General features: G+C 40.3%; 1 protein-coding gene across 2 annotated transcripts; it reads right to left on the reverse strand.

The window, feature by feature from the left end:
• Nucleotides 1–1,077: 1,077 nt before the first annotated feature.
• On the reverse strand, nucleotides 1,078–60,000 carry LOC124132273. Of its 2 annotated transcripts, none has more exons than XM_046496124.2 (23): nucleotides 59,868–60,000; nucleotides 23,792–27,665; nucleotides 22,985–23,169; nucleotides 20,956–21,126; nucleotides 18,147–18,290; nucleotides 17,091–17,224; nucleotides 16,008–16,214; nucleotides 14,781–14,903; nucleotides 14,131–14,292; nucleotides 13,381–13,477; nucleotides 12,699–12,892; nucleotides 11,786–12,016; nucleotides 9,770–10,211; nucleotides 9,307–9,515; nucleotides 8,820–9,053; nucleotides 8,163–8,333; nucleotides 7,592–7,752; nucleotides 6,575–7,295; nucleotides 6,135–6,255; nucleotides 5,491–5,732; nucleotides 4,903–5,077; nucleotides 3,402–4,706; nucleotides 1,078–2,480 (listed from the first exon to the last, which is right to left on the reverse strand). In XM_046496124.2, the coding sequence occupies exons 1-23, from the start codon at nucleotides 59,935–59,937 to the stop codon at nucleotides 2,401–2,403; spliced, it is 9,453 nt and encodes a 3,150-aa protein (XP_046352080.2). In that variant the 5' UTR covers nucleotides 59,938–60,000; the 3' UTR covers nucleotides 1,078–2,400. The 2 variants fall into 2 exon arrangements, with proteins under 2 accessions (XP_046352080.2, XP_046352088.2); XM_046496132.2 differs by lacking the exon at nucleotides 59,868–60,000 and adding an exon at nucleotides 31,438–31,617.
• Between the last annotated feature and the right edge of the window lie 12,089 nt (nucleotides 60,001–72,089).

Raw genomic sequence — 72,089 nt, forward strand, 5'->3', positions numbered from 1 at the left:
CAAGCATAGTCGCCTCTTACGGCAAGCGTGGGTTGCTGAAGACGTATTCTACCCTAGATCTTCACGGGCCACGTGTAAGTAAAGTTCCATGCATGATTCTGCTTCAGTCTCTCACTTACTGTTACAGTGTTCTATCATTGTGATTATTATTTCATTTTCAGCACTCCTTAATGAATATATTTTGTGGTCACTTTGAAATATTTTTGGTTTTGGTTACATGCTATTTTGGGGTTCAGATTGTTTCAAAGTTTTCCATTCATTCTTACTATTATAAAAAGCAACATACACCTTTCGCCCTAAATCCAACTAAATTGGCGCCGTACGTTAAAAAAACTACACATTGCAGTGAATTAAGCATTATCGCAAAATGTTTTCATTTTGGAAGTATATTGTTTCGTATTGTGAAGAAAAAATCCGTATACCGTCAACCCAGCTTAATGTGGGGGGAAAGGCCGAAGTGATGCAGGTCTCAGACGTTTACCACTTCGGTGAAACCCACGAGCACGGGTATGGTGCTGACAAACCTAGAAACATAATCGGGGCGAACCGGGATTCGAACCCACGATAATAGGTTTCTGGCGTGCCCAAGGGACGCAACTCTGCACAGCGAATCGCGGCGCCTTAGACGACTGGGCCACCCGTGCCCCCGGTTGTATTTTGAAACAATTACGGTGTATGATTATCAGCATAAACCGTTTAATGCGTGTTTATGCGCGTGACAGACTTAATACTGCCACAGGCCTGGAGGTAGCCTAGTCGATACATATGCTTGTCGGCTTCGATTTCCCATTGGATACAAGATAAGCTTGTCAATTCTTGGTGTTCCTTGTCGTGACATTGCTTTGAATATTACTAAAACGGACCTGACAGAATAGCAAACTAGCACTATCAGTGTATATACAAATACATACGTTGAAGATGTAACCTAATTCTGAACGATGTATCAATGATTGATACTCTACATCACAGAGGAATGTAATTGTCATAAATCAATCAGTCAATCAATCAATCAATAAATCAATAAATAAATCAATAAATAAATCAATATAGGCTTGATGGATAACAACAACGCTTGACTGTGTAGCGCTAGTGTTTATTGAACAGAAATATACGAAGTATAGCTTACAAAAGTATTTGTCAAATATATGTTGGAATCAAGTTGATAAATCACTAATACACAGAGTGGAAAATATCCCAACTTTAATTAAACTATTGTATATTTCACAAGATTTGCAAAGAAAACAACGTTTAACAAGCCGAAAAGGCAAACTTTATGCACGTTCAAACATCATAAATTATAATCTAATATCACAGCTGGTGACGACGTTATGACATGGAAAAAGTCATGGTAACAAACAACGATCATATAGATCACAAGTTAATGAGTATCAAAAGTAATTTTTATAAATAAGTGGCCTAATTTGTTGAAATTATTTTTGCCGAGACATAGATTTATCCTTCTGGGTTTATTTATTTATTTGCATTTCGCCCATTAACGGTCAGCTTGAGACTTCCATCTTGTGAAGAAGTAGAAATTTCAGTGTACAAGAAACCCAATGATAATCGGTTTTAACAACAACTTCTACCATAATATGTATTCACTGGTTATATTACTTAATACTTCTTACACGTGATATTTAAAGCACGACTATATAGTAATAAAATGTATTCACTCGGCGACACAAGAACACCAATGAACCTAAGAACCGTGCAAATTTTATAAGGGAGATAACTCTTTTGACCGACAGTTACAGTGGCTTAAATCACATGTAAACAATTTGATTTTTATAATACAAAGCACTAAGGTGACATTTTACGCAAAGCGGGTCTAAGACAAAATATGTCTGCAGAACCTAAACATTCATGATTATCCAAAATCGATTTTGGTAGGTTTCAACTATTCTCACAGAAAGTACATGCCTTTTAAATGATCACAACTTGTCTAAATGACTTGCAGATAAAATGTGACCTCCTTATATGTGGACTTCGTACACAATATTTACAGAAAAAGTAGATATGTATGTAAGTATGTACACAAACAAATACTACAATATATAAGTGCAGACTACCAGACATGAACTGTTCAAATACGTTAACATTACACTATTGTTGTGAACACATATAAACGTTCATAAATATCCATCAATAACAGTTTTGATCAAAGAAAATATATCATGTGTATACAAGAATAAATGGGTGGTAGATGTTACTGAAAGTGGTAAATAGTATAAGTTGTCATATCACAGTCCAGTCAGTCAGTTAAACTTTAAAATTTATGAATGTCCCAAAACACATGGACGCATTTCACCATGACTACCAGCAGTAATCACTGTTGTGTTTTAAAACACTTTTTATTTATAGATTTGATGCATCCACATGTGTAGGATTTTGTGTCCATCATCAGTACTTGTAGGCAGGCTTGACACTGGCATTGAATGCTGCTGCCAGATCCATCTTCATTTGCATTTTCCGGTCATGGGCTGAAACACATCCATACATAATGTTAAGAATAATATAGATATCAGGGATCAAGGATAACAGTGATGTATCGAATTTTTTCCAATTTTATCGGATGGTGTCCTTGCAGTGATTGCACATGTAAGATATGTGTAATTAAATTAAATTAAACAGAATGTTCACGATCGAAACAATCTAAGTTGTACTGAAATAGGTATGCATTTATCAAGGTTGATAGACAGTGTGTGTGTATGCGTGCGTGTGTGTGTGTGTGTGCGTGAGTGCGTGCGTGTGTCGCTGCTTGTACTAGTCTTTCCATTTTTATAGTGTTACCCAACTGATACACCATGCCGCAGTTTAACACTACTGACACTGAGTTGACCAGTCCTTTCGTGCATTTGTTTAACAAACACCCTGAGAGTCAAGTTGGATTTCGTAATGGCTATTCTAGAATTGATAACACTTTTACACTACAATCACTATTTCTGAAATATTTATCCAAATCCAGGGGTAGATTTTATTGTTTATTTGACTTTCATAAAGCTTTTCATTCTATCAATAGAGATCTTTTATGATATTTGTTAGCTTAACAAGATATTAAAGGCAAAATGCTGAATATGATTCATGATACGTATTCTAAGATAAAAGCAGCTGTTAAAATATAATATGTTAGCATTTCCGAATATCTTGATTGTTTAAGCGGTGTCGTCAAGGTTGTATTCCAGTCCATGTCCATGTTTTAGACTTGCATTTATTACTATATGCAGATGATTTGTGTCTGTTTTCTGAAAGTGTTATTGGTTTGTAAATAATATACATATATAATGTAAACTGTGTTCAAAGTGGGGCTTGAACGTTAATTACCTTACCACTATAAGCCAATACGCTGTGGCATAACTGAAATACCGTTCAACCCAATGTATGTAATGTATCATGAAGCTTACCGTCTCCTAACCCAAAGTTCCCAGCAGCGTACGGTTCGTCAGTATTATCGTACAGCCCTGGTCCAGGTTTAGTGGTGTCGAGTCCTGTGGGTTCCTTCTTCCCAGTGATAAGTGTCTTAGCTGAATCCCACATGTATGCAAACAGTTCAATTTCCTTGTAGTTAAGATTCTTTGGATCATCTCCGACCAAAGACATGGTGTCCAGCAGGATTGTCATGAAGATGTTGGACAGAGCAAAGACGACAATAAGGATGAACGAGACGAAGTAGATGAGAGATATCCAAGAGTCGCTGACAGGCACGTTGGTGTTTCTAAAGCCTGCGTGTCCAAGCACAGCAGAAAATAGGGTTTCCATGGTGGTGATAAAGTCTTTGTAGGCCAAGGCGTTAGAACCGAAGACGATTTGACCCAGGAAACCATAAGCAGACAAAATAAGAAGGATGTAGAAGAAAAACCCTGGCAGTGTCTTTGAACTCTCCTTCAAAACAAGGTATACAATTTGAGTGACTCTGGAATAACCCATGACTCTCAGCAGCCGGAGTGTTGCAATGCCCACCAGGAAACCAAGGGCGTACACGAAGAGGTTGTCCCATACTGCGATGTGGTAGAAGTTGATGAAGACTCGGTCGTTTTCTTTGAACAAGGCCATGGCTTCATTCGTGTAAGTGAGACGAATGAAGTACAAGATAACAGCAATAAAGGAAATGATAACACTGGCCAGCTCAACGACGTTCCAGAAGCTCTTGAAGAAGCACCATCGTTCTTTCATTAGTTTGAAGGAGATGTATCCCAGCCAGAGGATCGTGAAGATGAAGAAGACGATTTCGCAGAAGAGTATGTATTTTCCAACTGTTCCAATATGGTTGAAGCTTCTGAACGGAAATACATTTGTGAATTCAAGGACACCGCCACTCTCAGGAAACTCGGCCAGGATGCTCACATAGCAGAACATGTTTTTGTTGGCGTTGTAAAGGGTGAATTCCAAGAATACACCTCGAGTATTTCTATCAATCCATCGACTTTCAAACAGTTCCTGGTAGGCCATTTCAGCAACTTGTCGATTTATGTCAAGTTCAGCTATGTAGCCTCCCCCGCCATAGACTGCCCTCTGGCCTGTGATGGGAAGGCCCCAGATATCTAAAGCTGATACAAAAGTCCATGCAGCATTGGTGACAGCAAGAGCTTCATTTTCAGGGCATTTAGATTGTTGCCGCCACCTTTTGCAGAAGTCTCTGTTTTCTTCCGTTGCGAGGTCGTATTCAGGGTAGCACTGTGTCTTTCCAACAAACGGTATTGTACAAGTTTCTGAAATGGAGTTAAAAAGTTTCTTCAGGTTTAGATTAAACAATGAAAAAATCGTAATTTGATAAGATCATACTTGCATTAAACTCACTGTTACAATGCAGTTTAACGTTTATTACGCAACCACTACTTAAGTCTTTGTGTACGTTCCCTTCACACTATCTCTCCTACCATGTGCCTAACGTTCGAGTATACTTACTCTCTGCCTGTCTCACTTGACGGAGTCGAGGTGCACCAACACGGTAGTTACTGAGATCACCGATCCTTAATCTCATGTTTGGTGTAAGGCGGGATCCATTGAAGTTATTCGTAGGGAAAAGGTTAGGGATGACAGTTTCGTCGAGCCATTTGAAGTAGTGCGCTGATGTGTTTACCTGCGTTAGCATCCATATTTAGAAACACGTTTGTAATAGAACATCGATGAAAATATTATATTACTGGGTTATCCTAACTATTGTAAATTTACTGTTGCACTGATGCAAAATTAAATTGTGAAGTATCTATGAGAAAGTTATCATTATTCACTAAGTGTTATTATAGAGTTCAAATAATAATATTTGGACTCAGAAACTATGTGCCATCTCTACGATGCATTCAACACAACATTTGAGTCCATTTGATGTTACTCCCCGGTCTCTTGTTGATTTACAAACATCGGAACAGGAGATCTCATTTAACCTTGAATTTTGATCAGATTGTTTCACCACAATATTGTGATTGACTAACTCGTCAGCATATGTTCCATAACACTATTAGTTGAACTGACATTATCTTTATGTCAACATACATGTTCCAATGTTATAGCCGGTTTGAATGGTTCCATGAAGGTGTTCTTGATGTTCTGATGCAGAAGGAACCCGTGGGGGTCTCTGTTGCTGTAGCTGATGCTGGCGAGAAGCCACAGGAAGAAACTGTTAGCGAGCAGTTCCTGAATTGCCTTCCTAATCGTATTCCGGCGCCGACATTGCAATTTCGCACGTTGGAGTTCCTCTTCTGAGAATGGACTGCGGTAGTCCAGTCGAGCCCGCCCTAAAGAACACAAACACTTCCCTTGGTTTCTAGCACTTTCTTGTCACATTTTTGTACTAAAATTACCTAGATTTGTTTTGTCACTGATGCTATTTAGACATTAAAACACCTGATTATATTGAATTCTGCGGAACCTTTACTCATTTAGAAAATATGGTCATGACAGTATTTTGAAATACCATATGAACGAGTGTCAGTTGCCATCCCTCAAGATAATTGTCAAACCAATATTTTAACAACAAATAAACAATTGTGGACTGAAATATTTAGTATGCTGTCTATACCTGATCCAATGAAGAAGTGCTGTGTTTGGTTATTGAATGAATCAACATATTTCGGATAACATATATGACAAATATGTAAACATATTATGAAAATAACTATATGAGAGGAATATCGTACCCTCTCCGTGCTGGCCATTCTCTCTGTTCATCCTGCCAATGTGGTTGAGGTCAAAGTGAGATGGTTTGCTTGCCTTGAGTGTCTTCAGCAATATGGCAAACAGAATCGCCAGCACCAGAACCTGTAGACACATGTAATGTTGATGTTACTTACAGTCTGGAATATGTCAAAAATAAAAAATAATTTCAACTTGTATTTTGTTATTTTGTTGCCAATATCATGGCGGGGGACACCAGAAATGGGCTTCAGACATTGTACCCATGTCGGGAATCGAACATGGGTCTTTAGCGTGACGAGCTGTAACCACTAGGCCACCCGACCGCCCTCAAGTTAAGTTTAGCTTCATGAGATTAAACCCATTGGATAACATTTGAATAAATCATACACACATTCATACCAGACAGCAAACAAAACAGGCTGATTCCCATTGCACTACTAACCTTCACAGGGTCCATAATGATGAGCGATTCAAAGAAGGACAGGATAAAGGTCACCAGCCATTCTTCTGAAATGTCCTTGCCCCACTCCATGCTGTACAACATTATGAAGAAGGCTGATAAGAAGACACAGATGAAAGCAAATACCCAGGAGATGTACACGCAGAAGTGAGGCAGGACACCATCTTGGTCATCAACGATGTCCCTGATGACCATGATTTTTTCAATGGCCTTGGACTGCTTGTAGAACTTGAACTTCCGGAAGCAGTGAGGCATCCACAGTCGGGTTCCATCCTTTGTGGCTTTCTCGCTTAGTTTTGACTTTCTAAACAGGAGCATGATAAAGAACACTGGGATAGCCGTGATGATGGTGGAAATAAAGGAAATGTATATCTGACTCAGACTGAAACTGATGGGGCCAATTGAAAAATCGGATGACTGTTTCCTGTCCTTATTTTCCTTGCTTTGGAAGAACATGGCGTTTGATATCATGGCCAACATGAGCAAAGTGTAGCAGCATCCGACTCTTTGAACACGACTGAAATGACTCTTGACGGGTCGGAGGAGGACAGACACCCACAGGTGATCATCAGTCAGATGGTGACGTGCGTGCTCGAAGAACATGGTCTTGAAATTCTTCATGTTTTCCGTAGAGGACAGTGCCAAAGCCTTGTCTAGCGTTCCTTCTTCCAGGGACATCCATTGGTAGCATAGGAAGTCATACCTGGAGGTGTGAGAGTAACATACTGAATATTTCACATCTTTCGGTAGTCAAACCCTCTTCAATTTCTTTGTCTCATTTTTTGTTAATATTTCGAAAACTTGATTTTAAGGTTCAAAGTGTTATCCTAGCAGAGCAAATGCTGTGTATTTACCCACTAACATTTTGTTAACGCCGCACTCACCAACATTCCAGTTATATGACGGGATGGGTTGTTGAACACCGATTCTAACCCAGATCTTCATAAGGGTATTTTCATTCTAGCCTGGTAGATATATGAATGTAGTTAGTATGCTTACTTATCAGCTGTCTGGAGATCTGTGACCTCAACTCTATTGAGGTACCAGGAAGCAGAGTCTCCTTTGCCCGAGTTGTCATGCCAGACCCTGAAGCACTGCAAGGTTCCAAGACACTGGGGAACGGCCATCAGGAAATGCATGGTGCTGCCCGCTTTCATTTCCTGATAAGTAAATTCCACTGTTAGTTGTGTTTACAAAGTACTACTAGTGGCCACATAACAAGTGATTATTGTCAATGATAATTTCAGGAGATTCTAAACATAATTTTGAACATTGTACATTCACACAATATATTTTACAGATTTGATTTGCAGAGACTGGTAATCTATTCACTTTGCAAACATCTTTTCCCTATTTTTCTTTTGGCGAGTAGAATGTTACGCTGCTTTTAGCAATATTCCAGTGTTATAGATCGATGGGGTTCTTCAACATATTTATAACAATATGTTCTTTGAATTGAATAAAAGGCAATCATTTGACTAGAGAAACATGGGTATAAAGACACATTTGTCTCTTAATAAAATGTCTTTTACATATCATATACTTATACATCTACGGTGATGCAACCTACCTCTCGAACGCCATCAGATAGCATCCTTACGCCAGTGTCCTCATCTTCACCAGCAATACAAAAACCTATTTTGGACTGTGTACCGCCATGCCTGACCATCCCAGTGTGGATGGTTAGGAGGTAGTAGTAGCTATCGCCCTTGTAATTGTCAGCCATAAGTGTCACGCCCCACTGAAATATACATGTCGTTTGCGTTACGGATTTAAGCTTTCATTCATTTCGTAGTCTAGAAAATAACAGTTCTATATCCATGAATCTATGATATGGCTCACGACAGCTTGTAAATAATTGAGTACAATTAAAGGATGATCTAGTTACAACGCCAGAGTGGGGTGGCTGTTATCAGCCATGTCCAAAAGACGGATCACCCGATCTCCATTTTCCTCGGCTCTTACCACAAGCATTCGGAACTGAGGACCTAGTCTGATCCGGAATTCGTGCATGATAGCTAGTGACTAGTCATAGGGCATTTTGTTTCCTAAATGTTGACACCATATTAAATCATCACCATTTATTATAGTCATTGGGTCATAGCGTATCATCGCTGACGTCATTTTGTCTCTGTTAACTTCTAGCCAGGGTGTAATAAACTATATCCATAAGGCTCCATTGCATCGACTATCAGCAGATAAGACTACCATTAGGTTCATGTGTTACCTGAAGAACATCCTGTCCATCCATGTACCGTCCCCAGAACAGGAAGATCACAAACAGCACGAAGCAGACAAGTATTGTGCCGAGGACGGCGCCTTGACCTGCGATGTCGAACTTGCTAAACACCGTTGAGAAGTCGATGGTGTTTGGGGCAACAAAGAAGGAGACGGTGGTGATGACATCCTCCTTGTCACCGCACTTACACATGGTCTTGTTGTTAACAGGGTCTCGTGTAACCTGTTGATAAAACAAACAATAGTTCATCTTGAAAGCTTAGAATCGTCCTATAGGCAGTTTATACATCGTGAAGTTGACAGAGTTAGACATATTCACCATGTAGAAATGCATCTTTAACTTTAAAATGTGCTATATATGAATACTTTATATTTAAAAAATTTAACACGCTTTTTCTACACATACAAACGTAGATCAATAGCAACATTTCCCAATTACTATTTCTGTATTGAAAATACATGAACTGAATACTTACTTTACACACAGACGCATCCCAGTCTTGTTCTCCACCATCCCAGCTAAGACAGGATAGTGTTACGATTCTTAGATTGTAGGGAGTCAGCAGAGGGTCAGTGCTGTTGGCATCTCCACCCTGGTCGGTGACGCTACTGCTTACAGGGGCTCCTGTGTCGTTAGCGCTTGCTGATCTCCTTGCTCGACGATGTCCTTGGTCACTCCCAGAGGCTGCATTAAATGGAAAGTGCATTTTGGCTAAACAACGACAAAGACAAGGACTCCAATAGGTGTCGAGAAACCTACAGATGAAAATCTCAACACCTTAACATAATCATAGACAACTTGTAAAGCTCAAAACTCCTTACAGCAGAGCATGTTCTCAAAGTCTATTACCCTGGTCAGTATGTATTCCAGTTGCCTCAGCTATCCTGTTCTGGGTATTATTGTCTGTACGTATAATCACGAGTACAAATCACACCTACCTTCACATGCAAAGGGTATAATCCCCAGCCAACATGTGCCTGTTCTTTTGCAGCCCCCGGGCGGAGCACAGTACTCTAGGCCGATGTTGCCAGTGACGTTTCTGTCACAGTGGTCGTACTCGAACTCTGTCGGAGGTATGAGGGCTCGGAGACATACGTCATAACACACAGACTCGTTTACTGGCTTGGATGTTATGCAGATTTGTTCACTTGAAGCCCTGTAGAGGAAGGGGTGATACAGCATATACCCTGGATCTCCGGGTGTAAACTTCGGATCGCGGTAGAACACATAGGGAGCTTCTACTGGGTCTGTCTGTGAGACTACTGCACCTTTCAGCTGTATTTTCTTCCCGTTCTTTGTCATGCTAGCCATGGTGACGGGGTATTCCGCCATCTTAGCATTTGGTCCTGTGATGAAGGGGTTCTCTTTGAGAACTACCAGCTGCCAATGAATGGAAAAACACAAATGTAGGTGTGTGATACAAATGAATATATACTAAAAAGATCAACTGACATCATCTTGCGATCAGTTAATGCCAGACCATCGCTTTCTCTGTCAAATATACACATTTATCATATAATGGGTAGGTTTCTCGGCAGGATAAAGCCAACGGATAAAAACGATACCCGTTGGGGTCATATGCGGATAGAGATGCAAATATCAAAGGTCAAGTAGGGACTACTTTCACAGTTTATAAACAAACATGGCGTCGCCCTCGTCATTCGGCGATCGGGTCAGAATTAACCATCAGGAATCTGGATAAACTACAGGGATAATTGCTATCATTATCAAAAGAACAGTCTAATATACTGAAAATCAGTGTCTAACTGTGACGTAGCTAAGGCATTTAATAAGTTTTGGCAACTTTGGAGACATAAATTTCGAAACAATTTCGCGAGGGCACGAGGCCTAGCCAAGCGAGATCAGTAGCCATAGATGTGCTTGTAGACCTCTGCGGCTTGAAACCTACTCCACAAATTAAAATAGTTGGATTTGGCCGAAATATGTTTGAATTGTTACCTTGTTTCGTTTTGTTGCTGCGTGTACATCTAACTACACTTCTTAACGTTATGACAGGATCGACCGACTGTCAACAACGTCTGACCGTGGCCGTGACGTCTCATAGACTAGGGTTAGAGTAGTTTCCCTTTGACACAGGGCAGTTACTCTAGCGGACCGATGGCTTGCCGCGAAAGGCAAATAAAAACAATTGTTGTTTTGCGTATATGTTGCTTCGCCACTGTATAAGAAACAGATTTCGGTTGGAACTATATTGGCTACTGTCATTGTCCGACTGACACATCACTTACCCTGTGACGTAATAAATATTAATGCGCGCATTCCAGGAAAACTCGCAATGTTTCGGTAATGTTTGTGAGAGACGGAAAGCGATTTTGAAGCACAGAATTAAAGAATGACATTATATGATAAAGAGGTTATCACGCTTGTGTGTTTGGGGATGGTAAATATCCTGCCATAGGAATAAACACTATGTATTTAGCTCGCCAAAGCTCGTTAAATACAATATTTATTCCTAATGCAGGATATTTACCATCCCCAAACACACTCGCGAGATAACCTCTATATATTGGCGATATTCATATAAATTCCGGGGGCACGGGGGGCCCAGCCGTATAAGGCGCCGCGATTCGCTGTACAGAGTGCAGCACGCCAGAAACCTATGATTGTGGGTTCGAATCCCGGTTCGCCCCGATTATGTTTCTAGGTTTGTCAGCACCATACCCGTGATCGTGGGTTTCACTTCAGGCTTTCCTCCCACATTAAGCTGACACGCCGCGGTATAACTGGAATACTGTAAAAAGCGGCGTTGAACCCAACTCTCTCACTCACTCATATAAATTCCAAGAGCAGTTGTCAAAAGAGCATTACTCTCTAATTGCACATTGTGTCTAGAATGTTTTGTGATATGAATATAACTGACGGAAGGTGCTGCTGTGTTTTCTTATGTCCATCAGTTGGAAATGCCTGTTTTTTTTATATGCATTACAGCTTACATTGTTCTCAATGATGTCTTCTGGGTCTATCCCAACAACGCTGTCAACAGCCAGGGTAGAACCGTTGACGCCCTTGCTGCTATTTATTATATTATTGGCCGTATCTTTTTGAACAGATTGGATAAATGTTTCCTCTTCCACAACATTCGACGATTGTTCTGTCGTCAGTCCACTGGCCAGTTTGTACATGTTGTTTGCAGCTGACAGAATGCTTTTAATGTTCTGGTTGAGCTATAAGAAAAATATGTTAAATATATTAGACAAGGTTTCGAGAAATTGTCATGTTTCATTTAAAGCTAAATAATGTCCTTGATTTGAATTACGCTATATAGAGGATATTTGCCTATTTCATGTTAAATTACATGATTTTCTCATCATGTGCCCTGAAAAAATTATTACGACTAGAGCAACCACGAGCAAAATTTCAACGTTTTTAGGTCATGAGGTTGGTCAAATAACATGTTTGACCAAACAAAATTATATTTACTTATTATGCATTTTCCCTCTGATCTCACAAACTTATGCATACTGGCATAAAGTGGGATTTTACACTCGATATTTTTGAATTTCCATATGTATATTTTATCTCTAACTACATGCTAAGTAGAGGAATCTGTTTCGTCAATTAACAGTTTTTTTCACGGGTGAGGTTGTCATCTTTTCGGGGCAAGATAAACGCGTTGGCAATGTTCTATTAATTATTATTTCCTTACAGAGCTTTGAAAATAACACCAAACTGTAAATAAGGCACACTGAAGTAGTTCATTTTGGTTTTCTTACTCGAGGAAAATAACATGGTATTCAACTTCAATGAAATATCATCCATGTAGTATTGCATCAGTAACACATAAAGTACTGAACAACCTTGATTCGTATCCTGTAGTATGATTTCCGGGTCGGCGAACCTGTTTACCTGATCGGTGGCCTGTTTCAGTTGGATTTCCTTCTTGCTCTTCAGGAGTTTCTGCAGGTAGTCTGCCTCCACAGGATTGAAGCCTTCATCTTTGTCGGTGCTGTTATCGAACCGGTCAGCTCCGTCCACTTCCACACCAGTTACAGCGAAGTAGTTGTTGCAGTGGATGACGTTGCTGAGCAACGATCCAACAGCTGAAATGAATGGTACAGGACACACGTATATTCGTATTTATTCGTACAGACCTGCCCTTTAAGACATGTCATGTGATCAAATTTACAGCATTCAATGCCTCAGTAAAGCTTTCAAAAAATATTATTTTAGACATGTGGGGGTCATTTCCTAATTTGACACATCAGTGACAAAAATAATGTCCGATGCAATTCCCTTTTGAATTTGTTCCATATATTCACATGTTATTTCAGGTGAGCAATTGGCTTGCCTTTGCACGTGTGTGTGACGGCTGTCGCCAATGAGGGAGAATACGCTAACTTTTTCAAGAACAACTGGTATCATGACCATTTGAAAGTGATTATTTAACACATGCTCTTGATTTAGTTATCGTAAATCAATTCTGCTTCCAGCAGAGATTTCTTATGAAAATTGAAAGGGTTTTGTTCCTTTTTGGTTGGGCTTTTAAATCAGAACCGGGACATTTACCTTAAAAAACTGAAAAACTTACCACCTTGCATTTGCTCCACAGCTACAGTACTTAAGGTTGAATTTGCAACAGCTGCCATGACCGATGCAAGCATGGATAGAGACTCTCCGGCGCTTCCCTGATAACATAGGTTCAGAGATGAAGTCTTTAACTTAACAAAGAGTCAGGAGATGATACGCCAGCAATTGTATCACAGACGCACTTGTAATTATGAAAAAGCCAAAGATCTTAATTGTTTCTTAAAATGTTTCGTCAAATGGGTGCTGGATAGAAACTGTCTAGAACAATTTAATATTCTTCTAGGGTATAAATTTATATACAAATGTGTTAAAGTTCTGCGTTGATTAAATACCATAGCACTACGTCGACAATAGCAATTTCACCATTAAGCACAGACCAGAATACCCGATTTTTCAGGCATCAAATATGTCTGAAGATGTCCTTGTCTTGTAGGGTACGACGGAAAAGTACCCTTTATACAGATGGGTACTGTGGCCGAAATCGTCATACAGACAAGCCATTGCTATGGAAAAACGGATCGAGTCCATTAAACGGTGCGAAACCGGTTTTGGTTTCAAGTGTAACCTACCCAAAGAGATGAGGGGATTACAAAATGTCGACTGCGGTTTCGATAGAAAAGGATTGAATAGTACTTTTGAATTTACAGCGGTTTCGCGAAACGGAAGTCACAAGAGGAAATGCAACTTGGACTAGTCCAGTGGCTCTAGTGCATTTCTGTATGCCAAAGATACTTTCTGATAAACTACATACGATAGTGTCCCCATTCAGGAGTGTTGGTTCAGCGACAACTGTGGCCAAGCTAGATGCAAATGTAATAATTGTGGCTGCACTTGGCGTCTTGCTTGAATTGGCAAGCTGCTGCAGTTCGTTCTCAATGCCATCCCTGAGCGAGGCAACGAATACCTCATTGACCTGTTAAAGAGAGAAAAAGATTAAATGAACGAACTGATATTATCATCAGTCTAACAAGGAATCTAATAGTATGAAAACAGAAAACAAAAAAGTTAGATCCTTGCGACTTCGAATGACTTCACATTGATGGAAAGCTTTGTTGACGTAGTGACCTAAATGTAATACGGTTAAAGGGAATTGATCGTGTTGTTTACTAAAAAGTCATGAATACCATATTTAGGGAATGTTTAAGTAAGAAGGTGATTTTCCAGTGCATATGTTATCAAACTATTTAATAGAAACACTAATCAGTGAGGAATGGTGGTTTTACACCATCCGTAGCATATTTCAGTCATTTCATGACGAGCGGTACAAATAATAGCCTCCACAAAGTATACCCCTGTTGGATATCGCACCCGGTCGAGTCAATGACGGCTACCCCACGGCTCCACATACACCGAAGAAGATATATAATTATAGGGTTTTACCTAGAAACTCTCTACACTCACCCCTTGAATCTTTTCTAACATAGGATTGACCTGTGTTCCTGCCTCAAGTGTTCGGGACAACTCGGCGTCTGCGTTTTCATTGGTGACTTGTGTAACGTCATCAGAACTAACAGTCGGAAACGTCTAGAAACACGAATTGTTTGATAGGCATTTCTTACAAGTTGGTGGATGACAAAGTAGACACAATTTATGGATAACAACTTTTTTATTTTACGGAAATGGCGACGTTTCGGTACAGCTCCTTACACCGTTGTCAAGCAGGGCTGAATCATGAACATGATTCAGAATATATATGGTGGGTGGATGATTAACGGTAACAACAATTGCATTCATGAGAGAGGACCGCCTCCGTGGTCTAGTGGTAGAGCGTCCGCCCGGAGAGCGGAAGGTCCGGGGTTCGATCCCCGGCCGCGTCATATCAAAAGACGTTAAAAGATGGTACTTGTTGTTACCCTGTCTGGCACTCGGCATTAAGGGGTTAAAGCAAGGACTGGTCGGCTCGGAGTCAGTATACTGTGTCTGAGTGGGGTATTCATGTTAAACTGCGGCATGGTATCTCAGTGTGCTAGCACTATAAATCGGCATCAGTCCGGTCTAGTACAAGCAGTCACACACACACACACACACACACACACACACACACACACACGTGCATGCACGTCGCTATGTAAGTTAAACGCGACGTTAAACCCAATTTCACCTCACCTCACCTCATCAGGGAGATTAACACGAGTAGGTTAAATAATGACAACAGAAGGATAATTCAGAGAACACATGATGAGGAAGCCGATTGAACAGGCCATTATTCAGCCTTGCTTGACAACGGTATGAGGATCTATACCGAAACGTCGGAATTACAGTTAAATAAAGAAGTTGTTTTCCATAAAGTGTCTACTTTGTCCAGAAACACAGTAGCGTGATAATAAATTAAAATAGCATAATACAAAAATAACGTACTCATACAGTCACCCCTCCCTCTTCCCCGTTCTCCATCTCTCCATTGTCAATAATTGGTGAAAGGGTGACAGAACACCTGTCACCGTATCGAGTACACGACTTTCATAATGCTGTTTGATAAAAAGAAGAAGTAAAATGCTTTCCATTTGCTGAAACACCACTGCATGTATTCGAATATATCATAAATATCTGAATCACTATCAAATAGTTATGGTACCAAGTGTTCACGAAAAGTAAGCTTAGACACATCTAATATAATGATATACTTACAACGGAGTTTATTGACTGTGCGTATGATGCAATGACAACGGCCGTGTCAAGAGGTGCACCGTTACCCGCTGAAAAGCTAACAGAATCCTCGGCACTCTGCAGGAAGTTATTGAATACCGTTTCTTGCTGTTCTTTCTCTTCCTGTGTTAGATTAGAGCTGGCTGCAGCTGTCCCAAAGGCCGGGACTGGGGGCATGCTGTTCTCGACCTGTGTTCATGAAGGATAAAGAAAATGACGTAGCATCACAGTAGTCAGGTGTTGTGTACTGCCACTGTCCAGGCAAATATCCAATGCAATAATTACAACCAAAACAACCATGCGTTCTGAACCTGGTAATATACTGGCATATATAAATCGTTCTCGTGTTTTCTGTTTCCATTGGAGTTAGAGCCCGTTGTTTAGTGTGTTCCGCTTATCGTTCACACCTACTTAATAGTAAACTCAAAATAGAATTGGCCTGATTTTGTCGACCCAAGAAAAATAACTAAACATAAAGTAGAAAATAACTAAACATATATATATATATATATATATTATTAAGTTGAATGGAAGCTTACTTGATGACCACAATGGTTTATACAAAAGGTTAAAGTGCAGAATGGACGAATAACACTGCACACATTGCAACATGGTGAAATAATTTGTTGATGAAAATACCATAATCTAGATGACGTTTTTATATATTTCTCTAACCATAAGCTACGTAACGGATAGGGAAGGTACATAATTCCTTATAGCAGTAGTTGATAGTTACCCGAAAAGAGACTCGTTTGTTACATAAATAATAATAACAGACTGAGTATATTTTATAAATTATTACTTTTACCGCTTAGTTACAGGCGACTGGCCTTGCAAGCGTAGATTAAGACAAACTGGAGTTTTGTCAAAGATATTTTGAGCCGAGTCGACCAAGTTGCGTGGTTGTATGAGAAGTTCCAATTGGAGCTGCTAATTGAGCAAATAAAAATGCCGATTCGTACAACGTATATATCACATCTACACATTCATGTACACGAATGAGCAGCGGAGTTGGCAGGGAGTAATACAAACTGTCAGATTAAAAAACAAATTGTTTTACTCTACCTTGACAGTCTGGTTGAAGGCAGCCTTGCCTCCAAATGCATCTAAGATGATCATTTCAACAACTGTGTCGAAATTGTTCTGCTCAGTACCGACCTTCAGGTCGACGGCCGAATGTGACACTTTGCGTGTAAAGTCTGCAGTGGAAAGAAGAAGGAAATAATCAATCAAGTGTACAGTCATCGTTCTTACAAGCTTTGTTGGTGTGATACTTGGTTGTCAGGATTTGGTGAAATATGTTTGAAACCCAGATTCTCCTGATTACAACCCTTGGTACATCAGGACGGTAATGGCTCCACAGTTTTGTGAGTGAGTGAGTGAGTGAGTATGGTTTTACGCGGCTTTTAGCAATATTCCAGATATCACGGCGGGGGACACCAGAAATGGACTTCACACATTGTACCCATGTCGGTAATCGAACCCGGGTCTCCGGCGTGACAGGCGAACGCTTTAATCACGAGGCTACCCGACCGTCCCTCCACAGTTTTGTGTCCTGACATGGCGTGTCAGGTTAATGAGGAAGGAGGCCCCAAAGCTAGGTTGGTCAAATACGCCTATAACTTTGGTGAAGCCAATAATCACAGTATGTTGCAGATAGGCCAAGTTTTATAAGGAGATATGGGTAGCTGAGGGTTACAATTTTTCACCGCTGTGACAAACGAGGTCAACGTCTCCTAAAACTTTCCACACTTTATAAGGTTTTCTAATACATTAGACGTCTTCGTGCATCGAGTGGGGGCACGGGTGGCCTAGTCGTCTAAGGCGCAGCGATTCGCTGTGCAGAGTTGCGTCCCTTGGACACACCAGAAACCTATGATTGTGGGTTCGAACTCCGGTTCGCCCCGATTATGTTTATAGGTATGTCAGCACCGTGCTCGTCGGTTTCACCGAAGTGGTAAACGTCTAAGACCTGCATCACTTCGGGTTTTCCTGCCCCATTGAGCTGACACGCCGCGATATAACTGGAATACTGTTAAAAGCGGCGTAAAACCCAACTCTCTCACTCACACTCGTGCATCGAGTAGGTAGCATTCGTTGTATAAGACTACACACACACACCTGTTAAACTTATAAGGTTGCCATCCTGTAATATCTTCAACTTGAGTGGTTCCTGGATGTCAACTGCGTCGTCCTTTTCATTCCGGATACCTTCATCCATCCAGCCGTCACAAAGAACCGAGAATGTAGTGTTCAGAAACACACCTGCATTGACGCAAACAGTCCAGTTATATATATAGCAATTCGAAAACAAGTTGCTGTAAGTCAACTAGACTGTGTTGTTTAGATGTAAATGTTTCAGGCCTGTATCGCTGCATCACAAAAGTGGTTCCCATCGGCACCTTACGTCATTCTTAATTATAATGAGGACGCACACATAGGGCAAATAGTGCTTTGAATGTTTTGCTTGGAAGTGCAAATATATTGTGTGCAGGGTGGCAGGTATACCTAAAAATTATAGAACGCTAATTTGTGTAGTGAGTTATGTGATAGAACACAAATTTGTGTAGTGAGTTATGTGATAGAACGCAAATTTGTGTAGTGAGTTATGTTATAGAACGCAAATTTGTGTAGTGAGTTATGTGATAGAACACAGATTTGTGTAGTGAGTTATGTGATAGAACACAAATTTGTGTAGTGAGTTATGTGATAGAACACAAAGTTGTGTAGTGAGTTATGTGATAGAACGCAAATTTGTGTGGTGAGTTATGTGATAGAACACAAAGTTGTGTGGTGAGTTATGTGATAGAACGCAAATTTGTGTGGTGAGTTATGTGATAGAACACAAAGTTGTGTAGTGAGTTATGTGATAGAACGCAAATTTTTGTGGTGAGTTATGTGATAGAACACAAATTTATGTAGTGAGTTATGTGATAGAACACAAAGTTGTGTGGTGAGTTATGTGATAGAACACAAAGTTGTGTGGTGAGTTATGTGATAGAACGCAAAGTTGTGTGGTGAGTTCAACATGTGATAGATGAGAAAGTTGCGATAGACCACAGACATACCAACACCAATTGTGATTTAGGATTGAGAGACATATCAGTATATATTGTGTTAGGCAGAAATAGCACCACCACCCACTGTGACAAGTGATTGACAGACATACAACCATCCACTGAGGCAAGTGATTCACAGACATACCACTAAGAAAATAAATCACAGATGGGAAATTAGTAAGTTTCTATATTAAGTTACCTGAGGTGGACTCTTACATCCACCCCTTTCGCAATGAAACACACTTCACTTTCATCTAATTACATAGTCTTAAATGTTGCTGGGACACGCAAGTATGGTAATTTAATTACATGATTACGAGTAAAACACGCTGTTTGCTCTGAACTTCACTTCTGAGCACATAATTTGGAAAAGCTGTTTATGATTCATTGCTGTTTTTATTGAATATTAAGCCAACGAACCCCGTCCCTATTTTGTGGTAAATTAATTATGCTAGTTTGTTTTAGCTATTTTAAGTCTCCCTTTAGAAGGCCATGGAACACATTATACATATATACACTGGTCAAGGTCATGGTCTGTGTCAGCAAGTTCTGACTATTAATCCTTACCATGGGTGTCCTCTATCTTTATGTTTCAAGCTGTTTTCGGGGGCACGGGTGGCCCAGTCGTCTAAGGTGCCGCGATTCGCTGTGCAGAGTTGCGTCTCTTAGGCACGCCAGAAACCTGTGATTCTGGGTTCGAATCCCGGTTCGCTCCGATTATTTTTCTGGGTTTGTCAGCTCCATACCCGTGCTCGTGGGTTTCACCAAAGTGGTAAACGTCTGAGAGCTGCATCACCTCGGGATTTCCTCCCACATTAAGCTGACACGCCGCGATATAATTGGAATACTGTTAAAAGCGGCGTTAAACCTGTATACCAGGGACAACGATTACGTGCCTTTCAGACATAGTGTTACTGGCATGTTCCCATTTCCTAAGCTTAAGGAGCTTGTTAATCCTTGTTTGTTAATTTACTATCAAATCAACGTGAACATGCATGAAATAGCACGAAATCTTTCTCAATCAATCATTTCTCAATTCCTTCTGAACCATAATCCGACTATCAAGGAAGAATTTCTTTTATATCAATAGCACGTATTTGAGACAAGTGAAATAAATATCAATAATAATACACAAACACTCAAAGTATTTGGGGTGAAGTTTTCCTTGATCCATAGGGCATTTGTCACGAAACGAGGTGACTATATGTATAAATACCAATAATACTACATAACAACTGTAAGTAATTTGCTTGATTTTTGGCAATTTAAGAAATGTCCAAGTTGAATTCTGTCAAAACATCAGATTTTTCTATGTTGTACCCCATTATCCTGCACGAGTAGCTTACGAGAAAATGTAATTCCTTGATTCAATGGGCATTTGTCACTTAACGAGGTGTACATCTCTACCTTTAAAGGATCACGACATGTCAGAAATAAAAGTAAATGTGATTGGATGTTTACTGAGAAAACAATATGGGGAAATACTGGACTGACGCATCGATAAAATCTATTTGAGCAACATTCAAGGTCTCAGTAAAGGTTCCAGAAAATTGTATAGTAGAAATGTGGGAAAGGCTTTGGACACTTTTATTGTTGATGATATGCTTTTGTTATTCACTATGAAGACTACTTGAATGTCAACTTCCCTTTGTGCACACGAGGGTCACCGACCTTTTGGTCATAAAATATCCCGGTAAAGGTATGACCACGTACCTAAAAAAGACAATGAATAGATTCAAATCTTGTTCTTCGCTCTTGAACACAGACCCATAACAATGGCTTCTCTGAGCGAAGTTCTTCATAATTGCAAAATGCTGTAAATAGCAGGTGTCGCACCATGCAGTTCTGAGCTGTGATCACTGAAACCTTACCTTCTAGTGGTGATATCGTACAGGTGCCGCCTCTTGGTGTTTCATTGGCCACTAAGGTCTTGTATGCCTTGCTCTGTGGTCGCCCCGCTGCCTCTGCTGTAATCTGCAATCTGTAGCTCTCCCCGGCCGTGAAGAAGTTATGATTTAACTCAAACAGCCGATCGGTAGGTTCTGAAACAGGGGACAGAATGACGCAAGGGACGTGATATGCTTTTCTGTCAACACGCCGAAAGACACATCCAGGTGAAGTTTTCCTTGATTCATAGGGCATTTGTCACGAAACGAGGTGACTATATGTATAAATACCAATAATACTACATAACAACTTGAAGCATTTGCTTGATTTTTGGCAATGAAGAGAAAATAACGAAGTTGAATCCTGTCAAAACATTAGATTTTTCAACTTCGACACCATTACCCTGCATGTGTAACTTACGGGAAAATGTAATTCCTTGATTGATGAGGCATTCGTCACTTAACGAGGTGACTATATGTATAGTTGTTACATGTCTAACGATAAAGGTTCACGACATGTCAGACGGACGGACGGACGGACGCGCGCGCGTGCATGCACGCTGCTATGTGAGTGCAATAATCTTGGACGCGGCTTTTTACCTAATTTCAACTCACCTGGTTGGTGTATTTCATTCCTAGTTGTTAGAAGAATTATTCATCATAGTTTCAATATATCAAATGTAACCAAAAAACCCTTGTTAAATCAGGGAATATGTATAATCCCGGAAAATGTTAGGGAGTATGTATATTCCCTGCGTGAATTAGACAAAATATCTATTCCTTGAAAAATGTCAGTGATAATACATTTTCTCTGATTTGACAATATTCCCTGTAACATACATACGATTACAGCCCTTGGGTCATAAATTGTTGTCTGTCAGTTGAAAAGGATAAAGTTATTGTTATGTTCCAAACATACTCAAAACAATGAATTCTTAATAAGTGATTTATAGATTCTTTTACAAGCATATCAGAATACCGAGACACATTCTTTTACAAGCATATCAGAATACCGAGACACATTCTTTTACAAGCATATCAGAATACCGAGACACATTCTTTTACAAGCATATCAGAATACCGAGACACATTCTTTTACAAGCATATCAGAATACCGAGACACATTCTTTTATAAGCATATCAGAATACCGAGACACATTCTTTTACAAGCATATCAGAATACCGAGACACATTCTTTTACAAGCATATCAGAATACCGAGACACATTCTTTTACAAGCATATCAGAATACCGAGACACATTCTTTTACAAGCATATCAGAATACCGAGACACAAAGTCCCTGCTTGCAAATACGGTAGGGGCATTCAGTCGACGCAATCGGTTGATACAGTTAAATTAAACATTTTTAATTCAGTCGATTTGATAACTTGAAGAGTGTGTGTGCGCATTAGTTGAAGTGGGCATGAAGTTTTAGCCTTTATAGATACATGTAATTGAACAGGTGCCGTCTTGTAAAATCCCATACAGGCATCATGTTCATATAATGTTTGAAGTGACGTTACATGCTTGTTACGTCCAGTGCTCACTTCCTGTTACCATGAAAACCTGTCATGACAAATTGTCTACGCGTGTCGACGGCAGTATGTACGGAATGTTACAAGCTGAACGGGCCTGTACACCAAAAATGACACATGTAACCATATTACATTGAACATTGGGGGCACGGGTGGCCCAGTCGTCTAAAGCGCCGCGATTCCCAGTGCAGAGTTGCGTCCCTTGGGCACGCCAGAAACCTATGATTGTAGTTTCGAATCCCAGTTCGCCAAGATTATGTTTTAGGCTTGTCAGCACCATACCCGTGCTCGTGGGTTTCACCGAAGTGGAAAACGTCTGAGACCTGCATCACTTCGGGCTTTCCTTCCACTGAAACAGCTGACACGCCGTGATATAACTGGAATACTGTTAAAAGCGGCGTCAAACCCAACTCACTCACTCACTCACTCACTCACTCACTCACTCACTCACTTACAGTGAACAGTAAAACACCACTCACGCCGAATGAAATTACTGTCCCAGGGAATGTCGGTGAACAGCGAGCTAGCAAAGTCAAATTTGGAGAGGCTCCATCCATACACTGCAGCATCTAGTTGTTCCTTAGTGGCACCATCACATACTATATTGACTTCGAAGGCTGTTGGCTCCTCAGGTGTGACTTTTTCCATGCAATTTTTCAAACACCTGGAAAAAAACGTCCAATATCCATAAATATATAAAAAGAAAAATTTCACAAACGAAGTCTCTACTAAATGCATTGTACGAATCCGATTTAATAATAAGTGTGCAAGAATCACTATCAAATACTGATGATACAAGCCGTTCGCAAAAATGTTAACGTATCCTGCGCTATCGGTGTCACCCGTCACAACACATGTAAAGGCAAGGCAATTGTGCGCCTGAAAAACACGGGTACGTATAGTACAATCAAAAAGGGACTTGCTTTTGGACATCATATTTGTCACTGATAAGATAAGCATCCGATGAAAAAGCTGGTTTGTCCTTGGAAAGATTTTAGACAAAATTAATACATTATCTTCATTTCAGTGTGGGTTCTTAAGATGGCTCATACCTGTAAAATTATATCTTACATGGGAGAATGTGTTATAGTCTGCAGTAAGTCAGCATTGCAGACTACTGTGATATATATATTATTTTAAATAAATCATTTTGGTATTTAGGTTACAACCATTTTTAACAGTCACATAACTTATTTAGTTTTCGATATTGAAAAAATGTGTTTTAAATGTGACGTAGTTATTTGCTGGCGACGACTTACTGCAAATCAATAATGGCGTATACTCACATCATTGCAATTTTGCAGGGTGGCACCTCCGTCACTTGGACCACTTGTATAGTTGTGCAATTACGGGAGTCCTTGCTTATTGTCTGTTCGAATACAAAACACTTTCCAAAATCTAAAGGTGAAGTGTCGACTTCAATGTAGCCTTCATTTTGAAAGTTAAGGCCACAACTCGTTTTACTCTGATAACTTCTGTCGGTACTCTTCGGCAACGTATATACCTGAGCATCATCGCAATTGTCAACCACGTAACACGCCCATGTATAATCCAACCCACTCTCCTGTTTAATTCCATTTAAGGGGTCGTACGAGTTAGTTTTCGCGTCCAAAACAAGTTTTTCTCCTTTGCCAAGCATGGTGAAATCTCCCCCGACGATACTGCACACGAGCGGAGGATTAACAATCTTCATGTACTGTTTGTCTTGCAGATAGTCATTCTCACGCTCTACCAGCTTCATGTAAAGTTGAACCAAGTAGAACCCTTCTTCAATAGTAGAGGTTGCGAGGTTATTGGAAATCATATTTGGTGATTCCATAGGGTAGGGTTCAAAGTTTTGCGTGACCGGATCTTGCTTCTGGAACGTCCACTGAAAGTCGAACTCTGTTGTGTTCTTGCATTTGTCAGAGAGTTTTACACGAGCTGTAAGGGTAGGAAGGGCTGACCTGTAGACCCTCATGGGTGTATCAATCCGTCTGTGTATCGACTCAAATATGTCTGGAGCTAAGAAGCAATCACTTGAAACTTCAAAAGTAGCATTCAATTTTTTGGAGGTCAGTGGATTTGAACAAATGACGATTATCGTTTCCTCCTGGATGGCCATGTACATGTTCCCAACTGCTGTTGCAATATTATTTGGAGACGGCTGGAGATCAACTCCAGTCATAAGTTCACCAGTAGTTGAGTCATATGTTATGTTGCAGGTCATATTCATCAAAAAGTTACTTCCGCTGTAGATTATGTTCGGTTCAATTGTCACCCCAAGAAGAATTGGTTCTGGGATCTCAAGCTCAAGGTTGTCCACAGGATACATGAGGTAAAGCTCCTTTTCCAATGATGCGCCATCATTACCTAAGCTGGTAGTGGCAGTGTATGAAGGCTTCTTGGAACCGTGTGTAGCAAAGGTATGAGTTACAGTGATAGACTGACCACCAGTCAGAGTCTGATCCTCAGTATTTCCATCTTTCCAGTCTATTGTGACCGTTATTTGTTCTGCAGCCAGGTGATTCGAAAGTGTGAAACTGAATGACTGTGATCCCACCAGACCCATGAGTGTTGACCCAACCAATTTGAGGGAACAGGTTCCCAAAGAATAAGCTACAGCATTAGCTTGTGACACACCATTATAAACAACAGTCAGATCTCCGGTGAAAGCTCCCCGTTTGCAGCGGCTTGCAGACACAACATATGTGGAGAGGCTAGTTTCTGCTGACACCCCATTGCCGTCGCCGTAGTCCACTTTGTACGTGACATTATTGGGCACTGCTGATAAATTATGAAAGGAAAGTGTGATATCAAAGTTAGTGCATGTTCCTTCAGGCAAGGGTGTAACAGGTTCAAAAGTGACAGAAAAGTCTGCTGCCCGCACAATCACCACGTCAACAGTCCCGCTAAAGCTGACATTGCTAACACGATTCTCACAATCTACCTGGTAGTTCACAGTTCCCTCTGCGGTGGTGTAGTCGTGTGCTATGGCGTAGCCCGTTGAACTTGAACTGAAATCCATTTCAGTGAGTTGGTTAGTCACAGGTGTCCCATCACCCAGATTCCATGTACATGTGACATTAGTTGGGTTGTCAGTTGTTGTTCCTGATTGTGTCACAAATGAAAAGGTTGTTGTGTCATCCGGTGTCACTATTTTTCGGTTTGGTACGATCACTAAGTTGCATGGAGGGATCCCATATTCAACAGCAAGAACTACAGATGAGGATACAGAGTAGCACTGGTTATATGCATAAAGGCTAACCGTGTATGTTCCTGGAGTGCTGTACGCCTGCGCTGGGATTGCAGTGAAGGTATTCAAACTGTCCAACACTGAATCTGCCTCATTTGAGTGGACGGTCGTACTATCACCCATATCAACTCTATATTTGAAGCCTGACATGGGTAAAGTGTTCATGGTGACAGTCACCGAGTCTCCAACAGCCCATGAAGTCTTGTCCACACTTATAGTTATTGCCAAGTTGTCACATACAACAGCTTCAACTGTAAAGTTTTCTGAAGAAACGCGAGATGCCACTGTAACATCAATAGAGTAGTTACCTTGTTTTGTGAAGTTGCAATTGAAATTATTAGTAGCACCAGCAGAGACAGGCAATAAATCTGTTGAGTCCGCGTCACCACAAGGAGAGATTGTCACTGAAAGATTTCCCATCGGGACGTTTGGCGATGAAGCAAGAGCGACGTTGATTTCCAAGTTCTCATGGGATTGGATTGAGGGTGCCGTCACGGTGACTGTGTAGCCATTAATTGGGTATACAACGCTAATTTCAAGAGAGGTACTCTTGTTGTTGACCCTGTTTGATGCCATGACTTCAACAGTGTAAATTGCAGCAGCTGTAAAATTGTGTTCAGCAACCAGCCCTGAGCACCCACTTTGAACTACCATTGCTTCTGTGAAATCAACAGCCCAAAAGATGTCCAAGCCTGTTGCATTAACGGTTAAGGTGAAACTTTCGCCTGTCAACAGCTCCAGTGCGCTTGGTTCGGCTGTAAGATTACTTACTCCTATACTTAGTTCGAAAGTGAGATCAAGAACAACAATGTACATCTCGTTCCAGAATGTAGCATGAAAAGTGCAGTTCCCAGTCTCGGTGTAGATGATGCTGCTCAGATCCACAGGTTTAGACAAGTAAGTGCTGCCATAACTGGATGCGTCAGTATTTGTGAGTATGTTATTCTGGCATGCATCAATATTCCACTGAATTCCATAATTGGGAACATTTTCAATATTAAATGGTACGACTTCATTGATAGGTTGTACGTCTTTATCCAGAGTAACAGTTATGTTTAGTATGTCCCAGCAATAGATCTCGTACGTTTCTTGGATAGAGTCCAGTTCTGTACTCACATTGACGGTGACGGTTTTGTTGGTTTGAGTGTCGCAAACACACGGAATAGCTACCTCGCCACCAGCGGTAAGACCACTGAGATCAAGAACTTCTTGAGTTTCGCCAGCTGTACAGGTGTGCCATCCTGTAAGGTTACCCATCGGTAACTGTGCTCCACTCGCCATCGTCACCTTGATGCCTGGGTCCTCGGTAGTTTGTGGTTTGTTATTACCTATAGCTATTGCTACATTGTTCATATTATGGATAATAGTCACCACAACAACCTCACTCAATTTGCTCCCGTAGTTGGACACCATCGTGGTGACGACGTGACTGCCGGTATCGTTGAACATCTGACTGTAGGTGGCGGTACGTGTATTCCCATCACAGGACTTCATAAGTTGGATGTTGGTGACACAGTCCACGGTGAACAGTGCATTGGTACCCTGGTTGACTGCCATGTCAAATGTGATCTGCGTGTATGGAGGCGCAATGACTTGACTGGTGGTGACGGAGTAGCCTACCAATGTCTCCTCATACACCGCCACCATGGTTTCCGTGTGCGAGTTTCCTCCTTGTGTCACGGTCATGGTGACAGTGTACATTCCAGGTGTGTTTCCAAAGGCCGTACAAGGCATTGTTACACTCGAAGAGGGTTGCGTAACTGCCTCCGTCACGATATCAGATCCGTCTTTGGTTATTGTGAAGGTTCCTCCTCCAGTGGTAGTTACGGTTACCATAGCACAGCATGCACAGCCGGTGCTTGTGAGGAAAAAGTAGCCATCAGTATCCCCGGTGATGTCTGCACCCGACAAAGCTGCATCAACTCCTGAAAGGAAAAAGAAGCATATGTTACCTCTTCTGTAACATGAAGATTATAATACACCTAAATTACGTTGTTTCTAGTTGGAATATTTCATTTCATTTGTGGGTTTTTTAATCACAAAAGTGACTGAAATAAACCGACAAAAAAAGTAATAAATTTTGTGGCTTTTTACTTCATTCTAAAGTGGTGGCTGCAGCCAACAGTCTGATTGTGATTGGTATTTAAACATGGAGAATTTCACCCGTGTCTCTTTTGATATCAAAACACAGAGGGCAAACGGTCAATATGAGTATAGGAAATGTAATACAATATCACAGCATGAAAACCCTTTCCATCATAAGAAATATCTGCCAAAAGTTGAGTCCATGGTGATATTCCGACTATAGCATAATGTTGTATTCATGAATCATTATTAAATAGAGATGACACGAGGTTAAATCATGACGTAACTCTTATTAATCTGGTAAGCTGTTGTAATTATCAAAGCGAAATGAAAACCCGCAATATCCACAGATAATCCGGTATTAAATGCAGAGATATTTTTGGACTGAAAGATATTATTAAAAATGATCATGTGAATGATCACTCAAAAAGTATTACTTTCATGCTTGAAAGTCAACGATGTCCTATGGTGACATTTCAATAAAATTCTTCATGAACTTCATATACCGAAAATTGATCTGTAAAAATTAATCATTTCCTATATTTACTCTCGAAAGGGAGGTAAGTATGGAATTCCCTCCTTTTCATTAACATGTTTAAGTTCTAAACGTGTTAAGGTTTTAGTGCTGTAAGTGCTGTACCGTTAAGGTTATAAGCAGTCCCAACACCTTTACTGTTAAATATGTCCAACATGTGCTTTATACTTATACACACTATATACACTCTAAAACATCAACACCAGATAATAATCAGTCTTGATTATCCAACGAAACAATCCATTGGGCGTAAAATGCAAAATTGCTGGGACAATTATTCGAATGGATCACTGAAAATCAGAGATAACACCAGGTCGCCGAAATGATAACAATTAATTAACAAAATAATTATGTATCTTTTTCCTCGGCCATAAGAAGTTGCCAACAAGACTAATATAATGAATTTGACCAATTTGAAATTAGCATAATATAAATATCAAAATCAGTATGGGCAACCTTTCGGAGACCTTTTTGATTTGGGAATAATATTCAGGTCAAATTAATTATTGTTCCACGAGCTGCAACTAAACCGTATGCTAATAACTATAATGAAAGAACTTTTAATTATCGAATAAAAGAATATGTCAGGGTCGCTGACTTGGTTGCTCAATGGCATCGTATTGATGCTCATGATATCACTGAATTGTCTGTTCCAGACTCAGTTATTTACAGACCGCCTTCATTGCTGAGTTCAGCGTTAAATAAAAAAACCAATACATATATAACCCCCTGTGCAAATATATATTGTCAATGCAAGAGAATAACCAGCCGAGATTTTCTGCCGAAACAGATTCCACTTGTCGTAAAGGGCATATAGCTGTGGACATTATATGAGTGGACCACTAAACATCAGTGATGACACCTGGGCCCACTTGCACAAAGCGATCTTAGCGCTAAGATGATCGTAACTCCCATACTTTAACATAGGCTTACAATAGTCTTAGCGCTAAGATCGCTTTGTGCAAGTGGACCCAGGTAAGCATGTCCTGCTCTACCTGTAGCACCCGCCATTCGTACAATTTGCATAAAATGTAAGTATTTATTGCCTGACGCAGCACAGCAGTACTCCTGTCAAAAACGTTTATGTCTCTAAAACATAACACCAAAACACATCCTATAGTTTGCACGTGACGCAGGCAACAGCAACAAACGTGTGTGTAGGGTGTCATTCCTGATTTGGACACAACAAGAAAGGTCCATTAATCTCTGTGGACCATTATTTCACTAAATCTTACTGATATTGCTTTTTATACAGTTCTGAATTACTTGATTTCGTTCATTTAAAGGGCGACATGCGGTGTCTGCAACGCGCGGAACGTCTAGGTGATACTGGCATGCTGGAAACTGGCAGAAGTCAGCGTGCAGTGGCCAAAACTTTCAGTTTTCACTGTTTATGGTTTGCATAAACCCAAAATATTGACGATCGATCCCGTGCAGGGTGTCCCAGACCAACGACAAGATTTACAGGTTCGACTGATCCGAAACCAGGCCCAACGAAATCGAGCTCAAACGGCGAATCAAATTGTTGCAAAATTGCATCAGGCAACTGGAGAGCTGGATTACAAGATCTGAGCTAAAGTCAAGATTCAGCTCATCTCCTCATCTTAGGCGTGGTCGAAACGAACGTAAAGCCAATGTGACGTTGGCTGAACATAGCCAGCCACCCCACCCCCCTCTCTCTCTCTCTCTCTCTCTCTCTCTATTCTCTCTCTCTCTCTCTCTCTCTCTCCCCCCCCCCCCCCCCCCCTCTCTCTCTCTCTCTCTCTCTCTCTCTCTCTCCCTCTCCCTCTCTCTTTTAAACAATCTATCATTCCTTTCAGGTTTACCGGCCAAACATCGTGTGTGTAGTCAGGTTACTTCGACGCGTTCTATCGATGAGATAAGTAATAGGAAGACAATCCATAAAATCGACAACCCGTTGTTTTGAATTCAATGTATTGGAGTAGGAATCGATTATTGACATGAGGCTGATCCGGAGAGCCGAACTTTTATTGTCATACTGCAAAGAAGCATCAATATTTCATATCAGCAGGAAACCACACTGGAACGTTCGTGTGTCCATGGAGATGCGAAAAGACAAGAGCCCGGATGTTGCGACCAGGTAGACAATCGATACGACCTTCGATGTCGACATTCTAAGTAACTTCACAACTGCTGCAGTGTCACACTTCAGAACACTTTCCTGCTTCACTTGAACATTTTAACATTAATGTATGTGTAGATCCTGAATTTGTATTTAAACATTTTTCTTCACGCATTTCTTCAGTGTTTCTCTGTCCTTGTAAGTAGCCGAATATCTGCTCTTTTACCAAGCCGGCGTAATGTATAATTAACGCATCGCTTTTAGTTTTAAAACATCAGTTAGGGCGCTATTGTGTCACTGGATTGTCTGATCATCTGTCACAGGATTGTCTGGCCCACTATCACTTGATTGTTTGGTCAAGACTCGCTAGTTTAAAGTCCGCTGTACTGACAGGTGTTTTGTTGTGCGACTTCAGGCAACAAACACTTGCTTTTTATCTTGTGCGAGTGGCGGGTACTATCTTGAGAGCAGGACACGCTTATCTCCTGATGTCATCACTGATTTTCAATTGTCTATTGAGAAAGGTTTAACCAATATTTGGCCTCTAACGCCCTGTTGATTCTGTTTCGGAAGATAATCAAGACTCTTTATTCTCTGGCCTCGACATTACATGAACATTTTTACTTTACCCGGACAAAAGTGACGGAAATATGCGAACAAGACTGGATCGGGGACAGTGACAATTCAGGTATTATGAACGAAGAGAATATACATTGAAATATCAAAAGCATTGTCCTTCAAAACATAGTTCAAAGTACCAATACTAGGTTTCGAAACGATTTATTTCTCAGTAACCCTGCAGATCTTCACGCATTGTTTTAAAAGTTTGATCGTTGGTCAAGTCACAATGTGTTCCTTATTGAAGGCTCGTTTTAATGTTTGCGTGATGAATAAAGTTATACATGTCCCAAAAGCAGCTGAAAAGGACGACCGAACACATACTGAGGTAAACAATAAAACAAGGAAAGTTCTGGTGATAAAGTATTTCTTTTACCTTGAAATCCAAGCAAGAGAAGACCCAAAAATCCGCAAAGCGAAACATAAGGCGCCATGATGGGATTGGCCGCCAAATTTATCTACATTATCTTCCAGCGGCACAGTAAGAGGTGCACACGTAAGGCTATGTCCGTGACAACTGCTTCACATCGATCTCATTCTACTGACGTCTTCTACTGGCTACATACACTGCCGCACAACTCTAAAACTCTTAATTACTATTTGCGCATGCGTGGTATTCATCGATCTTACCTACGTAGGATGTTCAAGACAGGTTTTTAAAGTTGTAGTTATGTGGAATAAGGACTATTTCGGAGTTCAATAATCGCAGAACTTCATGACAGGAACTACCATGAAATTTAACTCTTGTTACAGTAGCAAATCCAAACTGTTCACAATGACAACTGAGAGAACACTCCACGAGCTGTAGGGATAATGGGGTAATTAAATTAACATTTTCGGTACGAATCCTTCTACAATGATCTGGAAGAGTATTGGATTCAAGCCAAACAAAAACACACCTGTGAACAAAACAGATGGTTTATGGTGGCCTAACGGCGTGTAATGCTCGATCATATTAGTAATTTGTTGATCTCATGTTAGAGCTAAAGCAAATGTCTAATGGACAGTCATCATGTACAGTGTCATTCTTATCATTGTTACCATTGTTATTAGAATCAGGCATCAGGTATTGTCACACTGGGTCGAAAACGGAATACTAAGTAGACTGGTCCTTCATAATGGACAGCCAATAAGGGTTGTTTGTTTGTTACATTCTGTCAAATTCAGATTGCCTGGATTTCTGTCGTTACGATAATGTAATCTAGAAATATAATATATTTGGATCAAATCCATGAAGGTTGGAGTTTCACATTCTTAATTGTGCGCATGAAAAACTGAACGAAATGGATTTCGTTAATACTGACAAATTATACAACGTCTACTGTCTGAATCCGCCTACACCAAGCATACAGTGGACCTTTCCTTTTCTGTCATATTTAGATCTATGCATAAAAATTCAGAGTGACAAAACACTCTCCACAAGACTGTATGACAAGAGGGATGACTTCACCTTCCCAATAGTCACCTTTCCCTTCATGTCGAGCAATATTCCAGCAGCTCCAGCCTTTGATGGTTACATTTCACAACTTTTGAGATACAATCGGGCATGCTCTTTCTACCAAGATTTCAAAGAGCGCCATACGACTTTTGCTCCGAAGTTGTTTGATCAAGGTTACAACATTCAGGGCTTCAGTAAAGCTTTCAAAGTTTTATGGTAGACATTTGGCGGACATTTCAAAATTTGATCCATCAGTGACAAAAATGATTTCCGATGCAATCCCCTATTGTGACTTGTACCATATGTTCCCGTGTTTTTTTCAGGTAAACAATTGACTTGCCTTTGCATGTGTTTGTGACGGATGCCACCGATTGGGCAGGGTACGCTTACCTTTTTGCGAACACTTAGTATCTTTACATTTGATAGTGATTCATAAACACATGCCCATGATATTTATCGCTTTACTTCACTGTATGCATCATCCAATCGGTGACTTCACATAAGCTCATACAACATGTCTATTCTAAGGCTGAAAGTAACATAAGAACTAATTACACACTGTTAAGTGACGTCAATATTACGTCATACATTTAGGGCAGTGGTAAGATGTTCAAAGGTTTGTTGTTCAAAAATGAAGAATTATCGCGATTGACGTGGAAACATCTACCTCCTCTGACTACAGGGGGCACGGGTGGCACACTCATCTAAGGCACCGCGATTAGCCGTGCACGCCAGGAACCTATGATTGTGGGTTTGAATCCCGGTTCGCCCCGATTGTTTTTTCTAGGTTTGTCAGCACCATACCCGTGCTCGTGGGTTTCACCGAAGTGGTAAACGTCTGAGATGAGACCTTCATTACTTTGGGCTTCCCTCCCACATTAAGCTGACACGCCGTGATATAACTGGAATACTGTTAAAAGCGGCGTTAAACCCAACCCACTCATTCACTCTTTCCTCTGACTACACAATAACAATAAACTGTAGTTAACAATATTAACTAGCTCTGCACTTCTAGTTACATAAATACCACTACTACTCCAGATGACATCCTAGCTTCGTCAGCTTTTCTTAAGAGGTTGCCCGCGCCTGACCGTTATACTCCCGATCTGAAGACTCGAACCCCCGTACGTGAGTACAGCGTCTTATGGCCTCTACAGAAACACCGTTCAATCAAGAAAACCACATGACGTATGACCGATACTACTCTAAGGATTGATAAGCATGACTGTTCACATGAAGTTATTGTGAAACAGGTTTAAAGGATACCCATGTGGTGCCCGTTTGGCGTCTATCCAGTTGTATTCCTTTGTTGTCTACATTATAAACATGCACATTGATTCTGGTCCATTTGTTTTACCATCTCTTTCAAGGATTCTATATAGTTGATAGACAATCGTCAATCGATCTACTAATAAATTGTTGTTTCGCCCCTTGGGTCTTAAGCATCCTCTATTTTTCCTCGCTGCTTTTGACGTCTTGTTTATGGCGTTTCCAGGCAATGGCAAGACACATACTGCTAAACACGAGCATACTGCGTTCACCTCCGTTTATGTATTGTCTGTTTCTAAAGAAATCGAAAGTTTTTTTCTCAGATAATGTTTATTTTAATGAACCATCTCATGGCGCTTAATGACACCAGATAGAACTGTCCAGATAATATATATTCTAAAACTCCAATCGTTTCGGGAAGGTGGGGTAACTAAGTGGTTAAAATGCTGGTTCGTCACCGAGGATCTGTTCGATACCCCTTATTTCAGCAATGTGACACGCTCATTACTGGTGACTTCTTCGGTGATTTGGCCAGAATATGGCTAAACTCACTATCTCACGTCTTAATGGTTGTTGTGGTATATATATTTCTTACACACCGGTGGGTGAGAAGCCCATTTGAGATAGCCGCCTTTTAACATATGTCCGAGATCGAATTCCAGGCCCGTAATTGGCTACTCCATGGTGATGACCTGAGGTCAGATTATGACGAACTACTTTCCATATCATAAGTCATTGATGGTTACTTGTGCTTCAGTCGAATGTTCACCTACGTCTGTGATGACCGTTATGAGTGTAAACCTCCTGGGCGCCATAGGGACATATATGACCCTCCTCTTCAAACCTCACTTCCAAGTCGAATAAAATTTCATCACGAACACAAATACGCTTTACCGTTTTCAATGTTGTGGGAAATTCCCTGTTCTGTGATATCACCCAGTCATTTTAGGCAAAATATAATTACTGAAAATGACCTCTGAAAATTAGGCACTACGGAAATCTCGCCATTTTTGATACATTACTAAATCACCATTCGCGGCGTTATTTACTATATGTTTAGAAATCGGAAACATCATATGAGTGATCACAGGTATCTTTCATCAAATCACCAATGATAATTCTGAAAAGTCGCCGATAAGCCTAGAATCATTTAGAATGTTTTGGAAAATACGCAAAAACGAACGCCAAAGTGCACTTTCCCACATATTTGGGACGTCTATTATGTTCCGTATGTTTTAATTTCAGCTGTGATACATCCCTGAATTCCTCATACATTTAAGATTCAAATGAAAAATTATCTTTGTCACCAATACGAATTATCTGGATGAAATCAAGTGAAATAAAATAGGTTTGGCAACGAACGCTGTGTTCGGGAAACTGTACTTGTCTGACATGTAATCTGACAAAGCGAAATTCAGATTTGTACACTGTGTAGTATTTTCTCCAAGTTTGAGAGATCCATTCCTCTTATTGTTGCATTGGCTCATGTGTTTGAGAATAATACCTCAATCAACGAAAGCCCTCCTCCGGAAAACCAGCGTACTCTTGTCAGTGAACACGCCATTTTGTAAAAGCCGATCACCGGTAGTGATGTCATTCGGAAGTAAACATTATTGTACATATTTGGTCATTTCTGTGAGATGAACATTATTAACTCGGCATCCGGTGGGTCAATACGTGTTCTTTGATCTTATCTGGTTTGCATTATCATCATCGCCTTGATAATCCACAGAACTTTTTTGTGTAGGGTCACATTATTTATTAGTAATAAGCAGTACGTCGGGTAGCGTCACTTTTGTCCGTTGTGTTATGTATTAATGCGCCACTGCGATCATGAGAATAGACAAAATGCATCGATTTGATGCTAAAAAGTGCGATTTTGGGGTGTGTAAGAAACAGATTACTGCACTCGTGCCTTTCCGATACCCTTTTTCAAACAACTCGTTGTAAGAAAATGGTATCTGACAGACACTCGTGTATTAATCTCTATTTTTTCATTGGACATGGACCCGTGAAGATCCGGGGTAAAATGAGTCCATAGCAACCCATGCTTGTCGTGAAAGGAGACTATGCTTGTCATAAGAGGCGACTAACGATGATCGGGTGGTCAGGCTCGCTGACATGGTTGATGCAAGTCATCGTATCCCAACTGCGCGGATCGATGCTCATGATATCAATCACTGGATTGTCTGGTCCAGACTCGATTATTTACAGACCGCCGCCATATAGCTGGAATAATGCTGAGTGCTGCGTTAAACAATAAACAAACAAACAAAAAAATCACTGGACATGACATACGTATCGAGCAGTTTGTGCCCTTAAAATTACCTGTTGATGTGTGCGACATGAGCCATGACAAACATGCCTTAGCACGTCAATGGTGCGCTCCCAGTGAATGCCGCAATGTACGATTTACTAAAACCATGACAAATTACGTACTATGGAAAACGTTCCTGGAATAACAACTTCCGGAATAATAGGTCTAATGTATAACTGGTGGAAATGGGAATTTCCCTACAAATGTTTTGTTAATCGAATCTTTTATATAAATTCCATTCACTAAAAGCTTTTTGTGCTTTCAGACGAGTCGGCGTGTGTCAAGCTTCAAGAAATTAATGAAAACAATCCATGAGCAGGAAATGCAGAATAAGTATACTTTAACAACATGGGGATACTTCCATACCCGTAGCACCAACACATGAAACGAACTAGATTTAATCAAATAACATCGACAATGTCTATAGTTGTAAGAAATTATAACAAATATATACGATTCCAACTGTACATGTGCTTATGAATCACTATCAAATAGTGATGACATCTTGCGTTTGCGAAAGGGGTGAGTGTATCCTGCTCACCTGTCAAAATACATGCAAAGGCAAATCAAGAGTTCATCTAAAAATAACACGGGAACATATGGTACAAGTCAAAATAGGGAATTACATCGGACATCATTTTGGTCACTGATGCGTTAAATTTATAAATTTCCTCCACATATCTACCATAACACTTTTTGAAACATTTACTTAGGCCTTGAATGCTGTAACACTGATCAAACAACTTTTGAATAAGAGTCGTATGATGCTCATCGACATCTTCGCTCCACATATCTACCATAACACTTTTTGAAACATTTACTTAGGCCTTGAATGCTGTAACACTGATCAAACAACTTTTGAATAAGAGTCGTATGATGCTCATCGACATCTTCGCTCCACATATCTACCATAACACTTTTTGAAACATTTACTTAGGCCTTGAATGCTGTAACACTGATCAAACAACTTTTGAACAAGAGTCGTATGATGCTCATCGACATCTTCGCTCCACATATCTACCATAACACTTTTTGAAACATTTACTTAGGCCTTGAATGCTGTAACACTGATCAAACAACTTTTGAACAAGAGTCGTATGATGCTCATCGACATCTTCGTAGAAAGAGCTGCTTTTCGATTGCACCTCAAAAGTGATGAAATATAGACACCAAAGTCCCGAGCTGCTGGAATATTGCTCGACACGAAGGGAAAGTTGAAGTCACCCCTCTTTCCCTAGTCTTATGGATAGTTTGTTGCCACTCTGAATCTATATGCACTGATCTAATTTGACATGACTGATTATCGAAGTTAAACTTCTTGTCTTGACCTTGCCAACCCGAACAGAAATTTCGTTTGATATGCACATAGAAAAGGATCAACCAGAAAGGGAGCATACCTGTCGCCTATCTAGATGCCTAGGCCCCACTCCCAAATTTCACAGATATATCAGGAAGTTCAATATTATATTGTTTTCGGTTACTCAAATGAGATTTTCACTCAGTTTTGACAAATTGATCTGAAAGATCTGCAGAGGTAACTATATATAATTGAAATGTTTTGACAGAACTGAACAGAAGAGAAGTTTTTGAATCCACATGTTATTTATTCCATTTGTCTCAAATACATTCTGATTCTGTTAATATAATGAAAGTTCTTGATTATGTTAATGTTTATGGTTCTGACATTTGCTGTATCCTTTATAATGTATCTATCGGGGTCGGTCGGGTAGCCTAGTGGTTAAAGCGTTCGCTCGTCACGCCGAAGACCCGGGTTCGATTCCCGACATGGGTACAATGTGTGAAGCCCATTTCTGGTGTCCCCCGCCGTGATATTGCTGGAATATTGCTAAAATCGGCGTAAAACCATATTCACTCACTCACTCACTTATAATGTATCTTTGGGATCCAGATTGGTTTGGTTTTAACAGTATTCCAGTAATATCACGGCGTGTCAGCTTGATGTCGAGCGAAAGCCCGAAGTGATGCAGGTCTTAGACGTCCCCCTTGGAAGTGGAAAGACGTGTATGTCTTCAGGATTTAGTGTCAAACCAAAAATTGATAGTACTGATGTGTTACCCTGACAGATTTCTTCCTCAGCGCAGCATTGACTTTATGTGACATTATTTGATCTTATACCACGTTCTTTGATCAACCAGTTAATGTATTGATGGATCATGTTATACCAAGAAATGGGGGAATACAATGCAAATTCATCATGTATATACTCGGCACATGTTCGCACTATAGAAAGTTTCAACGAGAGAACTCTGAGATTTCTAAAGCCCGTTAAAACATACAAAGGATACACATACGATTATAGCAGATAGCTTTAGCGTTAATGATAAATATATCTTAAAAAATAGAATTATGAATCAAGCAAAAGAAGCTCATCCAGCACGATAGCAAATCGAAACTGACTTCCGTTTTCAAAATTCTGTGTGGACATAACCCATTCTACGGACGCAGGCATCATCCAAATATAGCGTTAACCTGCATTCAAACGACAATCTCATCATTATACGAAAGAGATGGGTATGGATTAATGACACGTGTACACTCACAGTGAAATTGTTTGTGCCAACTAAAAACGTAGAAACAGTCTTTAAATATGATATTACACGCCCCATACTGGTCATACACGCATTATATTCAATAGTGTTATTATCTATTGTGGGAATATAACCCGTCGGTTTGACAATTGAAGGTCCTCCCGCCCTCGAGGGTCTAAGAAGGATTAATTGTCATATGGTTGGGAATAAACCGGTAGTTGGTAGTAATATTCATGTTTGTAAACAGGGTCTAAGAAGGATTAATTGTCATATGGTGGTAAATATACCGGTAGTTGGTAGTAATATTCATATGTTTGTAAACAGGGTCTAAGAAGGATTAATTGTCATATGGTGGTAAATATACCGGTAGTTGGTAGTAATATTCATATGTTTGTAAAGAAAGATTCACAACGACACAACAGACAACTTTCTTTCCTAGCATAATGATAGTGTAATATCAAGACCCATATTATTTTACAAGAGCAACAAATGACACAATTCATAAGTATTATAATGTAGGCATATTTTCAAACGCATTTGTGATCGAAAATAGTTTATCCTTGAAAAATATGTTTGGTTTTTTTTCCATCCATAACATAATCTTTTTCACGCTTCAACGAGAGTGTTCAAATTTAGAACAAACAAGTTCACCGAGTATATAACAGCTCCTTGTCATCCATTATGGAATTATGTGTTGAACAACGTTTTCCTTTCATTGATTATTTCTCCTGGCCATATTCGTCGTTCTTGATTATCAGAAATCTTCCCAGTGCAGCATTTATAACAGGATGAAGTATGATTAATTTTATTATATATGATATTTTAACTGAGTATTTAATTTTTTCTCTCAGTTTTACACGGTTATTTACAGTGTTAATGTAACCGGAGAGTCGTATCAAACATCAATGTTCACAATTCTGTTATTGATGTTAGGTTGTATTTCATGGACCCTGTGTTGCAGTTACACGAACACTTGGTATAATGCGTTCAATATTGTATTGGAAAAGGATTGGTATTTCAGAGTTGTTTTCGAACTTAGTTATTGATATTCGTTCTGCCCTACCGTACCAGGTTGTTCCAATACCCAATCACACAAACGCTATACATTTACAGCCGACCGTGTACCTACTGATCGTCAATTTATAGACGCACGCTGGTGAAATCAAGGCCATGACACGCCTAGGTAAACATTGTGTGTGAAGACGTAGCGTTAACATTGCGGTGAACCGTGTTTCACTATGTATAAGCTACATGTCAGTTGACCCAAGGTGATGTAACTGTGCACTGCGAATTCCGGAGCATCAGACAACTGGGCCACCAACAGCATGGTAAAAGAACAGAGACTGCATTGTCCGAGTCTACAGGCAATGATGAGTCCTGGTACACTGGACATAATGCATCATAGTACACTGGACATAATGCATCATAGTACACTGGACATAATGCATTATAATACACTGGTCATAATGCATCATAGTACACTGGTCATAATGCATCATAGTACACAGGACATAATGCATCATAGTACACAGGACATAATGCATCATAGTACACTTGACATAATGCATCATAGTACACTGGACATAATGCATCATAGTACACAGGACATAATGCATCATAGTACACTTGACATAATGCATCATAGTACACTTGACATAATGCATCATAGTACACTGGACATAATGCATCATAGTAAACTGGACATAATGCCTCAAAGTACACTGGACATAATGCATCATAGTACACTGGACATAATGCATCATAGTAAACTGGACATAATGCATCATGGTACACTGGACATAATGCATCATAGTACACTGGACATAATGCATCATAGTACACTGGACATAATGCATCATAGTACACTGGACATAATGCATCATAGTACCCTTGACATAATGCATCATAGTACACTTGACATAATGCATCATAGTACACTGGACATAATGCATCATAGTAAACTGGACATAATGCCTCAAAGTACACTGGACATAATGGATCATGGTACACTGGACATAATGCATCATAGTACACTGGACATAATGCATCATAGTACACAGGACATAATGCATCATGGTACACTGGACTTAATGCATCATAGTACACTGGAAATAATGCGTCATAGTACACAGGACATAATGCATCATGGTACACTGGACTTAATGCATCATAGTACACTGGACATAATGCATCATAGTACACTGGACATAATGCATCATAGTAAACTGGACATAATGCATTAAAGTACACTGGACATAATGCATGATAGTACACTGGACATAATGCATCATGGTACACTGGACATAATGCATCATGGTACACTGGACATAATGCATCATAGTACACTGGACATAATGCATCATAGTACACTGGACATAATGCATCATAGTACACTTGACATAATGCATCATAGTACACTGGACATAATGCATCATAGTACCCTTGACATAATGCATCATAGTACACTTGACATAATGCATCATAGTACACTGGACATAATGCATCATAGTAAACTGGACATAATGCCTCAAAGTACACTGGACATAATGGATCATGGTACACTGGACATAATGCATCATAGTACACTGGACGTAATGCATCATAGTACACAGGACATAATGCATCATGGTACACTGGACTTAATGCATCATAGTACACTGGACATAATGCATCATAGTACACTGGACATAATGCATCATAGTACACTTGACATAATGCATCATAGTACACTTGACATAATGCATCATAGTACACTGGACATAATGCATCATAGTGCACTGGACATAATGGATCATGGTACACTGGACATAATGCATCATAGTACACTGGACATAATGCATCATAGTACACAGGACATAATGCATCATGGTACACTGGACTTAATGCATCATAGTACACTGGACATAATGCATCATAGTACACTTGACATAATGCATCATAGTAAACTGGACATAATGCCTCAAAGTACACTGGACATAATGCATCATAGTACACTGGACATAATGCATCATAGTACACTTGACATAATGCATCATAGTACACTGGACATAATGCATCATAGTACCCTTGACATAATGCATCATAGTACACTGGACATAATGCATCATAGTACACTGGACATAATGCATCATAGTAAACTGGATATAATGCCTCAATGTACACTGGACATAATGGATCATAGTACACTGGACATAATGCATCATAGTACACTGGACATAATGCATCATAGTACACTGGACATAATGCATCATAGTACACTGGACATAATGCATCATAGTACCCTTGACATAATGCATCATAGTACACTTGACATAATGCATCATAGTACACTGGACATAATGCATCATAGTAAACTGGACATAATGCCTCAAAGTACACTGGACATAATGGATCATGGTACACTGGACATAATGCATCATGGTACACTGGACATAATGCATCATAGTACACAGGACATAATGCATCATGGTACACTGGACTTAATGCATCATAGTACACTGGACATAATGCATCATAGTACACTGGACATAATGCATCATAGTACACTTGACATAATGCATCATAGTACACTGGACATAATGCATCATAGTACCCTTGACATAATGCATCATGGTACACTGGACATAATGCATCATATTACACTGGACATAATGCATCATAGTACACTGGACATAATGCATCATAGTACACTTGACATAATGCATCATAGTAAACTGGACATAATGCCTCAAAGTACACTGGACATAATGGATCATGGTACACTGGACATAATGCATCATGGTACACTGGACATAATGCATCATAGTACACAGGACATAATGCATCATGGTACACTGGACATAATGCATCATAGTAAACTGGACATAATGCATTATAATACACTGGACATAATGCATCATAGTACACTGGACATAATGCATCATAGTACACTGGACATAATGCATCATGGTACACTGGACATAATGCATCATAGTACACTGGACATAATGCATCATAGTACACTGGACATAATGCATCATAGTACACTGGACATAATGCATCATGGTACACTGGACATAATGCATCATAGTACACTGGACATAATGCATCATAGTACACTTGACATAATGCATCATAGTACACTGGACATACTGCATCATGGTACACAGGACATATGTATCATTGTAGTATATTAGCCATAGTAGACGGGACATTTTGCATGATAGTAGATGGGCATTAATGAGACATAGTACACACTCACAGGTTGTAACGCTCTATAGTAAATGGTATTTTATGCAACATAGTTCACAGGTAATAGTGCGAGTTGTCCAGGGCTCTCAAGCCATAGTTGGACTGAATTGAGCCAAGAACAACACAAATCGTATACAGCAGGGAAGAGAGGCAGCATATCCAAATGAAGTGTGTGCAAATACGTCAAGGCACAATATCATATATACATTCCTCATAAATCATAAGGGGCACGGGTGGCCCAGTCGTCTAAGGCGCCGCGATTCGCTGTGCAGAGTTGCGTCCTTTGGACACGCCAGCAACCTATGATTGTGGGTTCGAATCCCGGTTCGCCCCAATTATGTTTGTAGGTTTGTCAGCACCATACCCGTGCTCGTGGGTTTCACCGAAGAGGTAAACGTCTGAGACCTGCATCACTTCGGGCTTTCCTCCCACATTAAGCCGACACGCCGCGATATAACTTGAATACTGTTAAAAGCGGCGTTAAACCCAACTCACTCACTCACTCACTCATAAATCATAAAGTCATTCTGAGGGTTATTTAATATGATTGACGTAACCAGAATAAGTGTTTGTAAGCATGCCCGTCAACTGCTATTTCAAGAATTCAATTCCCTTATACCACTCTCTTACCATTACCTACCCACCTCAAACGAGATCTCTGGAACGCATTCCAGCGACCTTGACCTTCATGAAATGTCACACAAAATCCTCAAAGCTTTAAAGGAGACATGCGACTAAATTGTTAAGATCTTAAACCATACCCATTCATGCTTAGGGAAAAAGATAACTGTGCTTAATCAATACAAATAAATTTATTCTGAAATTAAATAATGCATTTTTCATTACGTATTCATGAAGACATCTCGAACCCCGGACCTTACGCTCTCCGGGCGGACGCTGTGCCACTAGACCACGGAGGCGGTCCCACTCTTTATGAACCACAATTACCATTTTCTATTAGTATACATGGGGCGTCTTAATAATTGTAGACCCCTAAAGATCCGGGTCTTCAGCAACCAATGCTTGCCGTAAAAGGAGACTATGCTTGCCGTAAGTGGCGACTAACGGGATCGGGTGGTCAGGCTCGCTGACTTTGTTGATGTCATGTCATCGTATCCCAACTGCGCGGATCGATGCTCATGATGTCAATCACTGGATTATCTGGTCCAGACTCGATTATTTACAGGCGCCGTCATATAGCTGGAATATTGGAGTGCGGCGTTAAACAACAAACAAACAAACTTAATAATTGTCGCTTCTGATACAGTACTTCACACACAAGGTGAGGTGAGGTGAAATGGGCTTTAACGTCGCCTCCAAAATTAGTGCACTTATATAGCGACGTGCATGTACGTGTGTGTGTTTGTGTGGCTGCTTGTACTAGTCCGGACTGATGCCGATCTATGGTGCTAGCTCACTGAGATACCATGCCGCAGTTTAACATGATCACCCACTCAGTCACAGTATACTGACTCCGAGCCGACCAGTCCTTGTTCTAGCCCCTTAATGCCTAGCGCCAGACAGGGTAACAACAAGTATAATCTTTTAACGTCTTTTTGTATGACGCGGTCGGGGATCGAATCCCGGACCTTCCGCTCTCCGGGCGGACGCTCTACCAGTAGTCCACGGAGGCGGTCTACTTCACACACAAGAATAAAGATAACTGAATACCTAACAGAATCGCCTCTCTATTATTTCATCAATGACGTAAAGTACAGGGATGAAGTTTTGTGCTTACCAGGTTATACAGATAGGTGTGGATATTATAACCATCTGAAGTGACAACCACGTTAGAAAGGTGTTTTGAGCGACGGACCAGGGCCCACTTGCACAAAGCGATATTAGCGCTAAGATAATCGTAACTCCCATAGGTTTACAATAGTCGTAGCGCTAAGATCGCTTTGTGCAAGTGGGCACTGGTGAGTTAGTATTTAAATGAAACCATTGAAGAAAAGTATTAAAGAACCCTTAAACTTATCTTTGTCTCGAATTCTTCCCATATACGCGTAATAGAAGCCTCAGTTAATATATAACACTAAGGCGTCGAGTCCTTGCTTACGTCATTAACACCACAATATGTAATCTCTAGATATTCAGGTTTAGAATTCAGCAAAAAATGTTTACAATGTATTTTATTGATGTCATTGCAGCCCCTCACTATAGCAACATCTGAGACAATAACCTGATACAACGTCACATGGCAGTCGCTGTTAGTTGACGGCATGGCCGCGCATACTTGTGATTATAAAACATGAGTTTGCTATTGATTCGCGATATGAAGATAGAGAACAATTTGGAACCTCAGTCCGGTGCTGTTTGAAAGATTAATCGACCCTGCTGATCGCGAGTGGGACTTCCAGATAAAGAGCCTTACATGTTCATGGAATAGCTTTTAGGGCGCACGGCGATTAGGTTCGCCACACTCCAAGTATAATAACCGAGATGATGCGGTATGAGTATATTCCATTCATAGAATAGGATCGAAAGCATGTGGAATATTGATATTCTGTAATGGGAGAACATACAACACCATATTTTGCTCCTGGGGAATCATAACGTTCATGGACACTTTGAACTGCATGCGTGAAATATTATTTGACAAGGAATGAGTGAGTATGGTTTTACGTCGCTTTTAGAAATATTCCAGCAATATTAAGGCAGGGGACACCGGTAAATGGGCTTCACATAGTGTACCCATGTCGGGGAATCGAACCCGGGTCTTCGGCGTGACGAGCCAACACTTTAACCACTAGGTTACCCCCACCGTCCCTATTTGGCAAGGAAATGTCTATTACCCATATTGATGCAGTAAACATGGCAAACTTTAAGTTTGAAACAATAAAAGGACATGAGCAATGGAGGGTAAGTTATACCAATGTTTTTTTGTAGGGCCTGTCTAATATTCCAAACAGATAGTGACATCTTTTCATAAAAGTAATACTAGTCTTAGTTAGGTGGTATTTGCCGAGTAAATAATATGATGAATAGCACCAACGAATAGGTACATAGGAATTAAACGTCCAGTTGCACAGTAGGTGTATGTTCTGTCCTGACGCAGTATGTTTTGTCATATTTACATCGATGTCTCTGTATCACCATAACGCTTTGGTACAAGGGTCAAACTAGATCAGGAGGTCGGGCTCGATCACTCAGGGGAAAAAACACAGCTCATAATTTTGTGTAAATAAAAATACGCAATCTCCATCTGCTTGAAAAAAAATAGAGAGAGAGGGGGGGGGGGGGGGGGGGGGGGGGGGGCTATGCCTGTATGCCTCTAATAATCATTTCAAATCTTCCATTTCAAGAGGCCTGTTGGCAATTGTTGGACCATTCTTTTATCAGAAGGTTGAAGGGAGGCGATGCCAGAAAGGTTTGCTACAAATGTGTGATAAAACGAGTCCAAATCTAAGAAATGATACACGTCATGGGCATTTCTAGAGGGTGGGATCTCTGTGACTGAATCTAGGGATCAACAAAGATGCCATCTTTGCCGAAGATATTCCCTAAGTAGGTGAACCGCCTCCGTGGTCTTGTGGTAGAGCGTCCACCCGGAGAGCGGAAGGTCCAGGGTTCGATCCCGGGCCGCGTCATACAAAAAGACGTTAAAAGATTGTACTTGTTGTTACCCTGTCTGGCGCTCGGCATTAAGGGGCTAAAACAAGGACTGGTCGGCTCGGAGTCAGTATACTGTGTCTGATAGAGGTATTCATGTTAAACTGCGGCATGGTATCTCAGTGAGCTAGCACTATAAATCGGCATCAGTCCTGACTAGTACAAGCAGCCACACACACATATACACGTGCATGCACGTCGCTATATAAGTGCAATAATCTTGGACGCGACGTTAAACCCAATTTCACCTCACCTCACCTAAGTAGGTGACTTGTTTTGTCACAAACTTAGATTTGCTTGCTTTCAGAATGAGTCCTGCTTCTTTGATATTTTGGAATACAGTCAAATGTTCCTAAATGTTTTAGAGTATATTATATCATCTACATACATTAATATGAAACGCCATTTCATTTATGTATTGCCTCTGAAATGGTTTGCTTAAATGCCATAGGACTATTTTGAGGCCAAAAGAGAAGCGATTCCATCCAAAAATACCAGCGGGTATAATTAAGGCTGACTTTTGTTTTGCATGTGGATGAAGTGGTATTTGCCAAAAGCCACTAGCACAATCAAGCACACTAAACATATTTGCAGAGGGGGTAGAGGGAAAAATATAGGTTTGGTAACTGCATTGAGGCGTCTATAATCTGCGGCAAAGCGGTAGTAGCCATCACGTTTTTTAACTATGACAATGGGAGAGTGCCATGCAGAAGAACTAGGCTGAATGATATTGGCTTTAAACATTTTTTGCACATGTCTGAAACATTCTTCCCTAATGGGTGCGTTTTGCCTGTAAAAAAGGAGTCTAATGGGCCTGGTGTCACCTGTTTCTATTGTAAGTGAGTGTGTCCCAATTCTGACCAATCTGAGGCAAAGACTGATCTTGGTGATTGCAAAAATGCACTTTCAATATTTTTTGCTTTTGGGGACAAAAGCCCCACGACGTTCAAGCGTCGACGTTTGCAACACTATTTGGGGTTTGGACCCAACCTGTCCAACTTTCAGTTTGGTTTCTTTTTCTCATCTACGCTACTAATGTCCATTATGCACATCATAATTAGTAACTGAAAAGTACATTCCTTCAGTAGATGATAGGACAAACAAGTTGACTGAGTATTGCCACACAAGGTGCCCCCAAATCCTTTATTGTACTGCTAAAAAAAATATCAGGTCTCTTTTTCAGAAGAAAATAAATCTCAGCCCCTAAAACTGAAGAAGAAAGAAACATGACTCTACCCCAAAAACCCACCCAGGGATGCCGACCACGCGATCCTGTTAGTCTTCTCTTTCGACAAGAGTGGGTTGATGAAGAGTAATTCTAACCCAGATGTTCATGGCGGAATTTTCTTTCGAAACACCAACAACGTCGTTAGCGTGACGTACACTCTTAGATGTTGTGATTTTGATTTGCAAAACGTGTAATGATACCTTTCTGTTAGTTGTTTTAAAAGACTACATTGTGTGTGATTGTTCATTCAAAACATGATATCAAGAAACTTTCTTGATACTGTACAAAGTTCCCAGAATGGTGTATACCTGATTTAAGTATAAATGTTTTATTATTGTATGTAAAAGGGCGATATGACAGGCCGCGAAATATAAGCTTTTCGATCATTTCACTCGGGTTCTTTGATGCAGTATATCATGCTGTCGTATCCTGCACAAGCTACCCAAATCACTAAATAGTTGAAGCACAGTATTAGAAAACATAATATCGCTGTGTGTGTTCTGGTAAACCTGCTGCTTCACCTAACGTGAAAGACTTTACCAAAAGCATCACTCCTCCCTGACACTCTCATTCTCATGCAATGGTACCAAAGTTCTGTCGTTCTTTTATAGTGGGCGAGTGAGTTTGTTTGGTTAAACACGCTTTTGAACAAATCTTTAGTTTCATATGGGCGTGTCACCTTGATATGCAGGTCTTAAACGTTCACCACGTGAAAACCCATTGGAACGCCTTTGGTGCTGACAAACCTAGACGCATAATCCGGGCGAATCTGGAATTCGAACCACGGATCATTGCACCACGAGTTGCGGCGCCATATTCAATGTCAGCAAGACGTTTCCATACGTTTTCATTCGAATCCCGCAAACGATATAAAACAAATACTATGTCCTCAGGTGTGACACACCCAAAAATTGTTATTCTGTATTTTCTGAAAATAATGTGTTTTGGAGAGTCAGAGAAACAAACGTCACGAAGCATCTTGAAGAACAATCCAATCAGTTTGATGAGCAGGCTGCATACTTCCTGGTCATTAGCTTCCACATTATATGGCTGAGTAATGTTTAAAACAAGGTCCTTTGAGCACTTATTTGGGGGTATCGTCTAGGATTTGTTGTGTAAATTTGTTGCACTTATCGGTGTATCGTCTAGGATTTGGGGCGCTTATTGGGGGTATCGTCTAAAATTTGGTGCATTATTTAGGTAAAATCTAGGTTGGGGCACTTATCGGTGTATCATGTAGGATTTGGGGGTAATGTCTAGGATTTGGGCATTTATATGTGGTGTCGTCGAGGATTTGGGGCACTTACTTGGGGTATCATCTAGGTTTGGGGGCATTTATATGGAGATCAACTAGGATTGGAGACACTTACTTGGGCATTGTCTATGTTTGGGATGCCTAATGGTGGTATCATCTAGGATTGGGGGCGCTAACTTGGGCATCATCTAGGTTTGGGACGCATAATGGTGGTATCATCTAGGATTGGGGGCGCTAACTTGGGCATCATCTAGGTTTGGGGCGCATAATGGTGGTATCATCTAGGATTGGGGGCGCTAACTTGGGCATCATCTAGGTTTGGGGCGCATAATGGTGGTATCATCTAGGATTGGGGGCGCTAACTTGGGCATCATCTAGGTTTGGGATGCCTAATGGTGGTATCATCTAGGATTGGGGGTGCTTATATGGGTATCGTCTAGGATTGGGGTGCTTACTTGGGCATAACGCCCTCCGAAATGTCAGTTTCATTTTGTATATTATGCTGACATGCTAATATGTATGATGACTTTGTTGCAGTAAAATAATGCGTCTTCGTACACGTATGAATTTTTAATAAAATTACCATAAATGTCATACGCGACACCTATCATAAATGTTGATAATACCTCCCCGGAAGTTGTCAAATCTGAAAAAAATGTTTTGTAATGTTTCAGAGTAGTCTCTTTTCTGTCAACAAAGGACGTGTGGAAAATTGTTTTCCTGATACTGCCGCTATTACACAGTACCAATGCCAACGAAATTTGACGCTTCGTGTGCTGGAAACTACAAAACAAATCGATAGCAGACAATGGAATCAGGGCTTACACAAGTTGAATTTGATCTGTTACATTGTAAGAGAATGTTGAAACTATAACACCGATACACATACCAACTGCCTAGCCTGCTTATTCAGATCAGTCCAGTTCAATAAAATTGTCAATCCCTTGACAACGCACGTCTGCGTAGATATGTTTAAATAGCATTGTGGAGCTGCCTTATGACGCCATTTTGAAAATGCTAACACATTTCATTTTATCCCAAACTATGTGTTTGAAGCCCGATGAAACAGGAATTGATGATTCCACAGTCCAATTTTAATCGTGGCACCCGATACGACTGGCCACCATCCAATTAGAGATGATTAATTAATATACAGTCATTAGTGTGATACCATTAACAAGGAACCTTAAGAAAACACACGGGAATGTGAACATGTGACAGAGTACAAACAATTGAAAACGACAAAAGGATAAACGCATTTCATCAGACATGGATTACTGCAACGATGGTTCTGTTCGAACAAGAACGAAGCCATGCATGACAATCAACTGAAGATGACAAGGAAAGTCTTTCGGGTAGTGCTCACGTGGTTCAAACTGTTGTAGACGTATTCTGATGTCCAAATACGGACTGTCTGTGAAACTTGACCTGCGTTTCTGTAAGGTTGTTTTTACCGGGACTTCATATTTGACTGTGTCACATATCTATGTAGGCTACAAATTGACGTTGGCCTCCATTATGGTAAGAGAGAGGTTTGACCCACTATTCGACATTTTTACAAACTGTTTAATCCTGTCACAAGTCTGGGAGTTATTATCCAAAACGTGCATGTACTGCCAACGTTGATTTGAAAAGGCACGTATGCGTGTGCGTGTGCGTGTGCGTGTGCGTGTGCGTGTGCGTGTGCGTAACGTTCTTAATTGAATTGATTTCGGTAGACTTAAGTCAAACTTGAGCTTTGTTGACATTTATCTTGTCAAAGTTATCATCCGTTATATCAGGCTGTTTCGGCTACGGGCACTAGACATGTAAGCTTCCAATATCAACTTCCAGTTAACTCTCAGCTATCGCATGTGATTCATCATTTTTTCTGGCAAGTCATGCACCATTACTAGTTCAAATTCCATCACTATTCCTTCACGTTTTTACCAGGAAACAAATACACTGAAAGGAGTATGAGCGCCACGCAACTGTTGGTGGGGTGAAATGGGGTTTAACGTCGCGTCCAAGATTATTGCACTTACATAGTGACGTGTTTTGTGTGTGTGGTTGTTTGTACTAGTCCGGACTGATGCCGATTTATAGTGCTAGCCCACTGAGATACCACGTCGCATTTTAACATGACTACCCCACTCAGACAATGTATACTGACTCCGAGACGACCAGCCCTTCTTATAGCCCCTTAATGCCGAGCGCCAGACAGGATAACAACAAGTATCATCTTTTAACGTCTTTTGGTATGACGCGGCCGGAGATCGAACCCCGGACCTTCCGCTCTCCTGGCGGACGCTCTACCACTAGATCAGGGAGGCAGACCGCCGCGCAACTGTAAAGGCCACAGATTGCGTTCCAGCTGCGTTGATTACAGAACCATTAATACCGGCATTGATACTAGATTCTCTGAATGGACCAATGTCCACTGTAGCTCGGCATTAACTAAGGAATAGTGGAAGGTCCTTTTGAACGTCTATAAGATCATATTCGGACAAACATTGATATGTATTGTAGACGACACTTGTGATCACAACCTATGGACATTGTCTGCAGGTTGTCTTCATACTAATATTCATGTGTCTCGATATCTTGCTGGCCAGAACTACTTTCCGCCACCTACGACCATAGTATACTCTTGTAAATTTAACATTGAAAATGTCGTCATTCCAAAATTACGTGAGGGAGAACTATTTTCTTGACTGAGATGTCGTAGCACATGACGTCGCACCGAGTGTACAGTGACCTCGACCTTCAGCCGATAGAGTGGAACATACCCACACGGGGTTATTCATGCAACTATGAGGGGCGGTCGGGTAGCCTAGTATTTAAAGCGTTCGTTCGTAACCTCGAAGACCCGGACTCGATTACCAACATGGGTAAAATGTGTGAAGCCCATTTCTGGTGTCCCACGCTGTCATATTGCTGAAAAATAGCTAAACGCGGCGTAAAACCATACTCACTCACTCACTGTAAATATGAATTTTAATACTATGAAATGGAAAAGTATAAATACCCCTGTCGGTTTGCAGTCTTGTTATATAATACAATCACAAATGCAAAACTCAACATGGAAAAATAGAAAGTATAACTAAGATTCATCTAATTTTTAGTGAAGTACACTAGACTTGATTCGATTCTACATATCATTTTTATCATTTGTGCTTTGTTTACTACAGTCATGCGCCGTACTGATTGGGTATGACACAAGCGAGTCTAAGGGAAGAGAACTCCACTATAATGATTATATATTATATAACATTAAGGAAATAAGAATTGTTTGAATTATCAAAATACACACCAAAACGTTTGACATATCATTCTGCATAGTTGAAATGTCGAAAATGACAAGGTTTACGTTCAATGTCAGGAAATACGGACAACGCACCACGCCATAATCGCACTTGAATGTTTAGTTCAGATGTACTTCTCCGTTTCCTCTCATAAACGTCTTTCATCGCACTTCGTATAGTCGCAGATGAGTTCACGGGGGCCTGGTGACAAATCGTTGAAATGGTTAGTTCCGAGTCCGATACTAAAAGCGTGGCCAACATTGAAAGAACCTTAGCACCTATCAACCGTACTGAATAAGATATTCAAGAACTCTATACTTAACTGTAAGAACACTGTATGAGTTGCCTGTGCGTGATGCACGTGATATACACTCTTCAAAAAAACGAAACGCAAAGCCAGATTTGTGTGAGGTAGGAAAATACATTTATACGAGGAACCGTACAAGGTATTGAGCCAAAATCTCGTGGAGAGAACACTTGGTGATTGTAGTCATCTCAGTTTTCGGTACATAGGAAAAGTCCAAGGTAAAAGTCAGCTACCCCCTTTGGATTGATTGAGTGAGTGAGTTGGGTTTAACGCCGCTTTGGCCGCAGATTGCACTGGATAAGGCCCAAACTTTTCCTGCCATGATGAGAGATATCCACCCACATCACAACGCTACCTCCAACAAACCTGTCAACTTCATGTACGCAGTTTCCGGCCTAACGTTCTTCCCGACGTCTGTCGACCCGTACTCTCCATCCCCTCGACGGAGGAGAAATCTTGATTCGTGGCTGAACCAGACATCTCTCCATCGCAGTTGAGGCCATGTCCTGTGTTGACGACACCAATGCAGTCGTTGTTGACGTTGTTATCGACTCATGTGACGCGTCGAACAGGACGTCTTGCTCGTAGATCTGCTGCTCTTAAACGGTTGTGTACGGTCTGTACGGAGAATCTGCGCAGTCCGGGTATTTGGGATGCGGTTTAGTCGGCTGTGGTCGTCTTTTCACGTAGGTGGCGCAGTCGGATGTAGCGATCTTGGGCGGGGGTGGTTACTCTTAGCCGAACACGTTTTGACCCATGCTGTTGAAACCGATCCTATAGCCTTATGATGGTGATGGGCGCTACATTGAAAACCCTGGCTACAGCTGATTTTCCTGACTTTAAGCGGCCTATGACGTTGTTGTTTTGCACTTCTGTTAATCTTGGCATGTTGTTGAACTGTTAGTGTTCGATTGACGCAGATGCCAGGCAATCAAAAACCCTGCACTTTAATACCGTTCATAGTGCTGCGTTTATCTCCGAATCGTACGTGTTTCCCGACTAATGGTTTGCATGTCCTTGTTGTGATCATTTTGATCCGGGAAATTTGTCACTGACACTATAACACATTAAACCTCTTCATTTTGCACCTATTACTTTTGCATTTTACTTTTATGGCCAAAAATATCTGTATTGCGTTTCTTTTCTTTTTAAGAGTATATATGTTCCCTGTGCCTACAGCTCGTGCATCTCGCTCTTTGACGACTTGGCATATGAAATGCACGTTACGAGGCTAATATACTGAACCGCGAAAGAAACGTCACATGGATAGATATATGAGAAACCTTATTTGTCCAAACACTGTAAACATACTTTGAGACATATTAAAAAGATGAAACTTGGCAAAACTGATCATCAAGGTTGAAAATAAAGTGTCAAATGTTCTTATAGTGAAACACGACACTAGTCTCTGAGAAAATGGCATCACAAGTAAGTGTCTCGTGTGTCAACCATGTTCATTGATGACTGCCGTGCAACGTCGATACATGGAATGGATGAGGCGGTTGATGAAGGCCATTTGCACTTGAGCCCACACTCTGAGGAACGCCTGACGCAGTTTAGCTGCAGTTGTCGGCCTCGGTCGGACGTCATTCAGCCGTCTTTGAATCTCGTCCCACAGGTGCTCAATGGGAATTAAATCTGGACTGAGGGCAGGCCACTGCATGGTTCTGATGCCATTCTGCTGGAGGAAGTCTCTTGTTGCTCTCGCAGTGTGGGCACAGGCGTTATCATGCTGAAACTCGTGGTTGCGGCGACGTGCCAAATGAGGTATGGCGTGTGGTCTCAAGACTTGATCAATGTACCGAGCTGCTGTGACACCATTGCCTCTCCCTGGACCGATGTTTTGGAAGACAACAGGGCCTACCCTCTGTGAAAGACCAATTCTACCCCACACCATGATGCTCGGACCACCCCACGAGTCTCTCTCAACAACACAAGCATCCGTATAACGTTCCCCACGGCGTCGCCAGATTCTCTCTTTGCAATCTGCTGTTGAGATACAGTAACGGCTCTCGTCTGAGAAGGGGACTCTTCTACACTGCTGGTGGCGCCAATGCTGAAGACGGTCCCGGCGAAGACGTGGTGTCAGAATGGGTCCTCGGTGGGGCCTGTGACAGTGGAGGTACCTGCTCACAATCGTCGACGCACGGTGTCCGCACTAATGTGTCGCTGGTGTGTCCCCATGGTCGGGTCAAGCTGTTTCCGCAGCAGTAACAAAGCGATCTTGAAGATGCTGTCGCACAATCTGACGATCCTGACGTCGGGGTGTGACCCTTGGTCTTCCACTACGTGGTCTGTCATCTGTAGTGTTGGTGGTCTGGTACTATTGCTGAAGCCTGTATATGGTCCTTACGTGGACTTGAAATGCATTGGCCACTTTCCGGGCGGTTTGTCCAGCTTGCAATTGTCCAAGGGCTTGGTGTCGCTGATTTCTTGCCAATCTTGGCATGTGGTAGCAATTCAATAACGAATGAATGTTATCCGATCTGCTTGGATTTTTATAGGGCAAGAAATGGGGGAACGTATGTGCATTTCAATTTGCACGGAACATACGTCATCGGGTTACCATGGCCGTTTTATTGTCATCTGCACTGTTTTTTTATCATCAAATTTCATTTTTCCGGACAAGGTAATGTTAAATTTTAGAAACATTGACAGAAACTACCCAGATATGTAAATGACAACTTTTCATGCAATGCTACTTGGGATGACGTTTCTTTTGCGGTTCAGTATATATACTAGCGGTAAAAAAATTAATCATAAAAAAATCATATAAAAATAAAACTGCCATGGACTTTTTAGAATCATGCTGATTATCACATGTACAAACACTGTCAAGATTACCCATCTTCACCCTGGAATTGCACGTGCATCCGGTCATTACATCCATAAAATTAATTCCATGAGTAAGAAATTCGTCACACATCCACAGTACACACGGGGTCAATTGAAACACAGAGTATATCGCTGAGGTGTATTAACAGTGAAACGCAACTTATTAACGACCAAACCTAGTACACGTTATGACAGGCCAAAAATGAGCGGTTGGGTGCAGTTGGAATGCTTGAAACTTGAATTGCACAAAACGTTGTTGCTAGGCGTTTTGGTGTTCATCGTAACACCATACAATCACTCTGGGGTCAGTGATGGACGTCACATCAGCAAGATAATCCTACCCGTCTGGTTCGCCTGCGAAATCGGTTTCAGACTGTAATTTTGACTGCCCGCAGCATTCCTGACTTACATCCGATTAGTGCAAGAATTGTGAGAAATCGATTACGAGAGCATAACATCCGACCTCTACATCCAGTTGTACTGCCACGTCATCAAACTGCACGCCTGGCATGGTCAAGACAACATATGTGGTTCATGACGCCCGATTGAACGTTACGCTGACGCGTGTTGTTCAACGTTCTGCATTCGGTGGGCGGAGTGTAATGATGTTGGGAGGCATCACAGAACCCTTCTTGTGGTCATCGATGGCAATTTGACATGTGTTCGGTACCGTGACGAAGCTATCCATCCTCACGTCGTCCCATCCCTCCAGAGTCATGGATGTCACATCATTTGATAGCAAGACCATGTACGCCCTAACGTTGCACCACGCTTGATCACAGACATCAATGGACAACAGAACATCCTAAAACTCCGTTGGTCGGATGTTTCGCCAGATCTGTCACCCATCGAACCTGACATCCAGCCAGTCGGTGACATTGGTCCAGCTGCGACAGGGCTTGCTCCAGCAACTTGTTCCACAAAGCGATCTTAGTGCCAAGTTGGCCGTAACTCCCATACTTTATTATAGGCTTACGATCAACGTAGCACTAAGATCGCCTTGTGGAACAGGCCCCTCATCTGGATTGACGTGCCACAAGCCTTCCTCAATCGCCTGTGTCGTCAGCAAGGCGCCGTTGTCTAGCTTTTGTCACTGCTAATTTTGGTCATACCCGATACTGGTATATGAACTTGCACTTGACCTCCGCCACTTTTACCCTGAGAAATGACGTTTACAGAGGGCACATGTTGACACTGTCATGATGTATTCATGTTTCATGGTCATCAATATCGTTATGTTGCAAAATTGGATTTTTACGTTTATTTTGTATTTCCCATGACAGTCAATGATACACAGAAACATTTTTTCCGCTAGCATATACAATTCGTATTGGACCAACTCGAGCACATTTATCCATGACTTAAACATTATTTACCCATGTTAATGGGCCTATTATGAGCAAACATAGCCCTGATCAAGAAATTTTAATTTTAACGAAAAGCTTCCAAATCACACGTACAGAATACTATACTGAATAGATCACAAATATACCCGTGCATAAACGGGGGGTAGAATAGGTCTTCAGCAACCCATGCTTGCCGTAAAAGGCGACCATGCTTGTCGTAAGAGGCAACTAATGGGATCGGGTGGTCAGGCTCGCTGACTTGGTTGATGCATGTCATCGTATCCCAATTGCGTGGATCGATGTTCATGATGTCAATCACTGGATTGTCTGGTTCAGACTCAATTATTTACAGACAGCCGTCATATTGGAATATTGCTAAATGCGGCGTTAAACAACAAACGAACAAAGCATAAACGGATTAACTATTCGTCTTGATGTTAGTAAATATTCCACACGATTTCTTCAATGTCGCCGTGACAGAAGACAACATTCGTTAGCATTCGGATCTCCTTCGTGAAATTGTTCCATCATTGAGGTAAAATAAATGTTGAAAAAGAAGTTCCGTTATTTTCAAGTGGTGTTTAAAATCTCTATTTCCTCTCACAAACGTCTATGAACGGCACTTCGTAAATTCGCAGATACATGTAGGTGACTACGTACAGGTGAGTTCACGGGGACTGGTGACTAATCGTTGAAATGGTTAGTTCGAGTCCGATACTAAAAGCGGGGCCAACATTCAAAGATCTCCATTTCCTCTCACAAACGTCAATAAACGGCACTTCGTAAAGTCGCAGATAGGTGACTACGTACAGGTGAGTTCACGGGGACTGGTGACTAATCGTTGAAATGGTTAGTTCAAGTCCGACACTAAAAGCGCGGCCAACATTGAAAGATCTCCATTTCCTCTCACAAACGTCTATAAACGGCACTTCGTAAAGTCGCAGATAGGTGACTACGTACAGGTGAGTTCACGGGGACTGGTGACTAATCGTTGAAATGGTTAGTTCAAGTCCGACACTAAAAGCGCGGCCAACATTGAAAGATCTCCATTTCCTCTCACAAACGTCTATAAACGGCACTTCGTAAAGTCGCAGATAGGTGACTACGTACAGGTGAGTTCACGGGGACTGGTGACTAATCGTTGAAATGGTTAGTTCGAGTCCAATACTTAAAGCGGGGCCAACATTGAAAGAACCTCAGCACTTCTCAACATTGTCTTGATAACCGTATTTAAGAAGATAGTCAAGAACTCTATGCTTAACTGTAAGAACACTGCGTGAGTCGCCTGTGCGTCGAAACACGTTCTTTCGTGAAAATTGTTCCATCATCGAGGAAAATTTAAGGTTGAAAAAGAAGTTCCATCATTGTCAAGTCGTGCTTAACAGGTCAAAGGAACCATGTTTTAAAACGAGTGAGAGAGAGTGAGTTGGGTTTAACGCCGCTTTAAACTGGTATGAACCGTAGAGACGAAACAGATATAAGTGACCACAATATCGGTATAACAAATGTTATATTTGGATAACACTTTCTTAGTAAAGTACAGAATCTCGTACCTTTTTTAGTTGAGTGCCGTTCGGGATTCGAACCCACACTCCAAGAGTGATGCACATAATCGCCAGCACACAAAGGCAGCGACCGAGACTTCCACAAAAATGAAGGTCCGAGAACTGGTAGTCTACAGAATATCGGTACATTGTTCTCGGGTTATTCCCACCTTCCATCGGCCTTAATACATGAAAAGGGGTGGTAGGGTAGCCTAGTGGTTAAACGCGTTCACTCGTCACGCCGAAGACCCGGGTTCGATCCCCGACATGGGTACATTGTGTGAAGCTCATTTCTGGTGTCCCCCGCCGTGATATTGCTGGAATATTGCTAAAAGCGGCGTAAAACCATACTCACTCTCTCACACTGATACATGAAACAAATAAATGAAATAAGAAAAGCTTTGGCCTCATACGAAAAGTAAAACCGTCAGGTAAGTCCTCTGACGTTTGACGTTAAATATATAGTTTGATTCAAGCTGTCCGTTTTTATAGTGTTTGGCAATGAAATGTTTAGTTTCATAACGTATCTACAAATATAACCAAACTAAATTAAAACCATAAAATATGTAAAGATACAATGCATATATTCTAGCATAGGCATTAAGACCGACGTTGCATAGCGTTTCAAGATGGCGTCCGTGAAAGTCATGACTCGTGTTTGAGGCCTCTTGAAGCGGAGACAACACATACTAACTAACTCATAAATGTGTTACATCGTCTTGGATCGTTAAAGAGACTGGAATAAGCATCATAGACATGTGGTTAAGTGCATTACACTACGACCACGCCGATATGAGGTGTTCGGACATGTTACAGCATCCTTTACACATACAGTAAACTACGTTTATAACGAACACGCTTATAACGAACTGGCGGATATAACGAACTCTTTTTGGTCCCGTCCATGTGCTGTATATATGCTATATATACTAGTATATATGCTTATAACGAACTACGGTTATAACGAAAAGAAATTAGTGGTCCCTTCGAGTTCGTTATAACCGTAGTTTACTTTACATGATTAAAAAGATATGCTAATAAAATTGCAAGTATATTTTGCAACGTCATTTGGTGAGGCTTATAACTATAATATTGACTCATTTACCACTTTTGCATAATTGTTTAATTTATGTGAAATGAGTGTTCATTATGTCAGTTGTGCCGATATCACTCAGGAAATATGAAATATGTTAACCAAATTAAAAAAAATATATCTTCACTGTAACATAAACTCGTCACAGCAAAGCCAAAAAAGTAAATCAAGTCTTTATCTACGAAAGAAAAACGCGTAAAAGATTCCGGAGAAATTGCAAAGGTGGGGATGAAAAGGGTTTAACCGTATGTAAGTTGTTTGTGACGACTTTCTTCACGCCCTTGACACTAAGAAGGGTGAAGTTTGAAGAAGACTTAAACGAATAACAAAAACCTGATACAATCCTTAACTAAGGTGAAAATGTTACATGACAGTGAACAGTCACGGCAGTTAACTTGATGCTATATTCCTTCTCTCGACTTAAACAAGTTTCATCTTCAGTTTTTCAAAATAGTACATGAAACGATGGAATAATATTTGAGTACGTAAGAGTATTTACCTGAGTTTGTAAGAGCTGCAAAGACGAAGAACAAGACCATTAACGGCCCCGTCCCTTTACGACGAGCCATGTTTGTCACTGAACGAGTCTCGGCGCGAGCGTCAGCAGATCTCGTTCCCTACTGACACTCACGGGTGAAGCGAACCTCGTCAAACTAACGATTTTTCCCCATAGATCAGATCAATACGTCATATTCTGTTCATTATCTTAACAAGAGCCTGTTAATTTTTCAAACAGTCTCTCTAAACAATAGGAAAGTTATAACGCTGTTCGGCCAAGCGTTCATAACCAATAAGAGACTTGCGCGGGACCAAAGAAGACGCTACAAGGCATTGTGTAGCTAGCTTCATATAAACAACAAGGAACAATACATCGCTATCTCGTTCGATAGGGGAAAGAATCGATCCTGTATTTTCACTCACGATGTCGTCTATTGTTTAAGTTATCATTTATAGATGTTACTTCTAACGCTAGGAAACATGTGTATAACTTCAGAGGGTGTCACTGGTAAACTGCGTCTCAAGTCGGTATTGACATTCTCTCGGTTCTTCAGTGCGTTTAGAACATCTTGTGTACGAGAAAAGAAAGAGGACATCAATACTTGAAGCTGGTTTTGACAGTTTATCTTGCATAACAAAAGCACATCTTATGAAAGCAATATTTCGTTGACAGTTGTTTTAAGTGACTACAAGCGTCAAAAGGTCAGAAATTACATTTAAGGAACCACTCGTAGCCATTCCACGGACAAATATGTTCTCGTGCATATAAACCTTTCTTTAAAAAATTAGGCACCATTGACTTTAAAAAGAAGGATTCATCCTTGTGTCAGAATGTGTCAACGATAAAGAGCATGTTTCTAAGAAAATTTCAGATTAACCTCACAGTTATGCATTTATTACACATTATTTCCAAAAAAAACAAGAATAACTGACCAAGGAACATTTGTACAGTGCATAATTTACTTATCAATAAACAGCTGACACAGGCACATATTCATATCCTGACACCAAACTTGTTTTTAAAATTTTCAATGGTGTGAGGTATTAGTTTTATGCTTGCTTAATCGAAAGCTCTCCACTTATAGCAGTCAAATTAATTTACAAATTATTCCAAGGCACAGGCTTTCATCTTATATAATTTTGGATACTATAATAAACAGCTTCATTAAAAATGGTAAATAATTGTCCAAATTTCACTGAGAAATGACATCAGAATTTAAAACGTAATATTCACCCCACATCTGTGGCCCGCGCGAAATGTGTAACCAGCTGAAGAGATATTTTAGTTCAGAATCACAATTTAAAATACTTAGACATAAATAAATATGGGGTGGCTCTTGGATCAAAGGACGTCCATGTCGGCATAGTCTGTGTCTGTTGAGTATGTACTGTGTGATTAATGGGGTGGTTTTAATCATCATTATAATTGTTGATTATTTCCTGTAAGTAAAAGTGTGTCCCAGTATAGTAATGATGGAATGATAGTTATTTTCTGTTTTCTGTGATAAATTCGTCTATTTTATAGATTGCACAAAACCAAATAAACATTTATCTGGTTACTTGTCACTCCCCAATTCGTTGCACTATTACCTCCACCCACCCACCCCACACCCCACACCCCACACCCCTTCCATCAATGTTTTGGTTTGTTGTTTAACGCCGCACTGAGCAATATTTCAGCTACTATATGACGGGACCCATGAAGATCCGGGGTAGAATAGGTCTTCAGCAACCCATGCTTGCCGTAAAAGGCAACTATGCTTGTCGGAAGAGGTGACTTATGGGAACGGATAGTCAGCTCGCTGACTTGGTTGATGCATGTCATCGATCCCAATTGCGTGGATCGATGCTCATGATATCAAACACTGGATTGTCTGGTCGAGACCCAATTATTTGCAGACTGCCGTCATATAGCTGGAATATTGCTAAGTGCGGCGTTAAACAACAAACCAACCAAATCACCAACTATATAACGGCGGTCTGAAAATAATGGAACCAGACAATCCAGTGATTGATATCATGAGCATGATCCACGCAATTGGGATATGATGACATGCATCAACAAAGTCAGCGAGCCTGACCACCTGACCCCGTTAGTCTTCTCTTACGGCAAGCATGGGTTGAGGACCTAACCAACCCAGATCTTCACGGGTACCCCATCAATGAGTATATCCGACGTTTGTGATGGGTTAATGAATACCACCAAACCATGAGTACCTGTACATATGAAGCTACGCCCTTTTCATATCGCGATAAACGTTGATGCTAGGAAGTATTTATACCACATGCAAAAGGTATGCAATTCAGGGAAAATTCTGATTTCAGTTCATTAGGAGATAAACATACTGTGTTTTCAATGTAGAGCTAGGTTACCTGTAACCGGTAACCGCGCTAAATTGAATTTGGAACCGAACGCGCAGCGTGAGATTTCAAATGTTAAATTTAGTGAAGCGGCATGGGTTGAGTCCAGTGTTTTGAATGGGTTGTCGATCTGAATTACGGAATCACCGAAACAGAATGTAAACAACCCTTCGGCGCTGCCGAAGTATACACCGTAATACTTCACTCGAACATATGACGGGCATTGAAAGTATATAAGCACGGCAACTTGGTAGGCTAACATGAGCTGGGCATCCCTAACTAAGCAAGCCTTGCAAGGCTTTCGTTCTACACCGCGCGTCACCATTATGACGTCATATCTCATTGAGACGCCAAAACTATGACGTCACATTCGTATAAAGGGAAGCGCCAAATTGCAAGTTCTCTGTTGTCCCCAATTTTTAAAATACATTCTCTTTAAGGATTCTATCGTGTGTTCTTCACGAAATGTATTGCCACACATCCTTTGACTATTGTAGTAACCGCAACTTTTCATTTTGTAACCTGTAATTGTAAATATAATTATTTAAATATGCCAACCGATAATGACTGAAAAAAGTCCTATTCTATAAATATTAGCTTCCGTGGTGATGCGGCCGTCAAACCGGCTGTTTCAATCAGAGGGGGTTTATTCTGATTTAATAGCCTCTGATTGACCAATCAGAATAGAGTAATTTCCAAAGTCATGGTAAAATGTCAGTTTCAGACAATATGGCAGTTTGATTACACCATGATTCCTTTCCAGAAAATTCGTTCTGTCAGTCGTGTTTTCTTCATTGACATCAATTCAACCTAACGTCAAAGCCTTTGGTGTATCCAAACGCATTTATCTGTTTGTACGTAATAATCTTGGACGCGACGTTAAACCCAATTTCACCTCACCTCACCTCACCTGTTTGTACGTATGTAATGTATTTCATTTCTCTTACATGTGCACGTTTTATTATTCATGTTGCTTTACTAATTTAATTGTTATTCAATTGGTGAAGCCAGATATGTTTTCTATTTCATTCTATCATTTCTCGTTTGCTCTCGTTTCTAACTGGTCGAACAATATGACATTCCGTCCAACAAAGCGTATTGATTTACAGCAATGACACAATAGTGCTATACGAACGCCTGGACCTTTGAAAGGAGATTGAGCTTTAGAAACTGAGACAGATCCTACAACAAAGGTAGTCTTCGATTGTCGTGCACAACATGACAACAATAATCCGTGTCAAGAGAGCTTGTATTAACACAGTTCATGTAAAACAAATTTGTATACGATTTCCCTTGATGTATTTTGTTGATGTATGAAATAAACATCAAATTCCAATATTACCAAGTTAGTATCTTATTTAACATACAAGTTATATCCCTTTTATAAATATCTAATGTTGAATCTTTTCCTAAAACGTATTGTTTGAAAAAAGAATATTGGTGACGTATTGATGAATGAAGAATGCATTCAACTTACATTCAACATGAGTAAATGTTTTGTAATATATGCATCGATGAACTTTATATTACGATCATGTATCTTATACACTTATGATAAACAGTGTTGCTGTTTATCAAGAAATGTTACCCGAGTGTGTTACTGTATAAGCCCCTTAAATGTAGTCACTGAAGCTGTTTATCAGCATCTTATACTAGCAGTGTTTTCCGTTCAAACAGCTTCCATCTAGACATAAATACATATATTTTATTGCGTCGAGTATAAGGAAGGATGTGTACAGAGCTGCGGACTCAAACCGTGAAAGCTTTGGTGTAAAATGTGTATTTTATACATTCTATATTCACTTTCATTTTAAAATACAGTTTGTAAATATATTTACATGAATAATATGACTTAATCAATTTGGTTGAAAACAGATAATGTCATTGGACAACCGTAAAGATTTCGATGATTAAATCAAAGAGATACCTCTCATACTTAACTTTTATGATTTAAGGAATTAGGAAATGGTTTATATCACTGAATTTCAGGGGTCCATTCACGTAGTTTTCACCGCTGTTTTGCCTTTTCCCCAATGGATCAACACTAGTTGTTTACTGGCGTTTACATTATTTATTACACATCGCAGTGTAATATATGTCACTGACATACCTTCTTGCACTGAATAAGGTATCTGGTACACTCCTTCTGATATTCAATCTCATGAAGTTAATATGAATACTAACTATACATATTCAATCACGAGGTGAGTTGAAGATGATATTCAGTGAGGAAGCATACATGTTATTCTATTAATAACTTTTTCACTTTCATAGTAATAGGACGGAAAAGTTCACTTATCTCTAACAAATGTTATATTTGGGATAACACTTTCTTAGTAAAGTTCAAATTACAGTACTTTCTAGGGTTAAATCCCATGGGAGTAGGTTAAATCCCTGACTTTGTGTGCTGGCGATTAATCGCCTTACTCTGAGAAGAGTGTGGGTTCGAATCCCTGATGGGTCTCAATCCAAAAAAGTACTAGAATTTGAAGTTTACTATTGAAGTGTTATCACAAATATAACATTTGTTACATTTGACCACTTTCTAAAAAGCATTCTGTATTCATAGTTTTCGGCCATGGGAGCCGGTCCAAGTTACACTTGTCAGAGGGGTACACAAACTACGTGATCAAAACTACCAGTTGTCGAACTTTCTTTTGTTTTGAGGAAGCTCGGTGGTTGAATGGGTTCGATCGCTGACTTTGTGTACTGGCGATTAGTGCCCCACTCTGAGAGTGTGGGTTCGAATCCCGGATGGGCCTAAACCCCAAAACGTACTAGAATTTGTACTTTACTGCGAGGTGTTATCCCAAATATAACATTTGTTACATTTGACCACTTTCTAAATGAGAAAGTGTTATACTGAGAAGTGTTATCCCAAATATAACATTTGTTACATTTGACCACTTTCTAAATGAGAAAGTGTTATACTGAGAAGTGTTATCCCAAATATAACATTTGTTACATTTGACCACTTTCTAAATGAGAAAGTGTTATACTGAGAAGTGTTATCCCAAATATAACATTTGTTACATTTGACTACTTTCTAAATGAGAAAGTATTATACTGAGAAGTGTTATCCCAAATATAACATTTGTTACATTTGACCACTTTCTAAATGAGAAATTGTTATACTGAGAAGTGTTATCCGAAATATAACATTTGTTACATTTGACCACTTTCTAAATGAGAAAGTATTTTACTGAGAAGTGTTATCCCAAATATAACATTTGTTACATTTGACCACTTTCTAAATGAGAAAGTATTATACTGAGAAGTGTTATCCCAAATATAACATTTGTTACATTTGACTACTTTCTAAATGAGAAAGTGTTATACTGAGAAGTGTTATCCCAAATATAACATTTGTTACATTTGACCACTTGCTAAATGAGAAAGTGTTATACTGAGAAGTGTTATCCCAAATATAACATTTGTTACATTTGACCACTTTCTAAATGAGAAAGTATTATACTGAGAAGTGTTATCCCAAATATAACATTTGTTACATTTGACCACTTTCTAAATGAGAAAGTGTTATACTGAGAAGTGTTATCCCAAATATAACATTTGTTACATTTGACCACTTTCTAAATGGTATTGTGTTTTCATCACTTATCTCTATATTCTTCTAAAGCCCCTGTACATGACGTCACGTGTTATCCGTTAAATGAATGAATATTGTCTATGTTGATATCTTGTATCTGATAGTGATAAAAAGGGGATTTTCAAAAATATCTCCCTAAATACAATCACGCTGTTGATCTCACTGATCGCGAAGACAGTCGCAGGATGAAAGTTCTTTTACACTTTCATGAAATCTCAGTTCGATTCATACATCTTAATACAAGCATAAGTCGGGGGAAAACTATTAGGTTATTTCTAAATGCCCAAACTGTTTTACTTTCTATGTGCATAACCTCATATCTCAACATCTACCGGGTGAACGAGAAGAACGTATTGATTAGAGGTAGAATGCAACTAAACAAGCACGTCTAACAATTGGAGATGATATGTGATGTGGTTTAGGTCAATACTAGTGTTTTCCTATCTGTTAGAACTCAAGTGTTTAACATTAAGCTTTCTTTGTAGCCATAGCCTGGTATGTCGGCCATTTTGAGTCCCAATATTTTGTGACCATGGCGACGTGACAATTTCCAGATGTAATGTTCAAAGCGTAATGTCTTTGACAACAATTCTTCCTACCTACAGCTATCGATTGCCATCAATAATTGAAAAGGATTTTGAAAAGGACTACAAAACATTCACAGTGCGGAGGTAACATTTATCAGGCAATTTGTTTAACGAGATGAAACACTACAAGCACCCTCTATGGAGATGCCTCAAAGGATGACAATATGTCTAAAACATATTTACAAATGTCTAAAAACAAATCAAATCAATATCGCTAGGCGACCTGCCCTATGGAGATGAATAAAACACATGTGGTAGATTGAATCCCGTTGTAGGTATACGCAAGTTTAAGAGGGAAGCATTTTACTCTAATATGATTCTCACCATGTGGCTTGTGTTACAATTGTCTGTGTAGGAGTCAGTGATGTGTGACGAGGGTAACACGGCTGAATATGGAACCACAGACAATACTATCGAATGGGATTCAAAGCCAACTGGCTTGTATCACAGCCTCGTATTCTAAAGAAGTGCAGTTTAAATTTGTTCGCTTGTAATACCCGTTTGAAAGTCACCTTTGAGTGAACTATATACAGGAACAATTTAAGAAAATATCCAAGCGTGAAATAATCGTTTCCTGGACACAATACACGATACAAAGATTTTTTTCGCATTTTTTTTAAAATGAGTCTTATATCATCTTAACAAGGATACAAAAGAGACATGGTGGAAGAAACATGACAAAACAACGTCACTATCATCAGCTTTTGACTAAAAACTAACGACATTTCCACTTGTCTTTTGTACTGGATTCCAAAGCTCAATAAAAATCCGTACAAAGAGAGATATATTGCTGGATCCAGCAAACGGTATTCCCAAACTCTTTCTCAAAGATTAATCTTCAATAGAAATAAGGACTTTCACAGAAAGTGTTTGAGTCAAAGGTAATTAGTACCATGTGTATTTTAAAAATACGTATTTGCTTGAACTTCAGCAATTAGAAAAGAACCAAGTTCAATTATGTTCAAAATATCTTTAAAGGTTCAGGACAATTTGTTAAAAATGAAGGCAAATGTCATTCGAAGTTTACTGAGGCAACAATATGTGAAATGCTGGACTTATAATATATCTCTGTGCGAAATTTGGGAGTGAGACATTACGGCAAGAAGAAGACCATCCACATGGCATGGACATCATTGGATATTAGTATGAAGGAGGGCAAGGGGAAAAATGTATGCGATAATTCACAAAGGCAGAATAGTTATAGCAGTAATTGTTGTTATTTAACATAAAATATGGTTAAACACAGATTAATTATTAGAAAATTGAAACATTCATTTCATCATTGAAACAAAGTCAGAGGCATGAATTATAAATATTCATATAGGGAACTATGGCTCGAGTTTGTCACCACCCATCAATACCTAGTCTTGATTCTTGGTGTTTATCTGTCATCTATATCTGAAATACAACCTCTGGGCATTGTGAAAACTGATTTTGATGTTACTGCCATTAAGTATTATTGAGCGAAGGCAAACATCCTTTTAAAAGGCCACATTACTCTCCTTTTATGAGATGATTTTTATGATTGTTTACACAAGCGCATTTAGCGAGGAAAAAGCCGACCGCCGCCATGTTAATAATGTCAAGCAAGTGATAATGTAACGGATATTTGCTTGGTAAGAAAAAGAATTCACTGCTTAAAGCAGAGTCCATTGTGTGATTCCGATTATAACATTACCATGTTACGGGCTCTAACCATATACACTTCAGCATATATTTGTTTCTTAGTGGCACCATCACATACTATATTGATTTCGAAGGCTGTTGGCTCCCCAGGTGTGACTTTTTATATGTGTGTGTGTGTGTGTGTGTGTGTGTGTGTGTGTGTGTGTGTCTGCTTGTACTAGTCCGGACTGATGCCGATTTATAGTGCAAGCTCAATGAGATACCATGCCGCAGTTTAACATGAATACCCCACTCAGACACAGTATACTGACTCCGAGCCGACCAGTCCTTGTTTTAGCCCCTTAATGCCAAGCGCCAGACAGGGTAACAACAAGTACCATCTTTTAACGTCTTTTGGTATGACGCGGCGGGGATCGAACCCCGGACCTTCCGCTCTCCCGGCGGACGCTCCACCACCAGACCACGGAGGCGGTTAAGAACGTGTAGATGGATCACTATCAAACAGTGATGATACCAGGTGTTTACGAAAAAGTGAGCTAAATCCTGTCCCTACGGTGGCACCAGTCACACACACGTGCAAAGGCAAGTCAAGTTTTCACCTGAAAAAAACACGAGAAAATGTCCAAATGGGGAATTGCATTGGGCATCTCTTTGCTCACTATTGCGTCAAATTTGGAAATGTCCTCCACATGTGTACCATAAAACGGACCCGTGAAGATCCGGGGTAGAATAGTTCTTCAGCAACCCATGCTTGCCGTAAAAGGCGATTATGCATGTCGTAAAAGGCGATAAAACGGGATCGGGTGGTCAGCCTCGCTGACTTGGTCGATGCATGTCATCGTATCCCAATTGGATCTATGCTCATGATGTTAATCACTGGATTGTCGTGTCCAGACTTGATTACTTACAGAGCGCCGTCATATAGCCGGAATATTGTTGAGTGCGGTGTCAAACAAACAAACAAACCATAAAACGTTTTGAAAGTTTCACTAAGGCCTTGAAATATTTACTGAGGCCTTAAATGCTGTAACCCAACTCAAACAACTTTTGACAAGAGTCATATACCGCTCTATAAAACTTCGTAGAAAGATCATGTTCGATTGTACCTCAAAAGTTGTTGAATGTAGACATGAAAGGCCGGAGCTGCTGGAACATTGCTAGACAAAGTTGACTATCCCTCTTGACATAGTCTTGTGGATATGTTTTATCACTCTTGAATCTTTAGGCATATATCTAAATATGAGTGAGTGAGTATGGTTTTACGCCGCTTTTAGCAATATTCCAGCAATATCACGGCGGGGGACACCAGAAATGGGCTTCACACATTGTACCCATGTTGGGAATCGAACCCGGGTCTTCGGCGTGTCAAGCGAACGCTTTAACCACTAGGCCACCCGACCGCCCCATATCTAAATATGAAATTGATGAGGCAGTTTCACTGATTGCTTTTATTTCTGGTTCAGGTGGGAAAATGAGTTTAAGGTAATTGGCTATTTGACCATTATTGAACTATATCAGTTCATCAAACTCCTCTGCTTTGATTTTGCCAACCCGAGCAGAAATTCTGACTTTTTCGTGTGCAGAAACATGTCAGTTAGGATGGGGGAGCAATTGACGCCCAGGGAAATCCTACTTCTTGCCTAAATGTCCTCGCCGTCACATCGGTGTTATTAAAAATCGATTTGTGATCAAATCTGAAGTATTCAGTAATATTAATCCGGCCCTTTGATAATCGACAATAATCGAATTCTTGTTATCAATTCATTTTCTGATTTTAGATATCAATAAATCGAATGTATGATATCATTAATTCCTCTTCTGACATGCAATGTCCCCTTGGGGAGTATTGGGATTTAATGCACCAGCAGAATGTCCTTTTAAGCTTATTAAGAGGTCCTGAATATCACACAAAAACACAATAGAATACAATTTGTGACAGACCAAATTGTAAACCAGTAGAGTTGAAAATGAATTCATCATATTCACAAACCAAGAAGTGAATTGTTGACAAAACACGTGATTTCAATAATTCATTATTTTCTACAGATCTAAGAACACATCGATTTTTTTGTATTGTCGCGCAAATCGTGCACGACTGACAACCCCCAGCAGGAAAACATCACCAGAATCCAATGGCCAGTCATCAGTCCTGACCTTCCCCCAAGCACGTCTAGGGCATGATCAGGAGACGTGAACGACGACGTTAAAGGCCACCCGCCACGTCAGCCGGACTGGGCCAGGTGCTACAAAAGAAGTGAACAAGAATCCCTGATATTGTCATTGGGAAATTGATTCGGACCGTGCCATGCCGTATACAAATGTTTGTCTAATCGTGGGAGCATGACCCATGATTGATCAAGTCATCTCAAACGTTTATGTTTTTATAACACACCGGTGTCGTCTTTCTTGGTTGTTTGCATCCTTATAATGCACCGCCAGCATGTTCTGTCGATTGGCATGTTCCACCTACGTATTACCTTTACTTGTCCATCCATTGCCTCACTCGATATCTCTTCGTAATTCTGTAATCATCTTTTTTTTCGAATATCACCTTCGTTCTGGGGAGAGTATATGAAAGGATGTTTTTTTTGTCTTGGGAACTACTAGAACCATTTCAAGGATTTCCCCAGAGGACTTACCTTTGTTGTCACGCAGGACTTTCAAATCCTCTCGTTGGTGTTGCAACCCATCTGTGTAATTACGTTTGGCATTCCTCAAACACATGTGCCTACAATAGACGCAATGCGTTTTCGAAGACCAAAGACTCGCCTTTTCCCGGATGACTTCGCGATTGTATGGCAATCAAGGTTCAGTTAAATTATTTCTATAAGGAAATATGCACACACTCAATCTGGAATGTCCACAAATAACGCTTTTTATAAGAGATTTTTCCCTGATGACTTCGCGATTGTATGGCATTGAAAATTTAACCACTTTATATTGTTTTACCTAAAGCGTATGCACACAGTCAATCTTGAATGTCCATAAAAAACGCTTTTTATAAGAGATTTAAAAGCGTTGGCCCAAGTAGGCTAAGACAATATTCCAATTCTCTCAATATTTTGTAGGACAAATGAGACAAAAATATCTGTCCAAGCAGCAATTCTCTTGTCTTGTATTGTATTGTGATGTATTAGATGGATCTGAAGATGTGAAGGCCTTTTGTAAATGTTCACGCGAACTACACTTTCATGTGGCAAACAACCGTTGTTGCCATGGACACTATAAAAGCAGTTTACCATAAGTATATGTTGACATACTCGAGCCTAATATTGATGTTTTATGTTGAGAAGTAGATGCCCCTAAATGCATAAGTAATGTTCATATTCTATAAGTATATGAGCCCCAAGGCTTACTCGTTCCGCTTTGGGGGGTCGCGCCAAGGGGTAGGACAGGGGATTATGGTCAGCGTACAGTCTCGTTCATCTACGAACAATTAAATCATGTATTCAACTATCTTGGAAATTGTCATCACAATAGCGGAAATTTATTACAATGATTATAACTATAATCCGACACTATTAAAATATACTGTTGGGCAAACCATGTTTGGTGGCTGAAAATGAAACAAACATGAAATGGCTATTCACTGGTGATGTATTTGATACGGGAATCACAGTTGTGTTTAAGACCCCACGTTTGCAATGCTTCAGCATAACGTTTTCATAACCTTTGTAACGTTTTGGTCAAATCCAGGGTTCAAGTGTATGCGTTCTTTTACCCGGCATTTTTGTATGGCAATAGTAGCTTGACCCAAACCTTCCTGAAATGAAGTTTGTCCTAATTTGTGTTTTGATATGAAGCCAAAGCGTAAAATGTCCATCATTCCACAGCTTGAGTAGATTGATGTCCAGTTAAGTAGGCAACTCTGCATAAAATCTGAAAGAAAATACTACGAAGGTTAGTGTGGTATCGATGATAGCTATTGATATTTTGTTGGGCCAAGGGTATTTGCAGTGCATTACTAAACTGACGGTTCCAAAGAAACTTTACTATAGTCTTAAATTACTCTAGTTTAAAAAACACAAAAGATAGATGCATG

The sequence above is a fragment of the Haliotis rufescens genome, unplaced genomic scaffold (assembly GCF_023055435.1).
Source record: "Haliotis rufescens isolate VD_foot unplaced genomic scaffold, xgHalRufe1.0.p SCAF_20, whole genome shotgun sequence".
In the NCBI taxonomy this organism is placed as follows: Eukaryota; Metazoa; Mollusca; class Gastropoda; order Lepetellida; family Haliotidae; genus Haliotis; species Haliotis rufescens.

Bases quoted from the DNA above. Each gene is read 5' to 3' on its own strand.
- LOC124132273 (XM_046496124.2), bottom strand. From the start codon at position 59,937: ATGGCTCGTCGTAAAGGGACGGGGCCGTTAATGGTCTTGTTCTTCGTC. The intron at 8,334-8,819 runs GTAACACATGAA...TGTATATTTCAG, and splicing joins ATGGACAGGATGTTCTTCAG to TGGGGCGTGACACTTATGGC. The intron at 7,753-8,162 runs GTAGGTTGCATC...TTTACTTATCAG, and splicing joins TATCTGATGGCGTTCGAGAG to GAAATGAAAGCGGGCAGCAC.